Here is a 71,577-nt window from a genome sequence, read left to right as displayed (position 1 = left end):
CTTTTAAATCTGTTTGTTGCCCGCTTGTAGATCTGTTCGTTGACGGCAACATTCGTTGACCGCTTTGTCCACAAACTCTTCTTCGGAAAAAAAAAAAAAGAAGTTTGGACCGGGCTGGAACACCAGCTGAATTCATGCAGGGTATGACCGGCTCTCAAAGCAACGCACCACAAATAGCACTATTTTATTATCGATGCTCTAGAAAATTCCATAATTTAAACACAACTAGCATCTTTGCAAGAATATCATGCTGCCAAACTATTGTTTTTTATTTGCTTTTGACGGAGTCCAAAATATTATCGTGTTTGTTTTCATTTCATGTAAAGATTTTTATCATTTTCAACTGCGCATTAGGATACTGGTCATCTTCTTGGAATAACAATTTCATACCAGCCGTGGGTTCGGATCCTTTACATTACAAAATAAGTAACGGGGATTCATGCCACCTCATCTCCTTTCTTCTCAAACTCTTAAAAAGAAAGAAAAACCACTTCCTTCTCAAACTCCAATCATGGATTCTGATCACAAAATATCGGTCTCTATCTCAGATATGTATCACTTTTTTTTTCTTCCTTTTTTCTCTACTACCCCAATTAAATTCCCGCCATCTCATAATTAAGGAATTTTTTTTTTTTAAAAAAAAAAAGGGGGAGGGAGGCTAGGCCACCCAAATTTAATTTATTCAAGTGGAAGTGATATACAGTTCCAAAGAAAGGAAAAGAGAGAAGAATACAAATTTCTGCATGGTTTCGGTGCCCAGCAGCGATCAAGAAGGAAAAAGAATTTTTTTCTTCAAAGTCTCTATGAAAGTCTCATGCAATGGTTAATGCCGTTTGTAGGACGTGACCTGGTGTTTCTTATCTCCAGCCGAAGGGCTGAAAGAGTCGGATAAGTTTGAACGTGAGCTGAGGTAGATATGTTTTACTTACTTTGTACAGCTTTTCATGATTTTGAAGTATGTGGTGATCATTCATATGGGACTGCTCGGATCTACTGTTCTTGCTTTTCGGGAGGGTCACAGAGTCACCCTGAATGTTTATGATCTCAGCCAGGGGCTTCAACGCAAGGCCGGCCCATCGATGCCGTATGGCAGGCTCCTCTACCTGCATATGCCACCATGCTTTTTAACTCCATCTGCAAAGTTTCATGTCCTGTCTTTTTTTTTTTTTTTTTTTTTTTTTTGAGGAGTAGAGTAGGCTGGAATAGATCAGCCATCCATCTTTATTAAGAGAAAGAAGATATTTACAAGAGAGCAGAGAGTGTTGAAGATTACAGACCGCTCAAAAAAAAATTGAAAAAAAAAAAAAAAAAGAACTCTTTGAAAATCAAAACAGAGAATAAGGATATCATCCCATAGTATCTATTATCTTTACAGACTACAGATGTGAAACATTAGTAATAAGAGCTGACATAGATTTCTGTAGCAAAGAATACCTATAAAGGGACTCATAGTTGTGCTGTGGGACGAACCAATGATTTTAAATTTTACTATAATTTAGCATGCCCCTCCTACATCTTTGTCGAATGGAGATGCCCCTAACCGTAGAACCTTAATAGAATTTTTTGAAGTGCCGTATAGGTTAAGTATTTTTTTTTCAAAAAGATACATGCATCTCTTTCATGCCAAATTTCTTAACACAAAGACATTACTAATTGATCCATCACTCTCCTGATCCAAGCATCAATTTATTTGTCTCCAACATGTCCAGATATCATGTAATGCAGCGGGCCATCCTTTAATATTAATCAAGCTGAATCTGTAGTGCCATCTAAATACTTTGGGCAAAAGGGCACTTGATTAAAAGTTGGGAAGTGGATTCCAAATCAGTACTACATAAGCACATCCAAAGCTAAGATACCATCCTTTCTTAGCAAGAATTTTCACCGCGTGAAGCTTGCTTCGGAGAGAGAGCCAAAGGAAGATGCTGTCACTTATTAGTTTCCATCTAATGGTCCATGACAGATGATAGGTTTATGCATACTGTAACATAAGATTCTTACCATTTCTGGCATTTTGGGTTTTCATAGTAATCACAGAAGAATTCAAAGAACCTAAAATACTCTGAATCTATCCTACTGCTTTTACCATCATCATGGTAAAACTGCTTGTCCAAATACACAGGAGAAAGAACATTAATCGTTATGCCTTAGCCAAGTCTCAGAACCCGACCATGAGACTTGCACCATAAACTCAGCAAGAAGTGAAAAGCACAGTACCATTTACCTTCTGTCCGAGCTCAGAGTGATCTTGTACCTCCATGTACCATTAGCTAGCTTATTAGCAAGAACTGACATCAGAGTTGGTGTTGATTATTACCTGTGAAGGGCCAGGAAGATGGTGAACTGTTAGATTGGTGAGCTAGATATCCATTCTGTATAGTTATGGCCCATGTTGTAGCAGTCTATAGTTTTGTGGGTATAGTCACAGCTGCCATGTTACTGCCCTGCTCTGAGCCATGCTCTGAGCCAATTGCAATAAACGACATCTACTCAGTTAGCCTCTGATTGGTTAGTTTTTGCAATGCTGCATGTATTTGCTTTCTCTGGGAAATGACCTATTCTCATTGGTGTTGCTATCAGACTCCGGCTTGGCAGAACAGATTCTTCATACTCCAAAGAATATGCTGCAAAAATATGACTTCTTATAGTTGATTATGAGCGTGCATGCCTATGCGTAATGTCAAACAGCAAACAGATCAAGCAACCAAAAAAGGTTATATAGTTTTGAAGATTTGAAATAGTTTGTCGTGAACAATTTAGGGAGAATCTTGCCCCTTTCAACATACTAATCCCTGTGTTCTATTTTCTGTCTCTTTTCTTTCTTTTATTCTCAATCAAAATCAGTCATATTTTGTTTGATCTAAGCTTGCGGCCTATGACATCAATATAATATATATATAATGTCATCTAATATAATGGCTTGCAATTATTATCCTATTGTGGCGTACTTTTAGTAGTACTCAGCTGGTGTTTTACCATAGATCATCATCAAGTTTATAAATTCTATTTTGATGGATGCCATAGCCTATTGCTGTTGCTGTTAAAAATTTTATTGAACGTACATAAAGGACTTGACTTCAATCTCTGGTGCACGAGGAATGAAGCTCGTCTTCTTAGATGAGTAAGACAACCATTAGAACTTCAAGTCTGATTCTAAACGCCGTTTGATGGGAGATAATTCGATATAAAAAAAATAATTTTTATATCAAATTATTATATTTAGTATAAAAAAAAGAGAAAGAAATAGTAAAAAAGTTAGTGGGCTCCATACTTATTTTTCAAAGAAAAAAGATAAAATAAATATCATAAAAAATTGATATTTGATAAATTTTGGATTAGCGGTAATTCATGCTTGACAAAAATACTCTCAATAAAACTGCATATGTAATTATTAAATTTATTCTGATGTCTTTCCAAATACATTCAATAAAGAACTTTTGTAAAAAATTAAGATGGAGATGGTATTATGTAAAGGGCTATGTGATTATAGTCATTACATAAAAACTAATTAAAGATGATAATGCTATTTTAGTATTGAAAAATTATTTTATATTTGAGGATATATTTATAATTTTGATCATATTTTTATATAGATCTATCCCCAATCAAATGTAATAATCTTTTTTCAATGTTATTTTTGGAATAATTTTTCTACCAATCAAACATAGTAAAAATTATTTTTTTTACAATTATTTTTTTAAATAAATAATTTTTAAAAATTATTAATTATTTAATAATATGATATATTCCAATCAAATGGATCTTAAGTTTTGAATGTGCTAGACTGTCAAATTTTTATCGATATCTAAAAGAATCATAAAAAAATATATTATGCATTTATTTGTATTTATTTCATTTCTGCACTTTCTTCACTGCTCTCTTTATATCTTTATATCTGTCATGATTGCTCTCTAATATCCTTCCCACAATGCTCATAGCCAATGAATTTAATTTTACTTGATTGCTTTCTCTGGGAAATAACCTATTCATAATTATCTATATAGCTGGATCCTAATAGGCAATCCTCTTCCCTCATTATTTTTGCAATTTGTGAACCATGGCAGGACATAATATCCCCTTGAAACATAAACAGGTTGCATTATTATTAATTTTTTTCATAAGATAAATTAATATCTAAGCATTCCTAGGCTGCCAGAAGTGTCTGCTGTCTCATTGGAATGCGAACCATGATAGCTTGTATGATTATGCAAATTTTGTCTCTCTATGAAGCCAATTATATGTCTGCCACCATACTTCAATGAAATACGATGTAACATATCAAACAAATATCGAACTTCTCACAATAATAATTGATATGAATAAAAAAAAAAATTTCGATTGAAGCCGATACACAGAAAATTTCAGTCTGATCCGACCTTGATGCGGATCTGCCCGAGATATTTTCAAGACCAACCTGTACCGACATTTCAAAAAACTTTTATAATTGATGTGCTTGCCCAATTTACGCTTGTTGAAAAAATTCTCAAATCTACGTGATAGCTTGCCACAAGCAGATAAAATAAAAGATAATGATTCATCTCTCCATATAGGATAGAAAATAATAAACATATTTTACTTAATAAGATAAGGCTAACAATTTGATTTTTCAAATTTCTCACATACTTCCGCTATCGTTTATAAATAGAGGGCCAAAGGAGACCCTCAAAGTATGCAACTACTTCTCTCCTAATGACATGCTCGTTCTCTTTGTTCCTTAATTTTCTAATTTAATTATCGAAAGATCCCCATCGGAACTAACTTCGGTCAGAAACTTATTTTATAGATCCAGCCACTGTCGAGCACCAGTCACATTGCTTCTCCAACCGATTCGGTCTCCAACAGAAGATTAGTGGTAATAGATTGGTACTAGAGGAATGTCCCAGACCTGTTTATGGAAAGGAGCAAAGAGCAAAGGTTCCATCACTATGGCATCATGCAAAGGGACCTTGTCGCAGCTCCAATGCCACTGCTTCAAGGGCGGCTCAGTCCCTGTCAACTCACAAGCAACCCCACAATAGATGGAGGTGCCACCTCCATTTTCCCAATCGGTTGTGGGAGTGGATCCTGATTAGGCATCCACATGATGGACAAAGAGGAAGGTAAATCCTTGATTAACAAAAAGTTTCATTACAACTTTCTTCATTTTAATCTAAAGAAAAAGATATATACAAGGATCAAGCCTCAATGGAGGCATCAGCGGCAATCTCAAGATAAGGATCGGGTGGGGGTTTTATAACTGCATCGATGATAGGTTCGACAGTTTCCTCGATAGCCATAGACTTTGGTTGAGGTTGGTCTTTGGCAACCTCGTCGTCCTGGATAGGTCTAGCTTGGGAAGATGACTGACCACCTTCTAACGGCATACTTCTTGGTCGATGATGAAGGCCTCCACATCATATTCTGACGAGCCACCTCGACGGTTTGTCCCTCAGCCTTCTTCTTGATTTTGATGACCTTCTCCTAGATTGTGCATTGTCTCTTTTTCTTCGAGATAAATTTTGCCTCAGCTTTTTTCAGTGCCTTCCTTAGATGCTTCAGTTCAGCCTCGATCTCGGATTGGGCCTTCTTCTCAATCTCAACTCGAATCAAGCCTCTACTTGGCCTCTTCCATCTGGAAGCCTAAGTTTGGCCCAAAAAAATTTCTTAAAGATCCCAAGCAGACCTAAGGGAGAGTCGCAAGTCCTATCACTCACCCCTAGGGCTTCTAGATGCTACTCGGATGGAATCTAGAATCGAGCCCAAATCAGTTCAAGGTCGTCCGTGCCTAATACAAACTGAAATGCCTGGGCACAAAGATCTCTTTAACCTTGTTCTCGATGTCAAACTTTTGGAGACTATACACTGAGGAAGAAGAATTGAAGGATTAGCTCCCCATTGAGTTCTCTGACTCACCTAGTCTAAAGTGAAAGGAAAAAAAAATGCAGAAACAAAATGTAAGAATATGGAGACAAGGAAGATCAAAGAAAAAAAGAGAAAATCAAGAATCAATGAATGCTACCAGAATTGACCTAAAATTACTCAAGCTAGGAAAGATCATCGAGAAGAACTTCAAACCGCTATTGGAAATCACCGCTACCTCAGAGCACAAAAATAGTAAAAGATAAAGGTGAAAATGGAAGGAATCTTACTGTTATTTATAAAAATCTTAGACGGTCCGGATCAAGCATTGATTCGATCAAGCCTGCTGGATGGCCACCATTTGATACCACTCAGTTGGCCGAATTGACCATTTGGATAGCTTATTTATTGAGCCCTTAGACAATGCAAGCAGCATACCAATTTAGTAGCCTCACTTGATGGCTAACACTGACAGGTTTTAACAATCTATGTTGATCCCCTACTGAGGGCAATTAATTGGTCCAATGCTTCGATTCGTGTGAAAAGATAAGCATGATGCTTCGTCTAAGGAATAGGAGCACAACACCTATTTTTTGCGGAACCGAACAAATCGACTTAGCATACTCCCTTCATTCAACCTGATTCTAGTTCAGACTCGATAGTAGGAGGCATATGATACGGATGGAAAAATCTTTCCTCAATTGAAGCCGATATACAGGAAACCTCAGTCTGATCCAACCTTAATGCTGATCGACCCGAGATATTCTCGAAACCAACTTAAGCTGGCATTTCAAAAAACTTTAATACCTAATGTGGTTGCCCAATTTATGCCAACTAGAAAAAATCACGAAATCCGTGTGATAGCTTGTCATAAGTAAATAAGGCAGAAAATAATGATGCATCCCTCCAAATAAGGGTAACAACTTGATTTTCTAGATTCCTCACGATATTTTCATTTTTGCCTATAAATAAAAGACTAAAGGAGATCTTTGAGGTATGTAATCACTTCTCTTCCAATTATATCTTCTTTTTCTGTATTTTTTAGTTTTCTGATTTGAGTATCGAAAGATCCTCACTATTGCCAACTTCGGTCAAGAAATTATTTTGCAGGTCGAGTCACCATCGAGCATCAACCACATCCCTTCTCCGATCGATTCGACCTCCACTAAAAGATTAGCGACAACAATAATGAAATAGAAAAATAAGAATATGCAATTTTTCTAAGATGTCTAATGGTGTTCATTGCTTTACCATCAAATGGTACAACACATTTTATAATTTTGATTTCTAAAATTGATCTTTTATAAAACTATGTCAAGCTCGAATCTTGAGGATATTTTTTTTTTATTGGGAGGATACGATTTACTAATGAAACAAGCCGTAAGATATCAAGTCTCCCCTTCTTTATATGGTTTGGGTTAGTTTTGTCGGATTGGGTCAGCATTTGGTGAGGGCCGGGATCTGCACCCAGCGAAACGGTCAACCGGGTCGATCGCGTCGGGTCGGCTCGGACGTTGGACTCACAAAAACTTATACCCGTACGATGAAACCACCACCGTTCGATTGATGGTCTTGCTCTCCGGGTGGGCCTCACCAATTCAACGGTCCCGATCCCACCCCGCCGTCCCGTTGCCTTGTACGAACGCGACGTTAAACGTCGATTACTTAATCCCAACCACGTCGCGTGCGTCCCTACCACATCAAATCCTAGCCGTCGGATGGTAGATCCGGCCTTCCCTTACTGCTAGACTTGCTCGACGTTTAAGCACCAGTGTGAAAGGACCCCTACGCGACGCACAGCTAAGACGTCGAACCTCACACATCACGCAGACTACAACCCATTAAAAGAAAGCCACGTTGGCACAATGATTACTGGCGCGTACGAAAATTAACTTGAAAATTTGGCTTCTCGGACGCGGCGCTCGATGATTGATTTCATATAGTGTTTGGTCTTCGCCACCGTAATTTATAGTTATAATACCAGCAGCTAATCAATGCTCCAATCACCACGCCTCCGAGCCTCCAGCTTCGGCACCGTAGCAAGTTTGGGTACCGAAGGGACGGTAACCCCACCGAAACCGTCATTCCGTTATAACGTAGAAAGACGCCGTCATTAACCGTCATAATGAAACGAATAATAAAAATAAACATAAATTACAAAAATATTTTTAAAGTTTATATTTCTTAGATTTATTTATAAAATCTACACTCACATCTAGCTCAATTAACAACTTTAATAAAATCATTTATTTTTTTAAAAAAATTAAAATTATTCTTGCATAGAGAGAAAAATGCATATATTTTCTTATATCAATTTTATATCATTTAAAATTATTTTGATTATTTAAAATTTTAACATAATATTTGGATTCTATTTAAGACTAACAATTTGACTAATATATTATTAAATTATAGATTAAAATATTGCATAAAAATAGACTTCAAAAATAAACATATGTTTTTCAAGCTATTAGATATAGATGTAATTTATCTCTAATTTTATTTTTTATAATTTATTAAAATAAAAAATATGCTACTAAAATCATCATTTAATAAAAAAACTTGCATTTTATTGGTATGTATTCTTCTTAATTTTCTGATTGAAAATAGAATGCCAAATAGATAGCCAGTGCAAGAAGATTTGTGTGATATATTGCCAGCCTAAAGTGAAGTTTAAAAAAGGTAAGGTTGTGCTCAACTGCCTTAAAATTTTAAGGACTTAAAAGATCACGGAATACTATCTATTTTTATTATAAATTTATAACAAAAGGAACTAATGCTGAGAAAAAAAAAAAAAAAAAGATAATGTAAAAAGTAGTTTCATTGATATGAAAAGGGGTCACTTCCATTTTTATAATATGATATTAATAAACATTTTTAACTAGTATGGTGGACGTCTATACTTGGCTTAGATATTTATTCTCGATGTTGTGTGCCACATTGACCGCTGTTAGGAAAGTAGGTGGTGCTTTCTTTTTTTCTCATATCATAAGTAGAAGAAAGATATGAACCATTATTTATTTTAAAAATTTATTTTTATTATGATGTGGTATATAGGCTACCGAGCAATACTTAGCCGGTAGTGTTATTTTCCTTTTGCATTATGGATAGTGAAGGGATGAGTATCATTATTCATTTTAAATATTTATTTATTTTATTATGTACTATATAAATCATTATTTACTTATTGATATGTAGTATCACTAGTTCTTTCACATCGTGGGTATTGGTAATAGTTGATAAGTTATCATCCTAAAGACTATGCCCTATTAAGGCTTCATCCTAGATCGATAATTTTCATTCCCTGGATATATATCCTAATTACTTGGTATGCATATTTGAAATATTGGCATGCATCTTTGGTATATTGGCCTGCACTCTTAATATACCTGCTTGCATCCTTAATGTATCATCCTATATTTATAATATATTAATCTGTATCTTTAGTGTATCAACTTGCACTTTGAACATATCGACTTGCATTGTTAATACATTAACCAGCATCCTTAATGCATCAATTTATATTTTTAGCATATTGACTTGCATCCTTAGTGTATTGACTTGTATCCAAACCACATATCAGTTAGTATCTTTGGTGTATTGGCCTGCATCCTTTACGTATCGGCCTATTTTTTTGATATTTCAATTTATTTTTCTGATATTTTATCTGAAGTTGACATCTTTCTAATAATAATCGATATAGCAACTATGTATTTCATTCTGTTGTCCAAGTATTTTGTCATACTAACCGAGTATAACTTATCTTATCCACTATATATTTTGGTCCATTGGTTGAATAATTCAGCCTACTAATTGTATCTTCGAACTGTGCTTTCGTTTGTGTCGAAGGTTGATATTTGTTGCGGCCAACTCTTCGTCGTCTATCGTCGGAAATAAACACCTGCAAAACAGCGTCCGCACAGATCGGATTTATGTCCGATGGGGACCCTCCGATGCTTAAGTTAGAGAGAAAAGTTGGTGAACAAGAGTTGAATATAAACAGTAGCAGAGTTTTGGCCCAGCGTAAGCTTACCAGTCCTATTCCCTTATCTCTTTTTTTATAGATGAGGTTGTCGTAACCGTTGGACGTGGTCCCATATTTTATGGCACTAAATCATCGAGCCATAATCACATAGTGGATTGTTAATTTTCACTGATCGTGCCGTGATATGCGGTCGGTAATCATTCGTGACGGTTATGATATGTTGAGCAGATTAACCGACTATATGTCGGTAGAACCGACCGTATATCGATAGAATCCATACGTGATCGTCGACTAGTAGTTCTATTATACCGATGATCTAAGTCGTCCGCTGTCGATCGATAGTAGTCGAATCGTTAGTCGGTCAGCCGATGATAAATCGGTACGGTTCGCTCAGTTGGTTGATGAAGAGTCAGAACCACATATTTAGTCGATGTAGAGTCGGGGTTGTATATTCGATCAGTCGGCTTTGGGTGAATCGAAGTCAGTAGTCGGTTGACTTGAGTTGGGGGTCGATTGACTTATCCCAATAGTTGCCCCCTACTCTCAAGTCCAAGGTGAGTCGACATGTATATTACCACGTGGTTTGTCATGTTGAACAAAGGGAGTTATTTTTTATCACATCAAATCTCAATTTTGATGTTATTTTCTTCGAGATATGGGTGATCGACTATTTTATCATGTTGACAGGTACGATCATCTATCACACTGACAGACGATTTGGTATCAGTTATCAGTGTCAGACGTCGTTTCGAAAAGTCAATTCAACGTCTGACGATATGATTCTGATAAATAAATTTGTTCTACGTGTTCGAATGTTATTGAATCAGAATTGTTCACGCGGATAGAGATGACGTGGCTCAATCTGGAGCAGATGCATCGAACCGTCCGATCAATGGTCGGTCCAGATGTTGCCACGTATCGTCATCTGGTAGATCTTCAATTTGACTGTCTTCATCTTGGCCATTGAGGGATCCTATATATATAGGATCACTCTCAGCCAAATTTTCACTTTTAACTGCTTTTGGTGCTGAGACTGCCAGATTGTTGCCCCAATGCCCAAGGTTATCGCTCCCAGCTTTCAGATCAACTTTGTCTTTCTTTCAAGTCCTTTCTTCTTTCCTCTAAAATCTTCTGTCTTCTTCAGAGTTATTCTCATGGCTAGGGCTTCTCCTTCTCGAGAAGATCAATCAGAGAATCCGACTGATGAATCCCAATCGAGTCCGAATGTGGAGTCCTCTTCACTTTTAGGATCGAATGTTGAACGGCTTTAGGAGCAGTTTTATATCGCATAGTAGTTTCAATTTTTCGCTCCTAGGATCGATGGTCGGGTGAATAACCCACCTTCGGGTCAGATGGCTTTTTACGTTGAAGATCTTCGAATGGATTTTTGATTTTTGATTTCAGAGTTTGTCCGAAATATTTTAAATTATTACGGACTTTGTCCGGCTCAGCTGGCATCGAACTCGATCTGACTGATAATTGGCTTTGCTTTGCTGTGTCGGATGTTGTCGACCATGCCCCATCATTCTCTTTTTTGAGCCTTCTTTGTCCTCCAACCTCATTCGAAGGCTTGAGGATGGTGGTTCTTCAACCTCCGAAAAGGCCTTTTCTTTATCACTGGTGTTCCATCGTCCATTCATGAATGAAAAAATCAGTTTTTCTTTGCTTCTTCTTCCCTTCTTTGAGATTTTTCTTCTCGTTAGGGCGATCCTCGAATTGGTCCCAACGACAATAGTCGGGTAAAGGTCGACGATCAGGAGGACTTTCACCGACTGAAGGACATGTCGGTGATGAAGCAGAAAGAGCTTGTAACCGAACAGGCCCTTTATGACGCCGACCTTAGTTTGATTCCTCATCTAGGGATAGTATAGTTGGTTGGTTATTTCTGATTTTCTTTTTTACTTGCTGAATTGTACTGACCTCCTTTGTAATTGCAACTATGTAGCAGAGGGTGCATGTGTCGAATGCTGACATTCGTCTGCACGCTGCCAAGAAGAGGACAGCATCTGAGGTCGGGCCTTCGCGACCACCGAAGAGGCATCAAGCACCAGCTCCGGTCGATGTTTCGACGTCAACCGTGGAACCCGATGCCCCATCGACATCGATTTCTAAACCAATCTTAGCATTGTCAGCTTCGACAGTGCTCCCTGCTGCGTCATCCGAGGAAAGGGCGGTGAGAAAAACTACCGAAACAACATCGGTAGTTCCGCCACCTGAGGTTCGGGCCGAGGCAAGAGAGCTCGAACAATCTACGGCTGCGTTAGTTGCTCCTTCAATTGGAGTGCATTCAAGCTCAAGCTTCTCCTCACTTTCAAACGTGGGGCCGCCGACAACAGATCGGGGGAAAGCTCTAGTGGCATCGGTGGATGATGCAGTATCGGAGAGCCATGTGGTGCACTTCGACCTCCAAGTGCCCGTCGATGAATCGGCCCTAGCTAATTCTATACTGGCCAAGCGACTGTGCTAGGCGACTCTCCTTCCGATCGATCGAGAGCATCAGAGGAAACGGTCAGTGGTCGAAATATTTTCATGTTTTTACCCGATTATCATTAGGGTAAGTCTCTTTGATAAACTTTTTCTTCTTTTTTTTTTTTTATAACCTGACATATCCTCTGTTTGCGGTTGATCCACGACATGTCTGACTTGGAGGTCGGCTACACGAAGTTCGCCGACATCCGCAGTGCGTGAAAGAATAAGGTGGCAGCTACCGATGCTGAGAAAGCAGCTGCACTTGAACAACTCAAGTCGGCAGTAGAGCGGAAAACCAAACTTCAGGAGGAGGTTTTCCGACTCACTGACGATTTGGCATCCTTGGAGGCCGAACTTACGTCAGCTCGCGGGGTTATTTCGGCTCTTGAATCACAGATCAAGAGCAAGAAGCATTCTATCCACCGACTTCGATGACAGCGAGATGGATGCATCGAAGAACTCGAAGCCAAATATGGACGTCATCGGGCGAGCCTGAAAAGGTTGGCACTGGCCGAAGAAGAATTATCTTTTGCTCGAGCCGATGCTGATTTGGCTCAGGTGGAAGCAGAGTCGGCAAGAGAAGCACTAGATCGGGCAGTCGAGGATTTTTGAGATTCGAAAGAATACAGAGAAGAGATCTTCAAAAATGACTTTGCTTCATACTGCATCGGGTATGAAGACAGTCGAGATACGGTCGAAAAATTATACTCGGACCTCGACTTGAGCAGCATCGTCTCTCCAAGATCGAAAGATGGAGTTGCTGAAGAAGAAGCCACTTCGATTCAAGAAGAAGCACCAACTGAGCCCGAAATCGTTCAAGTCGACGATGCTACACCCAAGTAAAGGAACGATGACGAAACTTAGTCGGTGTATTTTGCTTTCTTTTTTGTAATCAGATACTTGTAATTGGACTTCGGTCTAATTTTGTAACTTCTTATTTTGGCAATGAATGAAAGTATTTTTTTTCTAAGTTTGAACTTTATTCATCTGAAATATTGTCTGCAATGTCTGCAATATAAAGTAGTCACCGAACATTAATCGGTGATCTGATTATTCAGTAAAACTTGTAGAATATCCGTTAGTTGCGTAGTCATTTTGATGTACTTGATAGAAATTAGGATAACGATTGTAAGTCGAATATCTCGTGTTCGATATTTGGTCGGATTTGTGTGTCGAATTATCTGATAATCGATGGTAAGCCAAATATCCCTCGACTGATCATAGCCTAGTTGGTATAGTTTCAATCCGACCTTGATCATTTTGGCATTTCATTCCGCTTAGTTAGGACTAAGTTGGCATATTAGTCTTTCGACTATGGTCAGCTTTTACAGTGAAAAGTTGACATTACTTTCAGTGATTTGCATCAGAAGTTCGGCTTTTACTCATTTGATAAAGTAGTAGATGACGATCACTATAAATTTTCTCTGTCCAGATGTCGGAAAAAAGAGCCAAGTATGTCAATCCCCTATTATACGAAGGACCATGATGCTACAATTAACGTCAGCTGACTAGCTGATCGATGTTGTATATTTACATACTTTTGACATGGTTCACACCTTCGGACGAGTTTAGCTGTATCTTTTTTCATGGTGAGTCAGTAATATCCTTGTTGCAGAACTTTATAAGCTAGAGACTTGTCCCTCAAGTGGTTTTCGCATATCCCTTCGTACACTTCTTTAAGTGCACAGTCGGCATCCGTAGGTCCTAAACACTTCAGCAAAGGGAGAGAGACAGATCTTTTGTAGAGATGACCATTCATTATTACATATTGAGAGGCCATCCATCGGAGTTATTTAGCCTCTGAAGAGTCTACGGGAAGGATCCCATCGGTTAGGTATTGAACGATCGGATCCATCCAGCTTAATTCGATAGTGAGTTGCAATACCTCATCGACTTTATCAATACTCGACTGCTCGAGGTATTCAACAAATGTCTGACCCAGCAAGTTGAAAGCGATAATAGCCAGTCATGAAAGTACATTGGCCCGAGTATTTTTAGTTCTGAGAATGTGAAAGATCTCGAAATATTTCAAGCTCGCCGTAAAATCTTTTACTTTCTAAAGGTACTTCATTATAATAGGGTCATGGGCCTCAAATTCGTCCTTGACCCATCCAGCGATCAGTTGTGAGTCGGTAAAGACCTTCAAACTGTAAATCTCAAGCTCCTTGGCTATCTTCAAGCCGGCCAAAAGTACTTCATATTTAGCTTGATTATTTGAGGTTTTAAAGTTGAACCGAAGGGCGTACTCGATGACTATCCCTTCGGAGTTCGTGAGTATGAGGCCAGCTCTACTACCTTGTGCATTTGATGCTCTATTAATATGCAGCACCCAGATCGACTTTAAGTCAGATTTGAGAGTCATAGCCTCTTTTATTATATTGTCATCTATATCTTTTGGCTTATTATCGAATATAGTACATTCGGCGGCAAAATCGGCTAGGACTTGCGCCTTCATGGATGGTCGTGGGCGATATTGAATGTCAAACTCGCCAAGCTTCACTGTCCACTTTGCCATCTGGCCTGATGTGTCAGGTCGACGTAAGATTGCCTTCAACGGCTGATTTGTCAGAATTATAATCAGATGGGCTTGGAAGTACGGACGAAGTCATTGTGCCGATATGATTAGGGTGTAGATCATGTTCTCCATCCTTGAGTATCGGACTTCGGCATTGTGAAGTACCTTACTGGTGTAGTAGATTATGTTGGAGCACGATCTCGGCTCCTCCCATGGACCTTTGGTGCAGCGAAACCAGCAACGAATAGATCTGGAGTCATCTGGACACGATCCAAGGCCCTTGACGAAATCAGCCTGATTGCTGTCTTCTTCGTCAGCCTTTCGTTCCAGATGAAGAACGCCTTTGAAACCACCTCTAAAAAATTCAAGATCTGGTACCCAACCAGATCAGACCTGGATCGAGGTCGTTCAATTTGTAGATCTCAAATCAGAGTATTTTAGATGGAGAAGAAGATAGATGGAGACAGACCTCGCAGATCTGTCCTGCTGCAGCCTTTTTGTAGATCTGTTGATGGAGATCTCACCCGCACCTCAAACGACCTCAGATCAACTCTAGATCTGAGAGAGACTTGTACCAACTTCTTCTCAAGAGATTCTAGGTCCTGGACCTGATGTTTGAGCACCTGCAATAGAGGGGAGAGAAGAAATGGCTGGCGACTGCAAAAGGGGGAAGGGGCTAGCGCCTCCCCTTCTTCTCTTTCCTTTTATGGACTGGCAGCAAGAAACCCTAGGGTTTCTTGCTCCTGAGGTGTGGAGAATTGCTGGAGAGAGAGGGAGAAGAGAGAGAGAGACTTGGGAGAAAGAGTCTTGTATTTTCTTGGCTTGATCAAACCTATACAAGTACATGTATATATAAACACCGGGTCGAGTGACCCAAACCCAAAACTCCCTTGACCAACTCTATGGAAGATTAGGTTAACCCAAGCCCATGTACACCCATGACTCGACCTAATCTCACCTATCCTGGGTCCAGACCTGGCCCATAAAGAGTTGGTCCCTTGAGGCCCACATAACCTAGACCTCAAGGACCCGAAAGGCCCACAGCCTTTCAACCTAGGGCCCAACTAGCCCTAGAGTCTCCATGAAGCCCTCATGAATGATGGACGTTGGCCTTAGCCTTGGTCCCCTGGGCCTTGGGCACACCACCTGGATCATAACAATCTCCATCTTGGTGTCTCAAGGCCTCAACCAGCTCCACTCTGTCCTTGCAACTGTAGACCCATTTGCAGCCAATGGGCCTCTTCCCCTGTGGCAACTGCACCAATCGCCACGTCTGGTTCTGATGGAGTGACTGCATCTCCTCGGACATTGTCTGGACCCATCGTTCTCTGTCCTGGCTCTCAATAGCCTCCTAATACATATATGGGTCTCCATTCGCTGTCACTAGGGCACATGACAGCATCTCCTCGAAGCCATATCGGTCCGGTTGCCTGATGGTCCTCTTGGGCTTATGTAGGGCAACACCGATATCAGTCCTCGATCCAGCTCGCTCTTGCTGGACTTCTCCGCCTCGATCATCCGTTTGAGTCCTCTCCACATGTGGAGACACCTTAGGTAGGTGCTCCACCTGAATGTCATGTCCTCCAGTAGTACCTGCAAGAGGCAAAATCAAAAAGGTAAGCTGTCCAGCAGCACCCTACTGGACCTCCTCCTGCTCCTGCTCCTGCTGCTCCTCCATGCCTGTTCGCCTCCGTAGGACTGACTCCTCATCAAAAGTCACATCCCGACTAATGATGACCTTCTTTTTCAAGGGATCCCACAGCCTGTATCCCTTGACTCCTCGCGGATAGCCTAGAAACACCGCCTTGCATGATCTGGCATCTAGCTTACTCCGCTCACCAGCTCCAATGTGCACATAGGCCGTGCACCCAAGTACCCGTAGATGGTCCAGCCCAACTGTCCTCCCAGACCACACCTCCTCTGGAAGCCTGCCATCCAACCTAGTGTGAGGTGATCAATTGACCAAATAACCCACTGCGTCTACTGTGTCAACCCAGAACTCCTTTGGAAGCCCTGCCTGCAGCCTCATGCATCGTGCCTTTTTCAGAAGTATTCTGTTCATCCTTTCGGCCATCCCATTCTGCTGTGGAGTCTCCTTAATTGAGAAGTATCTCCTGATCCCACACTCCTCACAGTAGTCTTAGAACTCTCTGCTGGTGTACTCCCCGTCATTGTCTGACCTCAGACACTTCACGCTCCTCCCCTGCTCCTTCTCCACCTCCGCTCTCCAGATCTTAAACTTGGTGAAGACCTCTGACCTCTCTCTCATGAAGTAAATCTAGAGTTTTCTTGATAAATCATCAATCAGGGTCATGAAGTATCTGGCCCCATTCCTGACTAAAACTGAGGCTGGTCCCCACACATCCGTGTGTACTAACTCCAGAGGGGTTGCACTGCAGGCTGTACTGATGTTGAACTGAACTCTCCTCTGCTTTCCCATCTGGCAAGGCTCACAGATCTTCCTTGTAGCTCCATCCTCCAGATCAGAGATGAGTCCTCTCCTGCTCAACTCCCTCAGCCCCTTGTCACCCATGTGGCCTAGGCGATAGATCCACATCCTGTAAGCCTCCTGCTGGTCCTGTGCTGCAGCTGCTGCATCAGACTCTTTGGTCACCACAGATCCCTCCATGCGATAGAGGTTATTGTCCAACCTCCTACCTCTCATCACCACCATAACTCCATTGGAGATGTTCAGTACTTCGCTTCTAGCCCTACTGCTGAAGCTGTATCCACTGCGCTCCAAGTAGCCTAGTGACACTAGATTCTTTTCCAGCTCCGGGATGTGCTTTACATTTGTCAATGTCCTCACAATCCCATCAAACATCCTCACCCTGACTGTCCCTATCCCAGCCACCTTGCAAGGATGATTGTCGCCTAGAGTCACTGATCCCTCATCTGTCTTGGTGTATGTCGCAAACCAAGACCTGTGTGGTGTGTAGTGATGTGAGCACGCAGAGTCTAGTATCCACTCCTCTGTGTAATGCCTGTGACCATCTGATACCACAAGTAGATCATCCTCCACCTGCTGCCCAGCAACTGCACTCACTGATTCTGAGCCACTTCTTTCTCCCTTCTTGCTCTTCCATAGTGGACATTCTCGCTTGAAGTGCCCGAACTCTTTGCACTTGAAGCATTTCACCTCTTTCTTTTCCTTCCTGGACTTGGACCGCCCCCTGGACTTGCTTCTACCTCTGCCTCTACCTGTCCTCTCCCCTACTGCCAAACCCTCCTGGGGAGCCCGATCTCTGGTCAATTTTTTCCTCTGCTCATTCGACCTCAGCACCGAGACCATGTCCTCATACTCCAAAGTCTCCTTACCGTAGAGCAGTGTAGTCACCAAAGAATCATATGATCCGGACAGCGAACATAGAAGCAATAGAGACTTGTCCTCCTCATCCAGCTTCACCCCGATATTCACCAACTCCGTGCACAACTGGTCGAACCTCTGAATGTGGCCAATCACATCAGATCCCTCCTGCATCCGAAGACTGTACAACCTCTTCTTCAGCATCAGCTTGTTGCACATATTCTTCCCCATGTACATGGTGTGCAACTTCGACCAAAGGCCCTTCGGGATCTTTTCTTCCAGCACCGAATACAACGCCGCATCCGCCAAACATCCTTTGATCACCAAGCATGCTTTCTTCTCCAATGATGCCCACTGTCTATCTGTCATTCCCTCAGGCTTCTCATCCAAAGCCTGATCCAGATCTACTTGCACCAGAAGATCCTCCACCCAAATTTTTCACATGAAAAAATTCTTCTTGCCATCAAACTTCTCGACATCGACCTTCATATTGCTACCCATGACTGGATCCAACCCAAACAAGCAATATAAATTCAAGAAGTATAGAATATACCTTGATGGTACCTTGATGAAAATTTTCAGCACTTGGGATCTTCAACTTCTCACACTTGGAACCGCTTCCTCACCACTGTGGCTCTGATACCAACTATTGGAGTACGATCCCAGCTCCTCCCACGGACCTTTGGTGTAGCAAAACCAGCAACAAATAGATCTGGAGTCGTCTGGACACGATCCAAGGCCCTTGACGAAATCAGCCTGGTTGCTGTCTTCTTCGTCAGCTTTTCGTTCCAGATAAAGAACGCCTTTGAAACCACCTCTAAAAAATTCAAGATCTGGTACCTAACCAGATCAGACCTGGATCGAGGTCCTCCAATTCATAAATCTCGAATCAGGGTATTCCAGATGGGAAAGAAGATAGATGGAGACAGACCTCGCAGATCTGTCCTGCTGCAGTCTTTTTGTAGATCTGTTGATGGAGATCTTACCCGCACCTCAAACGACCTCAGATCAACTCTAGATCTGAGAGAGACTTGTACCAACTTCTTCTCAAGAGATTTCAGATCCTAGACCTGGTGTTTGGGCACCTACAATAGAGGGGAGAGAAGAAATGGCTGGCGGCTGCAAAAGGGGGAACGGGCTAGCGCCTCCTCTTCTTCTCTTTCCTTTTATGGACTGGCGGCAAGAAACCTTAGGATTTCTTGCTCCTGGGGCGTGGAGAATTGCTGGAGAGAGAGGGAGAAGAGAGAGAGACTTGGGAGAAAGAGTCTTGTATTTTCTTGGCTTGATCAAACCTATACAAGTACATGTATATATAAACACCGGGTCAAGTGACCCAAACCCAAAACTTCCTTGACCAACTCTATGGGAGATTAGGTTAACCCAAGCTCATGTACACCCATGACTCGACCTAATCTCACCTATCCTGGGCCCAGACCTGACCCATAAAGAGTTGATCCCTTGAGGCCCACATAACCTAGACCTCAAGAACCCGAAAGGCCCACAGCCTTTCAACCTAGGGCCCAACTAGCCCTAGAGTCTCCATGAAGCCCTCATGAATGATGGACCTTGGCCTTAGCCTTGGTCCCCTGGGTCTTGGGCACACCACCTGGATCATAACAGATTGATCGATGAATTCGATTCTCATCCTACTGGATGAGCACCGAACTAACCACTTCCACTAAAATTGCCAAGTAGAGATACAATGTCTCTCCGATCTTGGTTTTGTGAGCAAAGGTGGAGAAGCCAAGTATTGTTTCAAGTCTTTGAAGGATTATCGGCATTCATCCAACCATAAAAAATTCTTCGTCTGCTGCAAAGTTTTGAAGAATGACAAGTATCTCTCGATCGACCTAGAAATAAATTGGCTGAGTACGGCAATCCTTCCATTGAGTTACTGTATCTCTTTCTTTGAGCTTGGGTGCTTATGTTGATAATGGCCTTGATTTTTTCAGGATTAACCTCGATTCCTCGTTGTAAAATAAAATATTCGAGAAACTTTCTGGAGGCTACCCTAAATGCATACTTAGTCGGATTTAATTTTATTTGATGTCGTCGGAGTGTGTCGAAAGCTTCCTCCATATTTCGAACATGATCTGCAGTTTGGAGACTCTTCACTAGTATGCCGTCCATAAATACTTTCATGTTTCGTCCGATCTGTGTCTTGAATATCTTGTTGACAAGCCGTTGATAGGTAGCGTTGGTACTTTTCAAACCGAAAGATATTATTTTGTAGCAGTATATACTTTTGTCGGTCACAAAAGTTGTGTGCTCTTTATCTTCTGGTGCCATACAGATTTGATTATATCCAGCGAAGGCATCATGAAACTTAGAAGTCGGTGGCCAGAAGTCGTATCAACTAATTGGTTAATCTTCGGCAACGGAAAGCTGTCATTCGGATAAGTTACATTCAGATCAGTATAGTCGATACAGATCCTCCACTTCTTATTGATTTTTCTTACCATTACCATATTGATAAGTCAGTTGGGATATGTAGCTTCTCTGATGAAGTCTGCCATGAGGAGTTTGTCGACTTCTTTATTAATGACCTTTTGTCTTTCAGGAGCAAAAGGTTGCTTCTTTTGTCTCACCGGCTTAACATTTGGGTTGATATTAAGTCGGTGAGTTATTATTTCTGAAGAAATCTCGGACATGTCGGTGGTCGACCAAGCAAAAATATTAGCATTGGCTTTGAGCAATTTAATTAATTGTTGCCGCTCTGAGTCAGATAATTATGATCCAATTCGGACAGTTTTCTCAGGATCTTCTTTTTTTAACGGGATGGAGATCAGTTGTTCAGTCGGTTCACCCCTCTCTTGATTTTCTCTTTGGTCCAATTTGTCAACAGGTAAAGAGTCTTCAGGTTTGTTATTTTGGGTGGAGACAAGGAAGCAACGTCGGACGAGTTATTGATTTCCATGCATCTTTCCGACTTTATGTCTTGTTGAAAATCAGACTAACAGATGGTATGTCGAAACTACTGCTCTCAGAGCGTTAAGCGCAGGTCATCCGAGTATGGTATTATAAGCTGAAGGTACTCGAACTATCATGAATATTATGAAAATAGTGCTCTATTATGGTTCGGTCCCAGCAGTTAAGGGGAGAAAAATTTCTTCCTCCACTGTGACAGCATCTCCTGTGAAGCCGACCCGTGACGTCGAGACTCTTCTGAGTTGGTCAATTGGCAGTCATATTCGGAAGAAAGTCGAATAAAATAAAATATCGGTTGAACTTTTATTATCTACAAAGATTCTTTTTACATCATAGTTTGCTAGTGTTGCCGAAATAACAACAGCATCATCATGGAGAGTCTGAATTCTCCGAACATCTTCTTTCGAAAAAGTTATTATATTGTCGAGTCGTCATCGCTTTGCCGACTCATCTTAGGAAGTTGTCCCTCTATCCAGTCATCCGAAGATCATGTTGATCACCCTTGCAGTCGGTTGATTATTGACAGCTTTCTTAGTTTATAGTTGAGGTCGTCGATCAGTAGGAGGTTGAGTCAGCGGATCTCTCTGATATTTTTTGAGATAGCTTCATCGAATCAGGACTTCTATCTCATTCTTGAGCTGAATGCATTGTTCGGTATCATGATCGTGATCATGATGGAACCGACAATACTTCTTCCGGTCATGGTTCCTCAATAACGCCTTCATTGGTGGGGGGTGTCGTAGATATTCCGTTCTTTCAATCTCTATAAGGATCTGCGCACGAGGAGCGAAAAGAGGAGTATAGGAGTCATACCTACCACAACTCGGCCTTGGACTCCGTCATCGGAGCGAAGCTCGCTTATTGGATGGTGGCTGACTTGATTCGATCGGAGCTCCTTCCTTCTTTTATTTTTTCTTCTTCTGACTTTTGCCTTCTGTCTGGCGCCGGTCAGAAGCTCCTTCATCTGTGCGCATATATTTGTATGCACGCTCCAGAAGTTCAGCATAAGTCTGAGGAAGAGTTTTATCCAGAGAATATGTGAATCGAGATTTCCTCATACCTCTTTTCATAGTCGAGATAGCCATGTTTTCATTGAGGTCTTTGACCTCAAGCGTGGCCGCATTAAAATGAGCCATAAAATCTTGAAATGATTCAGTCTCTCCTTACTTGATCGAGAAGAGACTATCAGAAGTGCATGACGGCCTTCGACTGGTGCTGAAGTAAGCCACGAAAGAATATTCTAGCTGTCTAAAAGAATATATGCTTTCCGACTGAAGTTCGAAGTATCAGGCTCGAGCAGCTTTCTGAAGCATTGTCAGAAAGCCGATGCATAAGAGGACGTCGGTGGCTCTCTGAATCGTCATGAGAGCCTTATAGCTCTCAAAATGGTCGATCGGGTTGGTAGATCCGTCGTATGGCTCCATCTGAAGCATCTTGAACCAAAATGGGATCAGTTGATCCAAGATGTGCCGAGAAAGCGATTGGGCGGTGTGGAAGTCGTAGTCGTTGGAAGACTTCCGACCTTCCACTTGAAGCTGAGCAAGTTGGCGAATGATCTCTTGAAATTTACGTTCATAATCATCAAGTCACCGTTGAGAAACTCTGGGGGTTGAACATTCTGATGAGTTAGAAGGAGAAGCAGACGGTGTTCGCGGTCGCTTTCTCTTTTTTGCTCGATCCAACTGAGAAGGAGAGGGACACCGTGAATGATGGGTGGTGCGTCGAGAGCACCGCGAGTGCTGCTGCTCATCCTTGTGAGAGAGCCAAGACGGCCGCTCTGGTGAAGGAGACTGTGATCGTCGTGGATGATGGTAGCTGTGCCTGGATGGCACCGACTGTGCCATCGGTTGCTCTACCGATGGCTATGGTGGCTGGGTCTGCTGTTGTTGGAGGCTTCTGACCGCCTCCGTAAGAACAGTCATCTGCTGCACGAGTGCAGCGATCTGGACATCCGTGTTTACCACAGGACGTGAGGAACTAGGCTCTGCTACTGGAGGAGGAGGAAGAACCTCTTTCCGACGGAAAAAATGTCTCGCTGATCCGATTGCAGTCGAGCATTGGACTTTGATTTTCATCATTGCAAGTTATTTTTCTCTTATTCCTGGCGTGCCAATCTATTATGGCCAACTCTCCGTCGCCTGTCACCGAGAATGAACACCTACAAAACAGCATCCTCACAGATCGGATTTATATCTGGTGAGGATCCTCCGATGCTTAAGTCAAAGAGGAAAGTTGGTGAACAGGAGTTGAATGTAAATAATAGCAGAGTTTTGGCCCAGCGTAAGCTTATCAGCCATGTTCCCTTACCTCCCTTTTTATAGATGAGGTTGTCATAACTGTCGGACGTGGTTCCATATTTTATGGCACTAAATCATCGGACCATAATCACGTAGTGAATTATTAATTCTCACTGATTGCACCGTGATATACGGTCGGTAACCGTTCGTGACGGTTATGATATGTTAAGCAGATTAGCCGATCATATGTCGGTAGAATCCATACGTGACCATCGACTAGTAGTTATGTTATGCCGATGGTCTAAGTCGTCTGCTGTCGATCGGTAGTAGTCGAATCGTTAGTCGGTCAACCGACGATAAGTCGGTGCGATTCGCTTAGTTTGTTGATGAAGAGTCGGAACTGCATATTTAGTCGATATAGAGTCGGGGTTATATGTCTGATCGATCGGCTTTGATTGAATCGAAATCGATAATCGGTTGATTTGAATCGAAAGTCAATTAACTTATCCTAATAATATTTTTTTAAATTCTTTAACTCAACCTGTAAAAGATGTGGCTTATGAAGATCCACTATCATGCGATGTATATTAGATGCTTTTTGGAGATTCGTTGTTGATCGGTCTTTATATATATATATATATATATATATATATATATATATATATATATATATATATATATATATATATATATATATATAGATGTTAGCTACAGAGCCCGTCATGCAAGCGGGAAGTACCGGTTGGCTCTGAAGACGTTACGGCGTCTGCCGGTTGTTTTTAACGTGGGCTTCGTCCGGAGGCTCCGAAGGTTCTCGAAGCTGGAGGCTTGGTATTTCCGAAGTCCGAGCCAGACCTGGACCCCCATCTCCCCGCTTTCTCTTCTCCTCCGAAGCGGTGAGAAAACAGGGCGAGAGAGAGAAGGGAGCGTCTCTCTCACTGCGCCTCTCTTCTTCCGTTCGAGCTGTTCGTCCTCTCCAGTGTCTCTTCTTTCCCTTCTCTCCCCGATCCCGAATTCCGGCTTGCGTTTTCTCTCCAGGTTTAATTCCCTCCTTCTTCTTTCTCTTTCGTGTTCTCGGTCTCGGAAGAAATCGCGTGTGAAAGGTGGGAATTTCGAATCGTTTGCAAACCAAGGCAGGTGTTTCGAACTCGATTTCATCGGAAAAATTTGTTCGTTTCGCTTTAATTTGAGGCGAATTACTGCGTCGAAATTGGGGACGGGTTTTGAGATATCATGATCAGGTTGCGGAAGATTCCAAGATTGATAATGTAGGCGGTGATCGTCTCGTGTCCGGTTGGTCCGAGGGTTTATCTTGCTATCCAATCACTTCTTTTGATTTTCTTCTCAATATTTTACTTTCTTTGGATTTTCTTCTCGTGTCTTGGTGATTTTCTTTTGTTCTTTTTTGATAGGAGGGTTTATCCTTGAGGTCTCTCTCGAGTTTTTTGTCCCAGCTTTGATCGTTTCTAGATTCTCTTGCAGCTTAGTGAAGAATGATGCTGTAACGGGAGTGGAGTAACGCTTTTTGCTCTGGTGGTGGATTGGAGTAAAAATGGCGCATAGTAACTGGGAAGCGGATAAGATGTCAGTATATATATTAGATATGTTTCTTCTTATTCTTTCTTTTTGATTTCATGGAGTTTTCGTACTGGAGTTATCGCAGTTCGTGTCCTTGAGCTTTTTCCCATCTCTCTGTAGGCTTGATGTTTATATCTATGATTATCTGGTGAAACGGAATCTACAAACGACAGCAAAGGCCTTTATGGCCGAGGGAAAGGTTGCTGCTGATCCAGTAGGTAAGACAGTTCCTATTTTTAGTTATGTTCTTGCAATTTCATGGAGTCCTATTCTTTTATTCCTGAATTGGGAAAAAGGAACGTTGGGATAGTTGCACTTGTCTTCTCGTCAATGGACAGATCATTTGTTTTTACTTTCTCCTTTGCTAACAGTGATAAGTTGCCGTAGGTTGTCTTAATTTTTTTAATTTAAATGTATTATCATATTGCAAGTCTTTCTTTTCTGTTTCTTTTCTTCTTCCTTTTTCTTTAGCTGTAAAAAGATGGATTGGGACCATTAGGCATTTCTGTATGGTAATTGTGATGTGATGACCTATAAGTATGAGCAGCATCCAGAACAATTTCATGGCCAAACATACCATGGTATTAACCATCATTGACAAGTAGGTTTCCCCTAATATGTGGAGCAGATCTATGGCTAACCTACAGTGTGAAAGGAAAGGGAATAATGACTAGCAACAACAAATAGGTATTTTCTCACTAAAGTATGGAGCAAATCCATGGTATGAAAATAAATGGATTACTTGCTGGTTACAAATATTTTTCTTTCTGCCAACATCCAGAGCAGTTCCATGGCTAAAACTGTGGTATAAATTGAAAGGTATGAACCACTTGTGACAAATAGGTTTTCCCTTAACATCTGTAGCAAATCTATGGCTAAAGCTACAGTGGGAAAAGAAAGGAATGACATACCAGTGACAGATTGTTGCTTTTTTGCTAACATCCAGAATAATTTTATGACTATAGGTGCCCTATGAAGAGAAAGGGGTTTAATCACTAGCGACAAATAGTTCCTTTTTCCCCTAACATCCAGGGTAATTCTGTCTACAGCTGCAGTTTGAAAGGAAAGAAATTAATCACAAGTGAAAACTAGCTTTTATCCCCGCTAAATCCAGAGGGATTCTATGACTAAAGCTACAGGATGGAAAATAAGGGATTACTTGCAGTCAACAAATTGTGTTTTTTCCTTTTTTTAATTGGATTTATTTATTATTTTGATTTGTCTTTCATTTATCTTCCTTTAAGCATGACGTCCTTGCACACATGTTAAATGCCCCTGTTTTTTCACATTTGCGAGGCTACTAATGATGCATAACATTTTATGCCACATGCTTATATGTTGTTTGGAAAAAAATTATTAACTTGGGTCCAAATTATTCATTCATGCAAGGGTCATGTCTTCTTTTCCTAAATGCAATCAACATGTGATTCTGAAGTTTTTGGTTCTGATTCTTCATTGCCAAAATGTTTACATCTAGAGCAATTCTATAGCTAAAGCTATAGCATGAAAATAAAGCAATCAATCCCTGGTGGCTAATAGGTTCCCCCTTGTCCCCCAATCATTTATTATTGGTATTTACTTATGCCCTATTCTCTGTGTTTATCAATTAAAATGATGTATTGGCACTAAATGTTGCATTGATGAATGTCCATGTTTGCCACATATCTATAGATGTATAATATTATATACTGCAGATCCATATTTTATTCGGAAACTCTTTACCAGCTCGGGTCCAAAATTTGAAGTTAATCCAACAATGCAACCATCACCTGCTCTTCTCCTAAGTGCACCCAATATGTGATTCTGATGTTTCTGGTTCCAAACATTTGGGACTTGTTTGGTTCACCGGAAGTGGAGGGAGGAAGGTGTAGTCAACGGGAAGTGGAAAAATCCCTCTTGTTTTAGTTTTCAAAGGAGAGAGATTAGAAAAGGATGTTCCCATGGGCATACAATCCCCACGAGTCATGGGAAAGAAAAACCCATATAGGACATGGGTTTTTGGAATTTTTATGGGATGGAATTGGAGGTTCTTTTTCTTCTGAGATATCCTTTTAGGTTATCAAAATATCTATGGTTGAAACGAACATTCTCCCCATCACAATGCTTCAAACCCTTCTCCATTATGATCTATGGCTGAAATACTCTTAACCATCATTATTATTTTATTTGCAAACAATGATAACGTGTAGAATAGGATAAGTTTTTTCCTTGAATTAAAGATATAATAGGTATTTTACACAGTTTTCTTAGGAAAGTGGATGCTTAACCAAACATAAGTTACTCTAGAATAAGCCACTTTTCTATGGTCAATTAAACATGCCAAAATCACTTTCCTAGGCGTCATATTCCTAGGAATCAACTTCTTAGGAATCGCATTACGGGGAAGAACTTCTTCCCACGAACCAAATGAGTCCTTGATGGCAAACTGTAAATTGATTTTAAATCTCTTATGCCCTTGCTTTCATGTCTTCACAATTTTGTTTCAATAATAGTTTCTTCCAACACAATTTGTTCAAATTTGTTGATTTTGATGAGAAATTCTCATATCTGCATGGTGGCCATGTAACCTTTAACTTGTCTGACAGCGATTGATGCTCCGGGAGGATTTCTTTTTGAATGGTGGTCTGTTTTTTGGGATATTTTCATTGCAAGGACTAATGAAAAGCATTCTGAAGTTGCTGTAGCTTATATAGAGGTGGGGTCTATAGAGACCAAACTTTCTCGTTATATTTCTTTTCTTCTTGTGATTGTAATGCAGTCCTTCCAATGAAAACCATCTCTCATATTTGGCTGATAGGCACAACAAATCAAGGCAAGAGAGCATCAGCAGCAGTTACAGATGCAGCAATTGCAACTCATGCAGCAGCGACATGCTCATTTGCAGCGCACTAATGCTAATCACCCTTCTTTTAGTGGTCCTATAAATACAATAAGTTCTGATGGAGTTCTGGGTTCGTCAACTGCCAGTGTTTTAGCGGCAAAAATGTATGAAGAGCGTTTAAAGAATCCACACTCAATAGAGTCTGATGCATCCCCTCAGCTTCTTGATGCTAGTAGAATGGCGCTGCTCAAGTCAGCAGCAAACCATCCAGGGTAATGTCATCTTCTTAAAACTATTTTTGGATACTGTAAAAAAATTAAGCAGTATTCTTGGCTAGCTGGTTAAACAATCTATTGCTATTTAACTATGACAGGCAGCTAATGCAAGGCAATCCAGGCAATGTATCTGCAACACTGCAGCAAATTCAGGCACGGACTCCACAGGCAACTGTAAGTGGTTGCTTTCTCTGTTATTCATCATTTTTTCTCTACTTTCATCTCTTCTGATGCTAAAACATGTTGCTACATTGGTTGACTACTGAATATTTCCTCTTATGTTTTTAACTATATCAGGACATTAAAAGTGAGGCTAACATGGCTGTAGCTCAAAGATCTTTGCCAATGGATCCATCCTCGATATATGGACCGGGTATTATCCAGTCAAAATCTGGATTGGGTGGTGCTGGTAAGTAAACATATTGAGAGTGAATCAGATCTGTCTTTTAGCCTTCTTTTCTACTAATGGGGTTGTTGCCTGTATTCTGTGTTCCCAATGAAAAAAATCAGTTGAAGAATTCATATTGTGTTATCTTGAGTTGTCCGGAAGCAGATAATGGTCATCTAGGTATCAGATGCAAAGTATGTGCTGAGATTTTTGTTGTCACCTTAATATTTAAAAAAACATTAAGAGAATATGCTACCACCTTAATATTTGTTACCAACATAAATTTGCCTAGATTTTGTGTAACAAATCAGAATATCATGTGTATATTTGTTTATGCTATTGTAGCTTTTTTTAGGATAATTTTCCTCTAATGTTAAAACTGACAGTTGATGTAACCATTTGTCCATGTTTCTGTTCTGCCTATGCTTGATATTCTTTTATTGCCGTTATTAGTTTTCCTATCTTTCTTTTCCCCTGATGCGACTCTAAATTGCCTTTTATGGGGAAACAGGAGTTTTAGATAAGTCTTGGGAATTAATTTCTTGTTTGCTCGCACTGAAGTTTGAACATCTATTGGCTCTTTATTATAGGCAACCCTCAAGAAAAGTGTGTTACAGATTGTAGACTCAAAGAGGTTGACAATTCAGTTATTTGTATGGAGGGTTACTTGTGAATCTTCTATGCATGGTGATTGTGATTTTTTTCCCCTAATTTTTTAAGTAAAAGTGAGGGCTTGACAGTGTTTTTTTTTTCAATAGATGAATATGGAAATTTAAATACAAAGTGAGATATCCTATAGATCAATGTGATTATCTCAATGTAAAGATCAGTTTATGGAGGTGACATCAGTCTTACATGTACAGTTCTATCACTCAAGAATTGTTAATTAGGTATATGGACATGTCATCTCACTCAAACTATATAATGATTTCTTAACACCAAAGCAACCTGAAATTGATATATGACCTAAAATTTCTATTCCTGTCCTGTGCTTAAACTTCAGGCTAATTTACAGTGCTTGTTATGGTTGGTTTAAGGAAACTTGAAATCTGAAATTATTTAGTCTTGGTAGTCATTTTTCCTTCTTGCCAGAAACATCTCTTTTTGTTTTTTATGTTGCTGTCTGCATATTTTATATCGTGTTCTGTGTGTGACATGGAAAAATATCATCTATAATTAAACTTATTTTTTCTAATATGTCATTGTCATTGGTTGCGGTAAATTCATCATGTAGAAGAGCATTTGAATGCAGGTTTGGGTGGTTTGGATGCTTATAATGCAAATTGTAACAAACAGAAGACTCCATTATTCAACCAATCCTTGCTTTTCTTCTTCTAATTTTTATAAGTCTTTGTAAAATATAGTTGTATTTAAGCGGTATGAAAAAATTTTGGAAGACTATGTAGCATTTTTCTCACCAAGTTCAAGCTTTAACTCTGTTGATCCTGTTGATTGTCCATTTTTTCAGGATTGAACCAAGGTGTCAGTGGTCTTCCATTGAAGGGCTGGCCTTTGACTGTAAGCTTTATATAGAGAATTGTTTATCTTGCAATTGGTTGGATAGGCTTCATCTAACATGATGTTATTTATTTATTTATTTTTCCTGTTAAGGGGATTGACCAGATACGTCCAAATATAGGCCCACAAATGCAGAAGCCTTTTCTATCTACGCAATCTCAGTTTCAGCTTCTGTCACAACAGCAACAACAACAATTGTTAGCACAAGCCCAAGCTCAAGGAAATCTTGGCAACTTGCCTAACTATGGAGATTTGGATCCCAGAAGATTTAGGGCCTTACCTAGAGGTGGCTTGAATGCAAAAGATGGTCAACCTGCTGGAACTGATGGATCCATAGGTTCCCCAATTCAGTCGAATTCACCAAAGGTTAGACAGGATCCAGCTGAATATCTTATGAAGGTCAGTTTCTTTATGGCTGCACCCTTAAAGATCCCTCTTTTCTTCTTCTTCTTTTTTTTTTTTTTCAATATTACTCACTTCATTATATATTACATGTTGGAATTATCAATAGCTCATAGTTTCCAGTACTTGTTCATCAGTGCGAATAGCAAAACAATTTCATCATTGTATTTACTGGATAACTTCAGAGATGACTTTGATTCAGTATGCTGCAATGCACTAGTAGCTCTTTTGGTTATGCTTTTCTTTGAGCTTTTTCTAATTTCTATATCTTTATGCTTATGCATATAATAATTTGTAACATTTCAATTCTGAATTACCTATTGTCCTGGTCAATACATGCTCACAACAGCGGGTTTTCTCATAATCTGTTATAACTAGAAGAGAGAACCAAGACATGATCTTGATATCATTGGAAGATGTGACTGCATACTCTAAGATTGATGGCAATAACTAGTTTATTTTATTGTGAAAGATGTCTCAGATTAAGTTAGAAAAAACATAAAATTGTGTTTTCTCACAAAGTTGTGTTTTCTCATCATTGAAGGTTTTCAACAAATATAATAACCAAGAAAGTGTTGTTGCTTAGGTGGAAGAATGCGACTTTAATGGAAGTCTTAGTAGTTAGTATACTATAATGCTTTAGGAGGTGGCTACGGTCAAGGGCCTGTATAGCGCATATGCGGTACGCTAGCACTTATACAGTTTGTTATATTTTGAGAATTTGAAAATAAATAAAATGCATGAAACTACCTACATTGATGACAATAATAATGGTTAGCACTCAACACCTAATATCCTACACTAGTCAACATGTACGAGTTGGTTGCATATGTGGCTTTATAAGGCTTAGCAGAATTGCATTTTTGGTCCATATATGGCTTGGTTTCATATAATAACTGCAGATAAGGAATGTGGTTTGGTTACGGGATCGCATTGACATATTTGGCTGCAAATTGCTGATTTTGAAGCGTTAAGGATAGTAGAACTCACACTCAAATTATAGAAATGAATTCTCATATAACTTTAAATTGTGCATCTTCTTATGGCCCCAGGACTGAATTCTTCATGTCACATTATAATATATTTAGTATAAGTTTGATATTTGTTGATTTGGATAAGGGGTTCTTTCATATTATACAAAAGATATTGAATCAACTTCAAACTATATCTGTCATTGTTACAATGAACTGTTCTTTGTGTGGGTTCATTGTCTTCCACTCAATTGATGCTGATCGCTATAAACTATAAAGGACCACTATTAAACCAGGTAATGAAGCCCATAACATGGGTTTTTAGTAACTTGTCCGACCTTTAACTGCTACTAGCACTTGCTGCTCATTAAGTTCATACTTAATGAATAGCAAAACATAAAGATGATATAGCAGATATGTTGCAAATTGTGATGCAAAAACTAGCTATTACCAATAACCCAACTACCCAAGCACCAGAAGCAGCATCAAATTTATGGTTTCTGAAAGAACGAAATTTCAACTAAAAGGCTGGCCAATTGAAGCCTGCCCAAACCATGTGAAGTTGTGTGAAGTATGTTTGCAGCAAAAGGGGTCTCAACTTTGACTGTTTTATGGGTTAAGATACACCAGTAGTCCCCAAACAATATAATATACTTTAAATAATTTATTGATTTAGTTTCATTATCTATTTATCTATTTTTTGGGTGTGTTACCCTTGATGACCCTAGGGCCAGTCTAAACCTCCAAGTAGTCATCACCCCAAGATCAGCCAACTGAGTGCGCCCCATGGAGGGATATATTAATTTAAACTGCTATATAGCAGGAAGGCACTCCCCTTCCCTCCTCTCTCTCTCTCTCTCTCTCTCTCTCTCTGTGACACATCCTTGAAACATGCTATAGAAATGCATGTTTTTCACGAGAAGTGTCATGCACTGCCTTCCATCCTGTGGAGGTTTCTAGAAACTGATGGGTCTGAATGCTGGTTCTTATAGCGCTTGTGTGATATTATGAGTGCTGTCAAAATCTAGTTTTCTTAATAAGTGCTTGCATCTCTGATTCGATCTTAATGTAGTTGAAGGTGCCCCAGATGCAGCATTCCTCTGCTCAGCAACCACAGGAACAATTCCAACAGCAACAGCAGTTACAACAGGTACTACAAAGGAATTCACTTTGGCAACAACCTTTTGGGTAATTTATTATTTTTGTGCAATTTCTGATTTTATCATTGACGAGAAGTTTTATCTGAACCAAGTGTGTGGTTTTCAGTTCTGACAGCTGTTTATTAATAATATCCAGACTAATAGGAAAAGGAAACAGCCTTCTTCATCGGGAGCTGCAAATAGTACTGGAACAGGAAATACTGTGGGCCCTTCTCCCAACTCCCCTCCGTCGACTCCATCAACCCATAATACTGGTGATGTAGTTGCAATGGCTGGGAATATACGTCATGTCAACAGTATGCCAAAAAGCTTGATGATGTATGGTACAGATGGAACAGGAGGTCTTGCGTCATCTTCAAATCAAATGGTATTCTTGTTAACTTTTCTTCCTCAATCTTTTTAATGTGATGGAAAGAATTCCATGTGGCTCGATGTTACTTGTACATTAAATAACAGGATGATTTGGAGCCTTTTGGGGATGTTGGTTCATTGGATGACAATGTAGAATCGTTTTTATCACATGATGATGGAGATGCCAGAGATATATTTGCAGCACTAAAAAAAAGTCCTGCAGAGCCCAACCCAGGGTCTTCAAAGGGTAATTATGGTACTTGTATTCAGCTTAGAATTTGTGCAAGAAGACCATAGACATTGGTGCATTTTCTTTCTAGGTTTCGCATTCACGGAGGTTGGCTCTAGCCGCATAAGCAACAACAAAGTTGTTTGCTGCCACTTTTCTTCAGATGGGAAGTTGTTGGCCAGTGCTGGGCATGAAAAGAAGGTACTATATAATGTATATGGCTTTTGTAAAGATTTTTCTACAAGTGTCATATTTTGAGATGAGTATTGCTATCAGAAAATGCTTAAATCATAGCTTTCATCTTGGCTGATTTATCAGTTTCTATTTGTTATGGAAGCCCTCTGATGCAATATATGTCTGCATATCCATCTATCCATTCCCTTCAAACATACATATAACATACATACTTCTGTACACACACACACACATACATACACACACAGGGACAATATAGATAAATGGATTTTTTCCTAACCTTGCTTTCTTGGAAGATGCTAAGATGTTGTCTGGTACAGTGGGTATATCAGAACTGCACATGCATACGATCTCTAACCTTATTATCTTGTCAGATCCAGAGATTTTGGCTGGTGCATTGTTTAAATCTCAAGCAAAACTTCCCAATATTTCCTTTACTATCTTGAATGCTAGCTGCCCTAATCTGGTAAGTTTGGGTTTGCTTATCAATTTGTATTTTATGTGCAGGTCATTCTCTGGAACATGGATACCCTGCAGACTGAGAGCACTCCCGAAGAACATAGTCAAATTATTACAGATGTTCGTTTTAGGCCAAACTCAACTCAGCTGGCAACATCTTCTTTTGATAGAACTGTGCGACTGTGGAATGCGGCAGATGTAACGCTCTAAACTTTTGGAACTTTAGAAGAAATCCATTTAATAATCAAGTTTGGCCTTTTCTTAAAGATGCATTCTTTTCTTTTCTCTCTATTTTTCTAATGCATATAAGCCAACCCACTTAATATGTTTTTTTCATACATACGTTACAAACTGCTGTTATTGACTTATTTTTTTTGTACATATAACTCTTGGTTTTCCAGCATATGCGGTAGGCTAGTAGTCCTAATTGTCTTGCAAAATTCACTTTTGTCTCTTGTTTCTTCTAATTATTTAGTTTATATGTGCAGTAATCAAACTGTTTTGGTTGGTTTTACTTACCATAATCATGCGACCTTAATAGTTTGTGATGTCAATGTACCATCTCAAGAGTTCCTTTTTCTTTTTGGAGCAAGCATTTACTATATCTCAAGCATTTGCCAGACATTACCAGCCAGGATATTGAGTCTGTGTTTCATTGCTAAAGCTTAAAAAGATGTTCAAAGTGTACGAGCATCTAAATATTGGAAGATTTTTAGTGAAAATGAGCTAATAAAGAAGCTATCAGACATTTTATGTATGAATAGCATAGAAGATTCTTTCCTAGCCAAGATGTCACTATAATTTTGGTTTCCAAATGCTGGACTGATGAATTTCTTTCCAAGTGCTGGACTGCTGTACTCTCCCCCCCTCTCTCTCTCTCTTCCTTTCTCCCTCTCCATATATGTATATATTTCTATGGTTGATACAAAATCAATCTGTACAGATTTTGGGAAGAGCACTGAGAAGAACTGGTTCCATTATTTTTAAGATGATAGATAATTTTGACTATTGAAAAGGAGACAAATGTACTAATGTGTTTATGCATGATTATAAATCAAGCATCGCAGTTATCAGATTGATTTGGACAAAAAAATTAAAGCTGATAATAATTATGAAGCCTTCTAGTGAGGAAAAAAAATCAAGGGTGCACAAACGATCCACCATTTTTTGTAAAAAATAGATTTTCTGAATCTGGAAACATGATGTGCACACTTTAGTTTATGAGCATATTATAGATTATACAGGCTTAAGTTAAGCTGATAATAATCCTGAAGTCTTACAGTGAAAAATAATCAAGGGTGCACAGAAGATCTGCGCATACTTTTTGTTTAAGAGCATATTAAAGAGGCTAAGTTTGGCAAGCATCAAATATGCTGATCCATTGAACAGAATGCTTCTATGAACAAGCTGATTTGCATGATGGTTCATAGGTTGGTTGCCCTAATGGACATGATGTAGGATACAAACATGGATACTTAATATTATTGTTTGCTTCACTTTAATTTGTGCGCGAAAAGCCTTTCAGTGAGACCATTGTGTTGAGGATGTTTAAAACTTCAATCGCTAATTGGTCTTGTGTTAAATAATTACATATCAAGCTTAAACTAGTCTTGGCTCAAATTATGGACTTCTCGTTCCCCTTTCTCATCTATAAACTTAAATTCTCTTCTTGAATCTTGCTAATGTGGCTTTGATTCTTTAGGTGCTTTGTTTTAAACTGATTGTGGCAAATAAAGTGTTTTGAGAATGCCATTATGATGACCAACAGGTCACTTTTGTTTTTTCGTTGATTATTTTGATTGAGCTATAATTGTTTGTTCCATCCTTCTTTTGAATCTAATCAACAATCTGGCTGTCTGCCTGCTGCGTAAATCTTGATCAAGTAGCTGCATTGAAACCCGAACTTTATCTACTGGTAGACTTGTACCTTTTGCTTCCGGCTATGAAGTTCTGAGTTTTTTTGGAGCCGCTAATTTTTTTTCTATACCATGTCATAATAGAGGTCTTAATGCTTTGATCTCTGTAGATAGATAATTGGAAGTTTTATTTAAAATATGGCTTATGACTTTCTCTGCTAGTTTGAAATGCATGTTGAGTATGCAAGTGTGATAAATAAGCTGCTTTTTAATGCAATTTTCTGGCTTGTTTTGCAGCCTAGCTTTTGTTTGAATGTATTCAGTGGGCACAACTCCCAAGTGACATCTCTTGATTTTCATCCAAAGAAGACAGATATCTTCTGCTCTTGTGATAGTAATGGCGAAATTCGATACTGGAGTGCTGACCAGTTTTCATTCTCACGTGTTTCTAAGGTCTAATTTCATGATTATGCTTTCATCTGTTCACCTTTAGTTGTAGTTAGGTTTCATGATTATGCTCATTTCTTTAGCATTTAATTCTCTATTGTTGGTCAAACAGGGTGGTACGGTACAAGTTAGGTTTCAGCCTAACATTGGGCAGTATTTAGCTGCAGCAGCGGAAAATGTGGTGTCCATTTTTGATGTTGAGACAGACAGAAAGATATACACATTTCAGGTCTTTCAATACAGATCAATAATGTCTATAACAAGCTTTTTCTTCTTTCTTAAAAAACATTGAGATAACCAAGTGGGTTGATTAAACTTTTGCTATTCAATGAAATTCACGAATCATTTTTGTATATCCGCTTCCATTTTATATTTTCAGGGCCACACCAAGGGGGTGCAATCTATTTGCTGGGACAATAGTGGGGAATACCTAGCATGTGTCAGTCAGGATTGTGTTAAGGTGTGGTCGTTATCAAGGGGAGACTTCATTCACGAGCTAAGCTCCAATGGAAACAAGTTTAATTCATGTGTTTTTCATCCAAACTATACTAACCTTTTGGTTATTGGAGGTTATCAGGTAAGTGTGGTTTATTTCCAGCTGCATTGACAAAGATAAGGTGATACACACGCAATATCTATAATTACCATGTATTAATAAACTAACCTTGATAGGAGCATTGTATAGCGTATACCTTTAACTGCTTTAATGGTAGCTTTGGCTGCTCCACCGTGCTCTGCTTATGGGTGACTACCTTGGGACTTACTGCCAACTTAAAGAAACTAGGGCCCATTTTTCTTTCTCCTGTTAGGTTTTGATCTGATCTTTTGTTCTTCTAATTCTATCTCTGTCTAATTGGCATGGAAGTGTTGGATAATATTTAGTATAAAAAAGACTATTCATTCTATTTGGTACTTTGCATACCTGTATATGTTGAAAATTGCTTATCTTGTTCATTATGAACCTAAGGCTGTGCTTGGATGCCAAATAGCTAACACCCCTTGAATAGATTTAACTGTGAATATCCATCCCTGACCAGCTAATGAATTAATGAAGTCATCCGCTGTGTGGTTGGTGCTCCTATGGTTGAGATAAAGTTGTGAAAAACAAAAAAGTGAAAAGTGGATAGAGAGAGAGAGAGAGAGAGAGAGAGATTTGGGTGGTTAACTTTGTTTCACCCTCAGCCCTGAAATAAAGTTACCCAGGTTAGGGACCTTTTTGAGTCTGACCAAATATCCACCACCTTTTTGGATGGTCCTTGGCTGGTTAAACAACTCTCCCTTAACCACCACTTTACCAGCATCTAAACACAGCCTAAAGTATTATGGACATAGATGCTTTGCTGGCACTTTCAGATATTCATGTTACATTTTACTATGCTGCTGGCCTTGAACCTGCTCTTTAAAGTGGAAGAAGCTGCATCCTTCTTTATGTTTGCTGTTATCCGCTACCATGAAACTTTGCTTTCTCATATAGAACACCAAGCAAAATCGAGGTGGCCCATGAAGTAGCTCAGCTTTCTCATATAGACTCTGTTTGCATTTTTCTTGATTGTGTATGTGCTTCTGTTAATTTTAATTCTTTATTCTTTAAATTCTTGCAGTCATTGGAGCTGTGGAACGTCATAGAGAATCAAACCATGAAGGTCCAGGCACATGAAGGACTGATTGCAGCACTGGCACAGGCACAAGTCACTGGAATGGTGGCATCTGCTAGCCATGACAAGTCTGTTAAGTTGTGGAGGCATGGAGCCTCGTAGTGTTGCTGACAGCGTTCTCTCATAAAGTTTCAGGTTAAAATAAACGAAGAAATAATATCCTCTAAATTTTGTTGGTCGGTCGTTGAGAGCAATAAAAAATGGAGGTAGGTGATTGGATAGTGAGTTTGGAGGGTTCTGTGTGTGTGAAAGGATGGGTTGTCATGCTTTGATGGCTTTGGGCTGGTACACCGGAGGAAGGTTGTAGTCTGTTTTTTCACGTTTTTCATTAAAGTAGATACTGTCGTTGATTTGGAGAAATGGTGCAGTCTCGGGGGGGAGATGGATGTGTTTTGACTTGTTTATGCAAATCATCTCATGGCGGTAGGAACTTGACAATAATTGATTTGTGGTTGCGTTCCTTGACGCCGTCGGTTAGATGATTTACCTTGCCGTTTACTATCCTGCAACTAGCTCTAATTCAATGCATCCTGGGTTGCAATCTTTGCTTCCCTTTTCATCAAAAAAGCAAAAAAAAAAAAAAAGGAATTGTGGGCTGAAAAATGCCATTGTTCATGGACATGGAATATGCCGTCATATTTTTCAGCAGCAAGGAAAAGCCATAAGAAGAATTAAAAATCGAATCTATTCTAAATTCTCCTTCAAAAAGAAGCTAGAGGAAACACAAAACGAGCGAAAGGTGCACCGGGGTTTCATCAAGTGCACTGCCCTGGAATGGGCCTTGCTTGGTTGCGGGAATGAATCTGAAGTGTCTTTCACATGCCTTTTATTTAAACTGACACTTGCAGAAGGTGTTGATTTTTTTGATAATCAACGAGCCAAAGGCTATATCAAGAGTAAAACGCAGTCTTTAGCGCATACATATCGAGTACATGCACATAAGGGAATACATAGTGAACTAGAAACTGGCACAGAAGAATGACCAAAGGAAGAAACAAGATTGGTACAACCAGATACTTGGTAGATGCCAAGTGAGTGAGGCTCCTGCTTGTTGAGATAGATAGCAAGAGAAACAGTATATGTAGTAAAGTCTAGGCTTGACGCATTCATATGAACACTATGAAGCTGCTGAATATAGATGCTGTTATAGCACATAAATATACGAAATGTAATCCATTGAAGAAGACAGCAAAAAGAATATATCTAGAATGAACCAGTCATTTGCCGCATGAGGGTCCAGAGAGATTGGTGGCACGCCCAAGTAGAGATAATGAAAGATGATGTCTCATCGGTGATCTGCAACTCTTGTGAAGAAGGGAAATAAGAAGAAGCCCGCACATGGAAGCTCTGCGCCATAAACTGGATACCTGTGATATTATGAACAGAAACTAATACAGCAGTGAAGGAAGATATAGGTACATGGATCCAAACCACCGTTAAAAACCAGTAGTTAAGTAAATTAAGCAGATCATATAAGCATAGTTCCGACTGGCGCCACAAACTTGAAATATTAGAGGATGTCAAGCAAGAAACTGGGCAAGTCGTTTTTTGAGCCAGTGCCCTTATCCATGCCATGAACTGCCACTAACTAGCACAAGCTGAAAGTTTTCGAGCTTGAGAAACACTCAAATCAGCAATAGAGATATAATAGAGAAATTTTCGCATACTAATCTCGAGCAAACTGTACTCCATAGCCATCTACTTGCAATAAATGAATGCAAGAAGTATCCACTGCAGCCAGTGAGTCCCCACGAAAATCCCCAAGCGAAGCCCTGCCACCTGATTTGCCATCGGCATATGTGTGCAATAGTGAAGTGAGGAAGCAATGCATTCCAAGTAAATATATCAAGAAGAAGAGGTATCTTACGATATTTTGTATCAACTATATTAGTTATCCAAGACACAATTGTAAGTGATCACCTTCTAGTGAAATAGAACTCCGACGACACAGAAAGGGGATGGCTAGGCTAGGGTTTCCCCTGATTCCAAGGGGAAATCGTGGGAGCGGGAGAGTAATCTGGTCGGTCAGGAGAGGGCTTTCTCGATTGGCTCTCTTTCGGGGGTTTTGGGCGGTCCGAATGCATCGGTGGTTTCGTCTTAAAGAAGTCCATTTGTAAAAGAAGGATACTCGAAAGACCGTAAAGTGGAGAGGGGGATGGTGGGTGCTTCACCTCCTCAGAGTTCTTCTAGCTTGATGGGAAGTCATCCTGCACAAGGTAATCGGCCTTGGGCTCAAGTTGTGCGGGGGCCATGTCAGTATCGGTAGGAATCTTCTATTACTTCTGATACTGAAATAACTTCGTTGGAGCAAAGATTTGTCGATGTCGTGGTGTTTTCAGAGACTGATATTCCACAATCCATGGATCGATGGAGGTATGCACTGATTAGTGAATTTTTTGGCCGGGATTTTTCGTTGGATTGTATTGAAAAAGAGATGAGAGTGCGTTGGAACTTGGAAGGTGACTTCCATTTTCTATCATCTCTGAGAGATTGCTGTTATTCCATTGCTCTTCTGAGGAAGTCCAAACTCAGATCCTCAAAAGAGGTCCGTGGTTTTCGGTCGGGCAATTGCTTGCTCTTGAGCCATGATGGCCGGGTTTTAGGCCTGGCCAGGGTAGTGTTAGTCAGGCAAGAGTCTGGGTTCGCCTCCCAAATCTCCTGTTGGAAATTATGGGAGCCTAAAAAAATTAAGAATGCAACAAACGTGAGAGAATCTTTGTTTCTGAATGATTGGACTATCACTTCTATTAGAATGGGGTATGCCCATTTTTGTGTGCTTATAGACCTCAATAAGACTATACGTCCAGGGGTTAGGGTTTGGGTACATGATGCCCATCTTTTGCAATAATTTGTATATGAGGAACTTCCTGAAATATGTTATACATGTGGATTTATTGGTGTAACCAAGGAGACCTATGGATGTTCGGCTTCTGATGAGTCGGATAGTTAGTTATTTGGCCCTTGGATATGGGTAGCCTGGGTGCCAGTTAGTTCCAAGTCATCTGAGGCAACAACTCCACTTGTTTCTGCTGCCACACAAGCTGGCACTGAATGGTCTATACCAAAAAGGCTGTCTAAAAGATCCTTTCCTCGGGATTAGGTGCCCACTTCTTCGGTTGCTAAGATGAATCAGTCGATTTTTTCTCCACTGGTAAGCTCCTCACATTTTGACGAGAGTTAGCTACCCCATTCTATGGAAGATATGGACACATTGGTATTTACTTTCTAACATTCTGTCTCCAAAGGTAAGAGGAAGAGATCTCCAAATAAAAATCATACTTCTAAGGCTTCTCCTAGTAGAACGTCACTATAACAGGCTAAGCTCGTGATTGAGGATCAGGTGGGTGCACCATTAATTAACATGAATGAGCAAGCACCTTTGAATTCTAAGTTGCATGGGATTATGGTTATAGTGTGGAAGCAGGTTGATCCTTCTTCTGCTCAGTCATCACAAGAAGCTCAACCGACCCTTCCGTCTATTCTATCATTACAAGAAACTCAGTCGACCTCTTCTCTTGCACATGAAGTGATTGTCCACCACTTGCACTCTACCATTGCTAATACATAAACTTCAACTGATGGTTCAAGTGGAATGATACCTGGGCAAGTGGAGTCTTCCTTTAGTACGAGTCCTATGGGGATGGAATTGAGATTATCCCATGATTTGCCCTCAAGTTAGTTATGAGATTGTTGGTTTGGAATTGTAGGGGGACCGCTAAGCCATACTTTGCTAACCATACTAAGACTATGATGAGGCAAGATAGTCTTGATGCGTTGTGTTTTCTAGAAACTAGATTGAATGAGAATGCTATGCCCAGAATCCAAAGATTCCTTGGCCCAAGGTGGAATGTGTACATGGTTCCTTTAGTAGGGTTATCTGGAGGTATAATTATTGTATGAAAAAAAAAAATCTCGATGAGGTTTATTTCATGCATTCCAACCATCAAATAGTTTTTGGGGTGATAACTCTCCCTAATGAAACTCCTTGAATCTTAGGCATTGTCTATGCTAGTACTGATATTGTTGAATGTCGACAACTTTAGTTGCAAGTCCAATATATGCTTGCTCCTTAGGTAGCCTTTGTGTCTTGTCGATGATTTTAACTGTATTTTACATGCTGAAGATAAAAAAAGAGGCAAGCCATTTCGAGTTGATCATGCTATTAGAGAATTTCGTTCCTTTCTTAGATGTACTAGACTTATCGATCTTGGCTTTTAGGGACTTAAACACACATAGTAATAATTGATATGGTCTCATTCAGGTTTGGGAATAGATTGATTATATCTTTGTGTCTGACACCTGGGTCAATCAGTATCTCGAATCTATTATTATGCATCTTACTTGTTTTGCTTTTGATCATAGGTGTTGGTTTTAAAAATGAATATTTTGTTTGGTTTGCTATGTAATGGTTGTGACTCTTATGATTTTGGATGTTTGGTTGCATAGTATAGAAAGTTATCTTTAAGCAATTTGTTTATTTGGTTGGTTTGAAAGTTGGTGACATAACCACCTTGAAATGGATGGTGAGATTTATCTCCTTTTCTTGAATTAGTTGCATTATCTCCCTTTATATATATATATTTATATGGAGTATGTATTAGTAGTTGAAAATATTATTATCATCATGTTGTCATCTATCTTTATAATACTTTAATATTATTAATATATTTCTTAATTTTCTAATTTAAAATATTAACTAATGTATGTTCATTATACTGTGTGAATTCATTATTGTTGTTGTTATTATTATTATGTTATTATCATTTATTTTGTAAAGTTAAATAATTTTACTTATTATATATAATGCGAATTTAATGAATGCAATAATAATATTTGAGGATTTGTTGATCTCTAAGTAACCAATGAATGATGATTTGTGGACAAGCATTTAATTCTTAAGAGGCAATATTTATTACTATTTTAATTACTAAAACTATATTTGTTTAAAATAATATTGTTAATGTTTTTTGCTTATACAAATATTTTTTAATTAATGTTATAAAACAATTTTATTGTTTGGAAGGATTTTTTTTCTTTAAAAGTTTTTTAAAGTAATTTCTTTTTCTTTATAAGTTAGAAAGCATATTCCTTTTATGCAATGTGGGACATGTGTTTATCTTTATCAGGCTCTCGGTGGTCAATGATATATTAATACAAGTAACTCTTGCATTTAGTGCCATAAATAGGTTAGGCAGGATCTAGGCATGCTTGACCTTGACCCCACTCGGCTTCATGTTCCATTTTTGATGTAGGATCCAAACCTAACATAATAGATGATCTAGTCAGATCCATAAAAAAACATTAAAGTCTTTGACAAATATTTGGAAAAAAAGGATAAAATAGAATATCGGGTGAGAAAAATAGTTCTAAAAAATCTTAATTATGTTATATATAACACTGATTGATACTTGAAATAATATAAAGATGTGAAACTGGCATAGGTTTGAACTTTCTTGCTTACAAATAAGAGAAAAAACAACCGATAATCAAGAAAAGGGAAAGAAAGAAACAAGCTTATGAAAAACACTTACATGCTTTATTAGGGTTTGCTTCATCCATTGGGTATGATAACAAGCAACATAACAAATTTTGATGTCATACTATTAATAAACCGCTCAAGATGACGTAACAAAGCAAATGAAAAGAAACCCACCTTGATGAAAGATCACAATGGTCTTAATTAAAGAAGGGACTAAAAATAGATTAAGAAGCTTGAAGAGAAAGAGTAAGTAAATGCAAGGTTTAGGGATGGAAGGATAGATATTATTATAAAGATAAAAAACTTCAAATTAAAAGTGGTGGTAGGCACTGGAGAAGCGACCTTGGACCGATGTGGATGGCAGCAATATATGGAGGGTAACAACGTCTAATGAGGTGGACGAAAAAATAGAGTGAGGGGCGATCATTGCTATTATGCTCGGCTACTCTTTTAGCCATTTCTTGAGCTGTTGCTCTTTCACTAGAAAGCTCCTTCTTGGATTGTAAGAAGAAAGAATTATGTGAAGGAGAATCACATGGAGGAGGCCGATGTCGTCAGATAGCTGGATTTAAGTTGAAAGAATGACAGATTTTAAGGATGCGGGGAACATAGGGTTCAAATTAGGAAAAGGAAGAAAGAGCTAGAGCTTTCAGGAGTCGAGATTTGGGGGTGGGTATTGAGGGTGAGACTGGCTCACTTGCCTCCTCTTTATTTCATGGATAAACATATCGAATGGATTTGGATCGTGTCAGGTCAAATAATTGATAGGGAGATCCAATTTAGATCCACATAATATATGTATTGCGTCTTGTTAGGTCAGGGCAAAGTTTATAATATCTAGATCCAACTCAAAATTTGGAACAGGTCAAAATTTTCAATCCAACTCAGCCCTACAAATCCTCGAGAATAGGTTAGATCAAGTATAAATGTGTTGGATTGGATCAATCAAGTCTCGAGTCGACCCAACCCATTGTAACACTATTTGTGTTAATCATTGCTTATAAGTATCCTGCTAGCCAAAAAAAGGGCTTAATGAACATGATTATCATGTTTTGTAATGTTGGGCAATAATCTAATTTTAAGTGAATAATGCAGTAAAAAATTGATGTTTCAAACATCTATAAGCTATTTTACCAAATCTATAAGCTATCCTTGGAAAAAGTCTTGTTAGATTACACCAAGCTTATCCACCAAAAGTTTGTTATATGATCTTTAAATAAGATAGAGTCTATAAGACTATATATTTCAATAAGAAAAATTTTTAGCTGCCTGATATGTAGTACAAAAGTTTGGCAACTCATGTTGTTACCTAGCTCCTAAATGAGAAAGTGTTCTTAGATTTATTTAGATACTTGGCATAAATTGAGATATATGATACTCAAGGTAGTATCTTAATAATCAGAGGATATAACGTTATAAATAGCTTAATGAGTTTGTTAAACAAAGTGAAATATTTGGAAAGGGAGGAGAGCAACAATTTTTAAGAAAACCCATATATCTTAAGTTTTTGACTTATTTAAGAGGCTTTTTCTCTCCCCTTGGAGAGAGAGACAGATGCAAATCAATTAGCCCAAAAGTGAAGCTTTATATTGCTCCAGCTAGGTAGTGATGGTAGCTCTATATAGAAAATGTCAAATATCGATCTTTGGCTCAAGCCCATCCCATACTATGTATTTATCTCTTAATAGATGAAGGCATATACTCCTCTTAGATCTAAAATGAATAATTGAGTATTTAAATCGAAGATCTACATAATTGATCGGGATTTATATCACTAAACATATCTGAGTGCAAAACATTATGTATTTTGATGGCCTTCGACCTATACATCTAGACATGTAAATGAAATATTTTTATTATGTCAATATGCTAAAGTATATGATGCAACTTTTATATTGAGAATTTACTTTATTGATCATGATCTACAATGCTAAAACATGTATAGATTGAAAGTAGTAGAGTTCAATGCTTAAATCATATCATTTTCATGGGACATTATTAGATCCACTTAATGCATAGGTTAAAGAAGTGTAGAACACTAAAATATATGACTTTTGATATCTAGGTATCTTTAGTAATATATATAGACTATGCTCCTCTCAAGGAGAAAAAAAAGTTATTTGCTTGCTCGTGTTTGCTGCGACAAGGGCTCGGTCTGGTCCGTCACGTGAGGTATTGTCCGTTCTGATTCATGAACTTCACGGTTTTGTTTTTTAAAAGGTATCCCCTTGACTCAAGAGCTTGGTCCGTCATATGAGGTATTGGCCGTTCTAGTCCATGGGCCTCACGATTTTACCTCTTAAAAGATATCTCATGTTGGAAGAATATTTTTTTCTTTATAAATGCGAGTCCTCTTTGACTTATAATCGATATGGGACTATTGGTACCTTTTACGTTATCAAAATCACAACAGTATTAAATTGATACAATAGTGTTAAATTGATAGTCGGACATCCAAATCGGCAACTCACGTTCAATCTCAGGATGGAGCCCTCTCTTTCATTGACGTCAGCTAACTTTGACACCGATGATCCTCGTACTGCAAAATGTAGCACGGGCCATGTATTTATTCATGCTCAATCAGACTATTTCTATAACTCTAAAACTTGAAAGACAAATTGAAAACATGCACGTTGGCTAAAAAAAATCTTAATTATTTTATATTTCGAAAATATTGGAGACACAAAGATAAAATTTTTGAGGATGGAAAAAATTGTCAAAAAGGAACAGGTCAAGCAACAAGAAACCGCAAATAACGAACTCAACCGGGAATAATGGATCCCAACTAACGGAAATCAAAAACCTATGCCACATTCGCAACGTGGCAGAGAGCAGAGTGCCTACCGACACCTATTTATGTGGTGGCGAAAATGGCATTAGAAGCAGCTAACACTTTACACCACCAAGGCTAGCTAGAGAGCAGGAAGAAGCAGCAGCTGCTAAGATGGCAAGCATGACCCTCACCGGCTCCCTTCCAAAGTTCCTCCACGTCAGCCCGGCCATGGTTCGACGAAACCCGTCGTCGAGGGTCCTCGTCACTGCTGCTCCAAGACCTCCTCAGGTGACCCACATTGGCTTCCACTGGATAGAATTCGGGAATCTAAGTTTTAAGATTGGGTGTTATTCTCTGTTTTGGTAGGGAGGCGCGGCAGGTGACGCTCAGAAATCCGTCGGTGAGGCGGCCAGAGAGGTGGCAGGAGAGGCGAAGAAGTCTGCTGACGAGACGCGGGGGATGGCGAGTGCGGCTGCCGCTCAGGTATTTTTTACGTGTCTCTATGGTTTCAAATTGAAGAAATTCCCAAGGAATTACATCTTTAATTAAGTGCAACATGTTGCTAGGCACACTAACTAAACTGTTTTCGCCCCCCAAAGTGAATGTCATGTCATGTTTAAGTATATATATAATAACAAAAAAGGCATGGAAGGGCATTAGCTTTATAGTAGTTAATATATATGGAAAGAGGCCATGAGAAATAATTGGAAAAGCTTGCAATGGTTTTTCATTTTATTTTTCTTTGTGTGTGTGTGTGTGTGAAAGTTTGCAAATGAGATTTGACGGCCGCTCTCAACAGGATACAAAGCAATCCATAAAGCTGGTCATAGGTATTTGGAACAAGGCTTGTGCATGTAGTTTAAAGAATACAGGTTGGATATTCTTTGCGTATTCCCTATTGGAAACTTGATGCCAAACGACTGGTGCGTACGTGAGCTTACCAGAGCCCATATCCTGATAGCTACATGAGTGCATTAAATTTTCAGAATACTTTGTGGTACAATTAAGGGATGTGGGATTTACTGATCTAAGCATTACTGACCCAAGAGTGGTCCCAATTATATTGTTATGCCACAGAGAGGAAGATGGGGCGCCATATAGGTTGTTATGACTTTCCTTTTCCCCTCTGTCGAAGTGCTACCAAAATGTAGCCTATGTGACGTCGAAGCTAAACCAACGCTCACCAACCAAAAAATAAAAGCACTAACGGTCTGGCTTGGCAGGTGGCTGACACGACCCAAGATCTAAGTCATAAGGCACAACAGTTGGCCCAAGATGCATGGGGGTCCGCCAAAGAAACTGCCCAGAAAGTAAAGGACGCAGTGGTTGGCAAGGCTGAAGACACAAAGGAGAGCATCAAAGACGATGCCGAGGCTGTCAAACGTGCGATGAACACTAAGAACAACCGCTAATTTCCACCTCCTTATCAACATTTCCGTCTCATATATTGCTTGAGTCCTTGCAATTTGTTTTGTTCGTTTGCGTTTTTAACGTCGCTATAATTACTACGTCTCCTTCGATGGGACTAGCATATGTAAATAAAGATGCATGCATCTATATATCAATCTCAATCTTAAGGAGGTATATCCACCTTAATTATTGAGTTTTTTTTCCGCCCTTGTCAACTAAAATATAGTGAGTTGCAATGAGATGTATGTGTTCAAAACTTCACAGGAAAGAAGCCTTAAAGGCAAAGCTGGAAAAATCAAGTACCCTTTTGTCATTCTTTTAGGTTCAGTCGTAGTTTATTGGCATTATTTGAGAGAGGAGAGAGAAATTCTCATCAGGCTTTTCATTTGTTTAAACTATTGTATTATAAGCATGCACGCAAAGGCATGCACCTTATCCTATGACCAGTAGCGTATGGGCAGTAAATTATGATTGGTTAGATGTAAAATTATAAGACCCGTTTATGCATGATTGCTTTCCTTGAGAATTATCCACGCATGCCCACTAGCTATGACCATTCCCTTCCGGATAACATATGGTCCCTGGCATTTGGACTCTACAGTATAATCCCTATATATGCCTCATTGTTTCCAAATAAAGTTTCACCTTCCCACTTGACTCCTCACAGCATTCAAGCATTGTACCAGTTACACCATATGTAATTTGACAATTGCTCAAAATTGAGGAGGTTGGGGTGAAGTTTTGGATGAGTCAGAAATATGACCTGACAAAATAAATAATTAAGCAGAACTATGAATAGGTGCATCCAAAAAATAGGTTGGTGGATTTAAAAACATACAAAAACTAAGATATTAGTTGGCAGTTCTATATATTTTCTGAAGATACAACTGGTGATTGTCAACAACTAGTTCTCTATTGTTCCAAGTATGAAGGTTTTAAATTAAAAAGGAATAGTGATGGAACCTTCTATAGATCCAGATTATTTTAGTGACAAATGTCAACCACAGATGGTTGTACCTTTTTCCTTTTTTTAAAAAAAAAATTAGTGCATGATGTCTCACCTAATTTGAATAATCTCTATACGGGGTTGATTAGTTCAAACACCAAAATAATCAAATTAACATGCCTGTATGTTCTTCTAAAAGCTTATTGTTTTAAAAGCCTGAAAAATAATTTATCAAGTCGTCTAGTAAATCCCAGCACCTAGAAATGATATTTGAATATCTGCGGAAAAAATAAGTCCAATATCTCAAATAGGACGTGAATTATCTGATTAAACAATACGGTACTCATTAAATAAACACTTATCCCAACAGTAGTTGCCCTTTCTTTAATCTCTACCCCACCTAAAATTTGGATAAGATCATATACGAGACCTATGTAACACCCCTTGATTCCATGTAACATTTTCCAAGTCAAGTAGTTGTTATTTTATTCAAGTGCTTTCCACGTACGTTTCAGATCGAAGCTAGCCTTTCAAGCAATTGCTATTATAAGCTGCCAACAGCGGCCGGTAGACCTAACCGGTACCTCTTGTAGAGATTCTTTCCATGCATTGGGCCAAATCAGCTCTCTTTTATCTGTCCACAGGTCTCACGCTCGCCAACTTTTCTAGTCTTGGACAACTGATATGACTTGAGATCAGCTGTTGGAATGGGTGCATGGACAACATTAGTTAAGCCCATCATGCTTCATCTCGTGGACCCATCTGCAAATTTTGGTTCACGTCAAGGCGTCCATTTGCTGTATCTGTGCCTAGCTGCAGCTGATCTGATCTGCAACACAGCAAACAAACTTCTGAACTTGTCGGAAGATATGTCGTTGTCACTGGAGGGCAATTGCATAATTTTGTAGAAATCCCGGATTTAGAGATTGTGTTATGTGCGTTTACTTTCAGATTTGTATTTTGACTTCCCTGGTGTTGGTATCTTCCTTAAATTCCTTCTGACCTTGTGGAAACACTAGCAATCCTTGGGTAGAACCTAACATGGTCATTTTATGCGCAATGCTTGGTTGATTTTAAGCGATTAATGAATGTTGGCAAGCCACTTAATTGTTGTATGGTATTTTTTTTATTAAATAATTGAAGGGCTCGATTGGTTGGAATTGGAATCGGAAAAGATCTGAAATCAGGATATCCTTCCATGTGTTCTGTTGGGGGATACCCACCGACCGACCGACCGACTATCGGAGGGCCCGACCGGCTGTCGGCCCGACTGACCGTCTCCGACTGAAAGCCGGGAGTGACCGACTAACGGACGCTACTGACGGCTTTCCAATGGCCCAATCGCCGACTGGAGGTATGTCGGGCGTATCCCTCCCAATTGACCGGACCCAGAGGCCGACTCACATGAAACTCGCCGACTGACGGAGGAACCCGACGCCACTCTGCTGGCCACCAACCAAGGGTCGGCCGTCTCCTCCCATCGCCGTACAGCCGCCGGACCTTGTCAGCTCTGACACGGACATGCGGCACAGTTCCCCAGGGGCATTGTCCCGCCGAGAGCGAAGTCAACCCTGGTGATTAGACGGCCACACGGCGACATGACATTTTCACGGCGGCTCTGACAGTCTACAGTGAGTTGACAGTTCCTCACTCGTCCGCGCCATTGATAACGGCGCCATACCGTGCTTCACTATATATACCGGGGAAGGCAACAGTGCAAGGGGTCGATCCGCCCGTCTCTCCCACATACGCCGGCTCGCCTCTCTCTCTCTCCCTCTCAGAGCTCTCTGTCTGCATTTCACTGTTGCCCAGTCACCTCTCTGACTTGACCGTCGGAGGGTCCCCACCGGAGCCGCCTCCGGTCAGTGCGGACTTCCTTTTGCAGGTGCACGCTTCCCGGCGATCGGGCGACGAGGCGATTGGCCGCAACAGATTGGCGCGCCAGGTAGGGGAAGGCATGACAAAGACAAGAGCTCAGCGATCGAGAATCACTGGGTCGGCAAGGCGTTCTTCCCGCCGGGAAGAAGCCTCCCCGCCCCCACCGGCGGCGGAGCCTAGCTCTCCGCACCCCGCAGTAACCACGGAGGCCCAGATTGCGGCCATCGTGCGGCAGATGACCGTGCTGACCGACGCAGTCAAAAGCCTCCAGCAACAACCGGCGGCCCGACCTATGCCTTCCAGGAGCAGCCGCCGACGGTCGCGCCGACCCCTGCCGCCTCCAGGCGAGCACTCCCAACAGCGCTCCCACGGGGAGGAGGAGGGTCGACCTCGGCGCGACGACCGACGGTCCCAGCGGCCCTCTCCTTCCCCGTTGGAACGGGCGAGGAAGGAAAAGCGGCCGCGCACACCGTCGGCCTCTCTTTCAGAGTCTTCCGGAGGCTCCACTCCCGGGGTCTCCCAGCATCGACGAGCGGACGACTACGAGCGACGGTTCGAGGAGATCGACCGCCGACTCGCCCAACTGCAGATGGACGGCCAGAAGTCTTCGAACGACGTCGACTTCCAGACCGCCCAGCCTCTCTCTCGACTGGTCCTCGATGAGCCGATTCCCAGTCGGTTCAAAATGCCGAACGTGGAGCCATATGATGGCTCCACCGACCGGTCGACCACCTCGAGAGCTATAAAGCTCTCATGACAATTCAGGGGGCAACCGACGCTCTTTTTTGCATCGGTTTCCCCGCCACACTTCGCAAGGCTGCCAGGGCTTGGTACTCCGGTCTTCGATCGGGCAGTATCCATTCCTTCGCGCAGCTCGAGCACTCGTTCGTGGCCCATTTCAGCACCAGCCGAAAGCCGCCGCGAACGTCGGATAGCCTTTTCTCCCTCAAGCAGGGGGAAAACGAGACGCTCCGACACTTCGTGGCGCGATTCAACGCTGCCACGCTCGAGGTCCGGGACCTCAACGAAGACATGGCGGTTTCAGCCATGAAGAGGGGCCTGAGGTCGTCCCGATTTACCTATTCTCTGGACAAGACCCTCCCCCGAACATACGCCGAGCTATTGGAGCGCGCATACAAGTATATGCGCGCGGACGAAGGAGCGTCCGACCGACGCTTGGTCGAGCCCAGGGGTCCGAAGGAGAAACGAAGAAAAGGTCGGGAGCCCGCCGAACCAAGCAGGCCCCCGGCCGGTAGTCGGCTTTCTCCACCTCGACAGATCCAAAAATCACCCGGCCGACAGACTCCGAGGTCGGTGCGTCCCAGGTATGACTCCTACACTCCCCTCTCCGCTCCTCGTGCGCAGATCTTGATGGAGATCGAAGGGAAAGAATACCTGCGACGGCCTCCGCCTCTGAAGGCAAAGGGCCTCGACCATCGGAAGTACTGCCGGTTCCATCGGAGCCACGGCCACGACACCGAGCGGTGCATCCAGTTGAAGGATGAGATCGAAAGTCTCATCCGCCGGGGGTATCTCGGCAAGTTTCGAAAGGGACCACCGGCCCAACCGACTGCCGATCGACGCCCCCAGCCGACTGAAGAGGCGCCGACTAACCAGCCGACGGCTGGAGTCATCAATATGATCTCCAAGCGGCTGGGATCGGGGACATCTACAGGGGGGGAGCCGACGAAAAGGCCGCGCCCGGACGACGTGATTACCTTCTCGGAAGACGACGTTCGGGGCATCCAGACTCCCCACGACGACGCTGTTGTTGTGTCGGCGACAATAGCCAATTATGATGTAAAACGAATCTTTGTTGATAATGGAAGTTCGACGAATGTTTTGTTTTACTCGACCTTCTCCCGAATGCGACTGCCGACTGATCGACTTAGTAGGGTCTCCACGCCCTTGATCGGCTTTGCCGGAGATACCGTCACGACAGAAGGAGAAATCACCCTGCCGGTGACGGTCGGTACCGAACCACGGCAAAGCACGGTCTCCCTCATCTTCGCGGTCGTCCAAGTCCCTTCGGCCTACAATGCCATACTCGGGCGACCCGGACTGAACGCTCTCAGGGCGATCGTCTCGACGTACCATCTCCTTGTTCGATTCCCGACCAGAAACGGGGTCGGGGAGATGCGCGGAGATCAACAGCTCGCCCGACGATGCTTTCAAATCTCCGCCCAAAGCAACGAGACAAAGGATCCCCTGACAATCGACAAACTGGATCACCGGGAGGAGGAAGAGCGGGGTTCGCCGGCCGAACAGCTCGAGGCGATCCCGATAGGAGGAAATCCCGACAGAAAAGTTTGGGTCGGGTCTCAATTGCCCGACGCCGAACGCCACCGACTGGCGGAGCTCTTGACGGCCAACGCCGACATATTCGCATGGTCGGCAGCAGATATGTCGGGCATCCCTCCGGAAACAATGACTCACCGACTCAACATCGATCCGACGATGAAACCGGTGAGGCAGAAGAAAAGGTCCTTCGCCCCAGAAAGGCAGAAGGCCATTGACGAAGAAGTGGACAAACTGCTCGAAGCGGGCTTCATTCGCGAATCCACGTATCCCGATTGGCTCGCCAATGTCGTCATGGTCAAGAAAGCCAACGGGAAGTGGAGGATCTGTATCGATTACACCGACCTCAACCGAGCATGCCCGAAGGATAGCTTTCCACTCCCAAAGATCGACCAGCTGGTGGATGCGACGTCCGGATTTCGACTGCTCAGCTTCATGGACGCCTTCGCCGGGTACAATCAGATCCGGATGGCGCCTGAAGACGAGGAGCACACCGCGTTCGTGACCCCCAAGGGCCTCTACTGTTACAGGGTGATGCCCTTCGGATTGAAGAACGCCGGTGCCACCTACCAGCGACTCGTCAATAAGGTCTTCAAAGACCAGATCGGCCGCAACATGGAAGTGTATGTGGACGACATGCTGGTAAAGAGCACGCAGATCCCGGACCATGTTCAGGATCTCGAGGAGACCTTCCGCACCCTTCGACGACACCGAATGAAGCTCAACCCGACCAAATGTGCCTTCGGGGTGACCTCGGGGAAGTTTCTCGGATTCCTCGTTTCTCAGAGAGGGATCGAGGCCAACCCTGAGAAGATAAAGGCGATCCTCGACATGCGTCATCCGAACACCAAGAAGGAGGTCCAACAACTGAATGGAAGAATCGTCGCTCTTAGCCGATTCATTTCCCGATCAGCTGAAAGGTGCCTCCCGTTCTTCAAGACCCTGCGCCAGGCGAGCGGTTTCTCTTGGTCGGATGAGTGCGAACAGGCCTTTGAAGACCTGAAAAGGTACTTGGCTTCCCCGCCGCTGCTCGTAAAGCCGCAGATCGGGGAGACCTTGTATCTCTACTTGGCCACATCTTCTGAGGCGATCAGCTCGGTGCTCGTTCGGGAAAACGAGTGCCGAACCCATCAGCCCATCTACTACACCAGCAGGGTCCTCCACGGCGCCGAAGCCAGATACTCGGAGACGGAAAAGATGGTTTTCGCCCTGACCGTCTCCGCGCAACGGCTCCGACCATACTTCCAGGCCCACGCCATCGTGGTACTCACCAACCAGCCCCTGAGGGCCGTACTGCGTCGACCCGACACATCCGGACGACTCGCTAAGTGGGCAATGAAGCTTAGCGAGTTCGACATTCAGTACCGACCGAGGCCTGCCTTGAAGGCCCAGGTCTTGGCCGACTTCATCGCTGAATGCCCGACGACCGACCGAAGGTCGGGAGCCGAATGCCCGGGACGAGAGTCGGTCTCTGAGCCAGACCCGATCTCCACCTGGGTACTTCACATCGACGGAGCCTCCAACGCTCAGGGAAGCGGGGCCGGGCTCTTGCTCACGAATTCGGATGGGGTAGTCACCGAGTACGCCCTCCGGTTCGACTTCAAGGCCTCCAACAATCAAGCCGAATACGAGGCACTCCTCGCGGGCTTGAGGATGGTGAGGGAACTGGGCGTCGACAGCCTCCGGGCATTCTCCGACTCTCAGCTGATCGTGGGGCAGGTCAAGGGCGACTTCGAGGCGCGAGATCCGACCATGATCAAGTATCTTCAGAAGGTAAAGGATCTCGTGGCCCGCTTCGGGCATTTCGAGATCTCCCACATCCCCAGGACGGAGAACGCCCGTGCCGACGCTCTCTCCAGATTGGCAACGTCGGCCTATGATTCTTTGGGTCGGACGTTTGTCGAAAACCTCCAGCAGCCGAGCACCGATCGGGTCGAAGAAGTGCAGCAGCTAACGTCCGAACCAAGTTGGATGGACCCGATCGTCCGGTACTTGTCCGACGGGACCAGTCCCGAAGACCCCACGGAGGCCAAGCGACTCCGATGGTCGGCGTCGCAATACGTGATCATAGACGGCCGACTCTACAAGAGGTCGTTCTCCCTCCCCCTGCTCAGGTGCTTGGGACCGACCGACGCTGACTACGCCCTCCGAGAGGTTCACGAAGGAATTTGTGGGAATCACTTGGGGGGCAAGTCCTTAGCCTTCAAGGTCTTACGACAGGGCTACTACTGGCCGACCATGAGGAAGGATGCGGCAGAGTTGGTCCGAAGGTGCGAGCCATGTCAGAAGTATGCCAATATTCAGCACCAACCGGCCAGCCAAATCGCTCCCATTGTCGCTCCATGGCCCTTCGCTCAGTGGGGAGTCGATATTCTCGGCCCCTTCCCACCGGCGTCGGGCCAAAGGAAGTTCATCGTTGTCGCCATCGACTACTTCACGAAGTGGGTCGAGGCCGAGCCATTGGCGCAGATCACCGAGCGGAAGATGGAGGACTTCGTCCAAAAGTCCATCATCTTCAGGTTCGGATTGCCGCACACCATCATCACCGACAACGGACGGCAATTCGACAACCGAGACTTCAAGGACTTCTGCGCCAGGTTCCACATCCATCATCGACTAACTTCAGTCGGGCACCCACAGTCCAACGGCGAGGTTGAGGTGACGAACCGAACCTTGCTCCATGGACTCAAGACCCGACTGAACGAAGCCAAAAGTCTCTGGGTTGACGAGCTGGGCTCCGTCCTATGGGCTTACCGAACGACCCCCCGTGTCCCGACCGGAGAGTCGCCGTTCAGTTTGGCCTACGGGACAGAAGCTGTGATCCCGCTCGAGATTGGCCTGCCGTCTCCAAGGGTCGAGCAGTACCACGAGCCGGACAACTCCGAAAGTCGGAGGGCCGACCTAGACCTTCTCCCCGAACTGCGAAATGAGGCTCAAATCCGAATGGCCTCATACCGACAGAGGGTCGCCCGGTACTACAACGCCAAGGTCAGACCAAAGCTCTTCAGGCCTGGCGACCTAGTGTTGAGGAAGGCGGAGGTGTCGAAGCCCTTGGACCAAGGGAAGTTGGCTCCCAACTGGGAAGGACCCTACAGGGTTGCTGACACCTTCGGGCCGAGAGCCTATCGGCTGGAAACCCTTGAAGGAAAAACCATTCCCCGGACTTGGAACGCCGACAACTTGAAGCTGTATTGCCAGTGAATTCTGTAATTCAATTGTCGGAATACATCTTCAGTTTGAAAAATTGGAGTTCTAACTCTTCCACCACCGGTCGGCGCTCAGCCCCGACGCGGATCTGGCACCAACGACACATCGGCCCCTTACACGGACCGATGCATCTACAACGACGGGAGTCAATCCTCCTTCGACGACTTGTCGGACCTCCACAAAGGGCCGACGGACTCTTATGAACGGGAGTTCATGCTCCCTCTACGGTCGAATTTTCGGGCAGAATCCGTCGGCCGACAGGCCGATCGGGCCCCGACCGAAGAAAGGCAAAAAGCCCACGCGACTATTGTCGCGACTTCCGACCGAGCTACGGCCGGTCGAAGGATGTTCGGCTTACCACCGTCTATCACACGACGCGACCTTTGTCGCATCTACGACTTGCCAACCGACCAACGGCCGGCTGAACGCCATTCGGCTTACCACCGGACGCCGGAAGACATCGAACCCGACGCAGGGGTATGGGGGCACCGACTTCGACTGTCGGAACCCGACCTAAAGTCGGGACACATTTTACTCTCGGGGCTGAACAAGTTGCTGAAGCCCTACCGACTTGTGCGAGTTGGTGACTTGACTAAGTCAGCGACTAACGTTCGACATTGCAGACATGTTTGGCATTGCAAACAGGGGGAGAAGGCAAAAGAAGAATTCATTCAAGACTTAAAGAAATTTTTTCCATAAACAAAGGAAAGTCTACAAGGTAAAGGCCGGAGCCCGATTACAATCCAAAGAAAAACAGAAGACAAAATAAAACCGACTAATCATCGGAGTCGACGTCCTCCATTGGACGACGATGCGAGTTGGTCGGAAGGTCTGCTCCGACTTCAGCCATCGGAGCCGACTGATCTTCGGCAACCGGCTCTGCGACGTCTTCGGCTTCCGCCCTGGTGGAGAGACCATCCGACGCTGGTCTGGCCGTCTCCTCCGCAGCTGGGGCCTCCGACCCTGGCAGAATCATGTTGCTAAGGTCAAGTTCGGGGTACAAGCTCCGAACGGCTTCCCGGGCATCTTCGTACCCGACTTGGTACGAGAGGTAGCCGCTCTCGAGGAGCTCTTCGCGGTACTCCTCTGAGTCCCGGAAGACCTCGACTGCCCGACCCAAAGCCACCTTCGCCGACTCTGATTCGGCTTTGGCAACGTCTGCGTCGGCCTGAGCGGCGGCATGGCCCTCTTCAGCCTTGGCGAGGTTCTCGAGACTCGCCCGAAGTTGCTCGCGCTCGCCCTCCAACTCTTTGCCGACGCTATCTCGCTCGTGTCGGAGCCGACGGATGGTCCGGGACCTCTTGGCCGCGTCATCCTTCGCCGACTTGAGCTCCGACTCCAGCGACGCCTTGGACTCCTTGAGTCCGGAGATCTCCTCCGAAAATCGGGAGACCTCCCCCTCGAGTCGGTTCTCCCGGTCGACCGACTGTTGAAATTGGTCGAGAAGGACGGCCTTCTCGGCTTCGAGGCCCGCGACCTTATCTCTCCAGGCCGCGCGCATGTCCCCAAACTTCCGATATCCGGCCTCCAGCTCGGATATGTTGAAGACCAGCTGCACAAAAAAGAGCCGACTGTTAGTAAGCCGAACTTGCGATGCTACGATTAAAAACAGAGGGAAGGGGAGCTTACCCGAATCATCATCGGATAGAAGGACGACAGCATGTCGGAGACACGCTGGTTCTTCATCGCTTCGATGTCGGCGGGAAGGAGGAGTGCTTGGCATAGTCTCCTGGCCAAGTCGTGGTTGGCCAGGCCCGACGCACCCTCGGGAAGCGGAAAGTCGGCCGACCCGCCCGCCGACCGACCTTCGTCACCCGACGCCATTGGGGCCTTACCTCGGCTTGCCGCCCAGGCCCTGACGTCGGAGATAGACGGCAAGCTCGAGCCCGACCGAGTCTCGGCAGACGGCGCGGCGGTGGCATGCGTCGGCAGCTCAGGTTCGCGGACTCCCTCCCGAACCTCCGAAATCTGCTGGGCGGTCGGCGTGCCCCCGGCAGAGTCAGCCGCTCGACGGTCGGGCGAAGCAGCTCCCCCGACTGACGGTCCCTCGGACGGGACATCAACAAGCACTGTCGGCACCGACAGTGCGATCACCGGCTCCGCCTCCGACCCGGCTGGTTCGCTCGGCGGAACCACGCGGGGCCTCTTGGGAGGCTGCGACGGTCCGGCACCTGCCGCCGGCCTCTTCCTCACGGCGTGCTGACGTATGTCGGCTGCCGACAGTCGCGTCCTCGACGGCATATCTGAAAAAGACGACGAAAGGTTAGAGCTAAAGAAGAAGACAGAAAAGAAAATGAAGATGTCGGGAGAATGCAAACCGACCTAAACGGGGGACCGGGCTAAGGCCGGCGTCGTACAAGGCCTGCTCGGTGACGAGCTCGCTCTGCTTCGGCACCGAGATATCCTTTAGCCGATGGAAGTCCTCCCGATCATCGGCCTCCACCCGACTGTTCTCATTTGGATCGGTTCGGGGGTTCCCCCAACGGACTGGAAACCCCCAAGGGGCAGAAGACGACGTGAAGAAGAACTGGTTCTTCCATCCGTGAATGGATGTTGGAAGACCAGTAATGAAAGAGAGCCCTTTCCGAGGAATGAAGTACCACCACCCTCGGGCTTTAGGGTGAGGGCGGAGGACAAAGAAAACTCGGAAAAGAGAGATCCGAGGTTCGGTCGGCAAAAGCCGACACAGGAGGGCGAAGCTGACTATCAGCCGAACCGAGTTCGGCGCAAGTTGTGCCGGGCATAACCCGTAATAGTCCAGAACGTTCCGGACGAACTCCGGAATCGGGAATCGAAGGCCGGCCCGGAGATCCTCCAGATAGAAGGCCACCTGACCCTCGGGCGGGCTATTAACCCGACCATCGGCGCCAGGGGCGAACAGCCGAATCTGCTCCGGGACGCAGTACTGCTCCCGGAGCCGATCAACGTTCGGCCCCGAAAGTGAAGAAGCCTCCACCTCCGGGGACGACCGAGTGTCTTCGGTCGGCTCTCCCGACCGACTACCTCGTGGGGACGTCCTAGCCATGAGCTCAAAGAAATGGCAAGGAAGAAAGGAAAAAGAAAGAGGGGGGAAGGCTACTCTAGCCCTTGGAAGGAAAGAGTCGCAAGTGGGAGACAAAGCGGAGAAGTACCTGGAGCGGAGGCTCAAGCGGGCAGAGTCTCGACTGTAAAAATGAGAGGGGTAAAAAACCATGTGGGGGTAACTTTGTATATATAGTGCTCCCCAACGGTCGAGATGAAGGCACGCACAGCAAAGACTCCCCAGATTTCGCCGCGTGGCATCACCAGGGCCGTCCAACGATCCGACGGTTCGACGCACCCTCCTTCAGATCGTGCCACGTCGCCTCCATCCGCTCCACCGAACGCGAACCGACGGCCACACGCCACGTGTCGCGGCGGGACGCGACGTTTTGTCTTCCCGACGGGGCGCGACGTTTGGAGTTCCCGAGGGAACGGCGGGAATGACGGTTCCACTTCCCGATGGGACACGACGGTTCCACTCCCCGATGGGACATGACACCTGGCACCGGTTTTATCGCTGACACCAGCGGGACATCCGGCACGGCGGGACGTCCGGCGACGACCGACACCTGATGCTGATGGGACGAGACGTCCGGCGCCGACTGGATGTCGGGCGCCGGTAAACCTCTCGACATTTACAGGGCGCCGGACACCGTATCAATCGACGGTACGGTCGGATCCTCGCGTACGACAAATCCACTCCTAGTCGCCAGCTCATCACCCGACTTAGGAGTGGAGGGGGGCAACTGTTGGGGGATACCCACCGACCGACCGACCGACTATCGGAGGGCCCGACCGGCTGTCGGCCCGACTGACCGTCTCCGACTGAAAGCCGGGAGTGACCGACTAACGGACGCTACTGACGGCTTTCCAATGGCCCAATCGCCGACTGGAGGTATGTCGGGCGTATCCCTCCCAATTGACCGGACCCAGAGGCCGACTCACATGAAACTCGCCGACTGACGGAGGAACCCGACGCCACTCTACTGGCCACCAACCAAGGGTCGGCCGTCTCCTCCCATCGCCGTACAGCCGCCGGACCTTGTCAGCTCTGACACGGACATGCGGCACAGTTCCCCAGGGGCATTGTCCCGCCGAGAGCGAAGTCAACCCTGGTGATTAGACGGCCACACGGCGACATGACATTTCCACGGCGGCTCTGACAGTCTACAGTGAGTTGACAGTTCCTCACTCGTCCGCGCCATTGATAACGGCGCCATACCGTGCTTCACTATATATACCGGGGAAGGCAACAGTGCAAGGGGTCGATCCGCCCGTCTCTCCCACATACGCAGGCTCGCCTCTCTCTCTCTCCCTCTCAGAGCTCTCTGTCTGCATTTCACTGTTGCCCAGTCACCTCTCTGACTTGACCGTCGGAGGGTCCCCACCGGAGCCGCCTCCGGTCAGTGCGGACTTCCTTTTGCAGGTGCACGCTTCCCGGCGATCGGGCGACGAGGCGATTGGCCGCAACATGTTCCATTCGTGATTAGAATCAGAATTGAAATTAGAATGAAATTTAAATGCTAAATAAGAGTAGAAATTAGATTTTAAGAGATTATAATATATTTTTATTTATTTTAAAATCGGAATAAAAATAAGAATCTTTTCAATGACTGAAATGGAGCCATTTATTCCTATTTCTATTTCAGAATTACGACTCTTCTCAATGAAATATGTCCTTAGAGAAGATCATATATGCTGGCCATTGCATACCAGAAGGAACATGACTAATTTTGAGAGTAGATGCAAGAGACTACAGCACTTGCACCCCTCCCTCTCATTTGGGAAAAAATTACTGGGAGGAACTTCCTATATAATATTTGAACTTTTATAATCTCTAATGAGAAATTTTTATGAATAGCACTTTAAGTATTATTCTTCAAAAATCATTTCCAACGTGATAGATTTTGTTTCTATATTGGATCGGATCCATTTGATTGAAGTGTATCAAATTATAAGATAATCTGATGGTTTATGAAAATTATTTATCTAAAAAAATGATGTCAAAAAAAATAATATTTATTATATTTAGTTGATAAAAAAATTATTTTATAAAATGATATCAGAAAAAAGTTATTATGTTTGGTTGGAGGTAATCCAATATATAGTGAAATATATAAATACATTCTTTAATATAATATAAATTTTTAATATTAAGATAATATTATCATCTTCAATTAATTTTGATATAATGATCATAATCATATAGTATTTTGCATAATAATATTTTTTATTTTTATTTTTTATAAATTTTTTTTATTAAATAAATTTAAAAAGATATCAAAATAAATTTAATAATTACCTATGCTGTTTTATTAAGAATATTTTTATCAGATATAGATTATCGTTATTTAAAAATTTATTAAATATTAATTTTTATAATATTTATTTTATTTTTTAAAAAAATATAAAATTTATTAATTTTTTTATCATCTTCATCTTTCATTTTTCATTGAGCCCCAGCCAAACGGTTCCTTAGAATTTATTGGTTGCCATGCAGGTTAGCATTATCAGCTCCATAATTTGGCTCAAAGATCGGCAAGCATTCGATGCTGCAAGGAAAACAAAATCTAATCACATTTTTGAATTAAGAAAAATGCCCTTACCTCCAACCATTCGGGATGGATGGGTCCCATCAATGAAAAAAAAGATAAAAAAAAAAAGGCATGATCTCTGTCAAACAATTGATGGGTCCCATCAATTAAAAAGATAAAAATAAAAATGGCCTTGCCTCTGTTCCTGGTCTGACCGTTCCTCCTTTCCCCCCACCCACCGTCCTCTTAGATGCGTCAAATAAATCCCTCCTAACTTTCTCTTTCTCATTCTCACGCCGGTCTTCCATTCTTCTCCGTCTTCTCCTTCTCACCGTTTGACCCACCCTTCCACCCTTCTCCTCTTTCCAAGGCCCCAGAAACCCTTCAAAAACCCAGAAGAAGAGGGATAGAGGGCGCTCTGCGCCGCTGGTTCGGTAGCCATGTCGGAGATCGTGTCGGACGCATGGAAGCGCTACCTCGGGCAGCTTCAAGAACACCCTCTTAGAACGAAGGTTGGATCTTTTTCCTCCTTTCTCCATGAAATTTGTTTTTTTTCTTTTTTTTTTCTTTTCCCTTTTATTTCCTTCCGTATCTCTTTGTATCGTTACGTCGCATTTTTTGAAGTTACTTTTGGTGGTGAATTCACGGTTTTATCTATTGTTCGTCCTCTTTGTAGGCAATAACTTCTGGGGTTTTGGCGGGATGCAGCGATGCAATTGCTCAAAAAATCTCCGGGATCAAGAAGCTCCAATTGAGAAGGTTGCTTCTTGTCATGGTATGACGCTCGGATTATTTCATTGCGATGTAAAATTTGGAAACGCGGTTTCTTGCTGGGTTCTTGTTCGATTCTGCTTCTGTTTGGGATTTGATATTTTGCAATTGGAGATAAAGGTTGGGGAGATCAGCTGTGTTGTGCGCTTGAAATGATCCTTACCATAACGTTTAGGAGATTGATTCCATCGATTCGGGTATTCACTTTTTAATTAGATGCTACTTTGCCGTTGGTTTCATTGAAGGCCAAGTCCTTAAAATTGGAAGCACCTTTCAGATCATATTTCACAGCTTCCATATCATGTACTTGCAGTATCCCACCTCCTTCATTTTGATCCTTAACCTAAACTTTGAAAGGACGTCTAACTCCGTTCGACTTTGATGGTGTGTGCTGCATTTTTCTAATTGTTCAGACACGTTATTTATGTCTAAGGAAACCAATTCTCGTGTTTATTATTTTTAGCTTGTTAAAAATATCAGAACTAGATTTCAGTTAATTTTGAAGTTATGGTTGCTCTGATTTATTGGTGAAACTAACATTATGATTTTTGAAAGTGAATCATTAGGTTAGCATTGAAATTTTGATGTTTTATGTGGAGTCCTGTTTTCTTTAGATATGGTGGATTGAGTTATTTTGCTTTTACTTGTTAAAGTAGTTGAGTATTCAACACTTCTAGTTATGTTTCTGATCGATGTATGACTTGCTTTTCCATCAACTATCAATTACCCTCTACCGATCACCGCTCAGGTCACCTAGGATGTGGCAGTCAGGGATTGGTGCCAGACACAGTGGGGTTGGTGGTGTTAGTCTGGCCCTGCCTGTGCACAGCCAATCACCAACCTCCATACCCCCTTGAGAATTGAGCGGTGATTGGTAGCGGATGATCTATAATTTTTCCTTTTCTCAAATTTCTGATCTTCTTCAAAGAGTTAAGGCACATCAGAATTGTTGCACTATTGCTAGATTCTGTTTAAGACATTTCTTCGCTTCCACTTAATGCTAGAGGGTAAAATTGCTACGGGTAAGTACAGAAGATATGGTTACAAGGCGCAGAGGAAGGAGAAAGAGGAATAGTGGGTTTTACCGTCAAATAAGTTGTTTAAAAACAAAATTTTAGGATCTTGCTTGAGAACTCATCCAATTTGAAAATAAATGTTTCCTGTTGGTCTTACTGGGATTCAGAAAGTAACATACTTTGAATTGGAGCAATTGCCTTCCTCTGCAAGTGGTATGGTAGAGGCATTCAACACGGAGAAGCAAGATTTTAGTTTCTGATATCGATCTTTTATATCCTTTTAGTATTTAGATTCTGTCCTTTCCCAACAAAAACTAACTTAACCTATATGATCTCATTGGACAGATAATATGTGGCTTCATTTTTAGGAACAATTTGAGTATCATTTCTTTCCACAGACAGTGTGAAAATATTTCATTGTTGCATATGACAGAGAGCGTATTTTGTTCTAATAAACCTAATTCTGTCAATGCTTTGCAGCTCTATGGGTTTGCCTATGCAGGACCTTTTGGTCACTTTCTGCACAAGCTGATGGAGATTATCTTCAAGGGAAAGAAAGGGAAAGAGACAGTTGCTAAGAAAGTAAGTTTCTAAATGTTCTTAGTCTAATTAACTGGCCAGTCACACATGAAAAGTTGCAGATGTATTTTGCATATGTGGTTATTTGTTTCCAACAATTCTTTCTTCCTTTTATCATTTGACACTGATCAACTTGGGCTTGTAAATGCTAATAAGAAACATGGTCTTTACAGGTAATATTGGAACAAGTGACTGCTTCACCATGGAACAACATGTTTTTTATGATGTATTATGGGCTGGTCATTGAAGGTATGGAATAATATGAGTCATTTTATGTTAAACACTCCTTCATAAGTTCCCTTGATGTTGATTCAATTGTATATGGATGCAGAACATTGATTACAAATAATCGTACAAAAGCCATCAGTAATAATTCTGCTTCTTTTAGGCTTTTTTCCTTCCTAATTTGTTTTTTCTTTAAGCCTTATAGACCAGATTAAGTTCGATCAACAACAATCTCCTGTCAGCCAGCCAGCTAATTTGGTTTTAAGAATAAGGGATAGGCTACTTTGTTAAGTTCTAGCATCACCACTTTTTTTATACACACACACACACACACACACACACACACACACACATATAAATGAATGACCTGAATATTGTTGAAAATATCAAGTTGGTGGATGGAAGGATTCTTTCTTAATATTGTGAAAGCAAAGAGTCTTCATTAGCTGGAGGTCTTTCTGGGCGCCTTAGCGTAAAAACGATCTTTAAAGAAGGTGGACATCCTTTGTAGAATATAGGTAGGCATGTATTCCTACTTTGGTCGCTGTATCTGATACAGCCTACTACGCACAAGATAATGCTAATACCTTTGAAAATTGTCAGTATTTGGTTACGTTTTTTCCACACATAGATATAGATGTACTGGATTCATCAATTGATACTACCTTTTTTCTGTCTTTATTTTTGATGTAAAAGATGGAAGATCCATCAGAATTTCATTATGAGGATGAAAGAGTTACATCAAAAGGACTCCCCCAAGAGGCGAGTGAGAAACATTAAGGAAGAGAGATAGAGGAAAGATGCGAGTGGAAAGAAGAGAGGAAGAAAATTACATAACTTGGATGTAAATTCCACAATGTTAAGTTTTAATTACAATAGATTACTGCATTTCTGATTGTAGGTAGGCAAATTGGTTGAATGTAATTGCGGCTGCAATTTGCATTTACTTATAAGGTGTTGACCGAGTGCAGTGTTTCATTATCAAACCTTCTGAAATTTGATTGTATTGAGAATTTCACTTCTGCATTTATAAGACCTACAGCACTATTATTGCTCCATTGGTAAATGCAGGAAGACCGTTTAGTTCAGTGAGGAGCAAGGTCAGGAAGGATTATCCAACAGTTCAGCTGACCGCATGGAAGGTACTCAATCTATTTAATGGAACCTTAGTTGGGTTTTGACCGTGCTTACTGGATTTCCAGTATACATTTGCACTGAATTTTATGGATTTTAATTTGCAGTTTTGGCCTATAGTTGCTTGGGTGAACTACCAATATATGCCTCTGCAGTTCCGTGTTCTTTTCCACAGCTTTGTTGCTTCATGCTGGTCTGTCCTCCTCATTCATCTCTGGTTATTTCATCTATAATGAATTCTCTACTTCATCTGCTTTCAATTATTATGTCATGAGTAGATCAATACAAAAACATGTTTGCATGCTGCTCTACTTAGCCATATCAATTGTGCTTGAAATTTAGTGTTTAAGAATTTTCTATTAAAAAGCATGTCTACGTGCCTGTTTTTGCATTTGATTGTTGAATGTATGTGTGGTTATTCTCTTTCTTGCATGTGTGCATGTGTGTGTATGTGAGAGAGAGAGAGTGCAGGTTCAGATACATGCATGTACGTGCATGAGAGCATGCACTTGCACATGAAATATGTACATATATATATAGATAGGCAGACACATCAATGAGTGAGAGATTATAAGTCAGAAGCAAATTATCCATATAGATATGGTTGTAACAACTTCCGTGCTTTTGCCGTCTAGTCTGTTTGTGAGTCATGGGTCTTCCTATGTCCTGGGATACCTAATCGTAACTTGGTTGATGCAATGTGCTTGCTGTTGCAGCCATGCTTAACTGAGATAATGTCAATAGAATATGTTTATGCTTAGTGCATACTTTGCAAATGCTGATCTTAACGTATGTTCCACAAATTCATGATTTTAATAAAACATGATCCATCCAAATTGGTGTTTATAATTTAATTTCATATACTATTTAGATTTAGTTTTAATGCAAAATCTGCAACTCCACAAAGAGTAATCCATTATGTTTAAGGGCATCTGTTATTCTGAGATAAAATAAGAGGGAAACCCCCCATATACCAACTGAAAGATAAAGAAAACATTAGGAGCAATTCAGAATTTGATTAAGCACTGTTAATTCTAGGGTTTTCAATTGTAGCATGTAACTTCATGTGTACACAAGTGCCCCCACAATTCCTTACATGATTTTGAGCTAATAATTTGCTGATCGGGTTCCATGTCAGTTCAATAATATGCATATATATGCTGAACCATGTTATTCTTCTGTAAAATTTCAGGGGAGTGTTCCTGAATCTAAAAGCACGCTCAGTTGCTGCTAAACAGGCATAATGTGCTGGTAAGAGAATGTGATCAGTTGGGTGCTTGCTAGCTGCTTCTCTTGCATGCTTTGAGGGGTTCCTCAGCCTGCGTTAGCGAGAACCTTACCGTTCGCTGGTCAGAAATGTAGGCTTGTGCTTTTTGCCAAAAAGGAACATAAAACGCAAAAAAAAAAAAGAAAAAGAAAATCCATGATTGTTGCTGTGCTTTATAAACAATGGAAATAAGTACATGTTCTGTTACGACATGATCATTGTGTATTCATCTCAGCTTATAACATGTGAGTTTTTATATTATCTCTATGTTGCTTTGTTCTGAATTTATACTCAAGTAATCATAAAATGATTGACGAGTTGCGTTTGTTTTGTTGAATTTACTTTTGGATATATTCTTCTATATACATGAATGTTCCCAAGGATAATCAGAAAAAGAAATGTTCCATTCTGGTTGGAAAAATTAAAATTATCTATAACTACAATTGTTGCATTGTGGATGTAAATGAGCACGAATGTTTTTTTTTTTAAACTCTTTCAATTCCCTACTCTTATTAAATGTAAATAAGGAGATTAACAAAACGTTTTTTTTTTTTTTTGATGAAAAAGGAGATTAACTAACGTTTACAAAGGAACCCAAAGGAAACCTGGGCCGAAGACATGACGTAAAAGATACCCCATCGAATGATCCTTCTTCGATGGGTAACCCCTGCCTGCCCTGTCGGGCTCATACATGTCCTTCCTTCGCTGACCTTTCATTATGATGATCTCGCCAATCCATTGCACTCGTCTCTTAAATGTCGAAACTAGACAAAATTCTGTTGTTAAGATTCTAAAACAGGCTATGAACTAACATTTACTCTAGCGGTCACGCGGTAACCATAAATTGGGGGTCTGATTCTTAAACAAAGGCTGCATTCCCAAAATTTTGACTTGAATCACGACGGATCTCTCGAGTGCTTTACCTAATTAATATAAAAAAAAATTATAAAAATAATTTAATTCTTAATTTATTTATCAAAATGATGCAAACAGGATAAAATGTTATTCAAAATGATGTTTTACGATGGTTCATCTCATTTTTCACATAGGTGATGAAATAAAAATTAAAATCATCAAATCAAATGATATTTTTGAAAATGTCATTTCAAATAGTATTTTCACGTTTTTGAAAACGCCATTTGAAATGGCGTTTTCAAAAATACCATTTAATTTAACGATTTTATTTTTTTCTAAAAAAAAATAAAAAAAATGAAAAAATTATAATTATAATTTTAAATTTATTAAAAAATAAAAATTATAATTTTGATTAAAATAAAAATTATCATTTCAAATTAGTATCCCCATTTTAAATTATCTTTTTAAAAAAATATCTAAAAAAAATGATGTAAAAAAAATAAAAAATATCATAAAAAAGAATTGAAAAAAATAAAAATTATAATTCTAAATTTAAAAAAAATAAAAATTTTAATTTTAATTTGAATAAAAATCGTCATTTCAAATTACAATACCCTTTTCAAATTATTTTTTTAAAAAAATATCATAAAAGAAGAAAAAAATGAGAAAAAAATAAAAATTATAATTTTAAATTTTTAAAAATAAAAATTTTAATTTTAATTAAAATAAAAAATATCATTTCAAATTATTTTTTTCATTTAAAATTAAATTTTTTTAAAAAAATATCTCAAAAAAAATCTTAAAAAATTAAAAAAGTAAAAAATATCATAAAAGAAGAAAATAATGAGAAAGAAATGAGAAAAAAATAAAAATTATAATTTTGAATAAATTTTTAAAAATAAAAATTTTAATTTTAATTCAAATAAAAAATATCATTTCAAATTATATTTCTCATTTGAAATTAATTTTTTTAAAAAAATATCCCAAAAAAATCTTAAAAATTTTAAAAAATAAAAAGTGCCATAAAAAAAGAAAAAAATTTAAAAATATAATTTTAAATTAAAAAAAATAAAATTTTAATTTTAGTTAAAATAAAAAACATCATTTCAAATTACTTTTAATATTCCAAACAAAGGAAAAAAATACCTAAAAAAATGTCATAAAAACAGAAAAAAATGGTAAAAATAGGAAAAAATTAAAAATAAAATTATAAATTATAAAAAAATTAAAATTTTAATTTGAATTAAAAAAATAAAAGAAATAAAAAATATCATAAAAAAAGTAAAAAAATGGCAAAAAAATAAAAATTATAAATTAAAATTTAAAAGAATAAAAATTTTAACTTTAATTCAAATAAAAAATGTCATTTCAAATTACTTTTCTCATTTCAAATTATTTTTTTAAAAAAATATCTGAAAAAAGAAAAAAATTGGTGTAAAAAAATAAAAAATGCCATAAAAAAAAGAAAAAAAGGAAAAGAATTGAATTGAAAAAAATTAAAATTCTAATTCTAATTCAAAAATAAAAATTATAATTTTGAATTTAAAAAAATAAAAATTTTAATTAGAATTCAAATAAAAAACATCATTTCAAATTAGTAAATTAATTTAAATTTAATTTTTTAAAAAATATTCCAAATAAAAGAAAAAATACCTAAAAAAATGCCAAAAAGGATAAAAATGGGAGAAAATTAAAATTATAATTTTAAATTATAAAAATTTTAATTTGAATTTCAAAAAATTTAAAAAAATGTCATAAAAGAAGTGAATAAAAGGGTAAAAAATGGTAAAAAAATTAAAATTATAATTATAATTTTTTTAAAAAAAATTTAACTTTAATTCAAATAAAAAATTATCATTTCAAATTACTATCTCCATTTTAAATTAATTTTTTTATTAAAAAATCACATAAAATAACTAAAAAAAATTAAAAAAATTAAAAATATGATAAAAAAGAAAAAAAATAAAAAAATAAAAATTTGAAACAAAACGCCAAAGAGAATGGCGTTTTTGAAAATGCCATCCCCTTTGGCGTTTTTGAACCATAAGACCCAAAAAAAAAAAGAAACCCCCTCTTCTCCCTCTTCTCCGACGTTTCTCCAGTTTCTCCGACGTTTTCTCCTCTCCAACGGCACGACGGCGAACTCTCAGCGGTAGTGAGCTCCCTCTTTTCTTTTTTCTCTTTCTCTCTCTCTCCCTCTTCTCTCCCTCTTCCTCTCTCTCTCCCTCTTTTTCCTTAGCCCGCCGGCGATAGACGACCGACGGTGGGCCCGCGCGCCCCTCGGTTGGTCCGCCAGTGGTTCGCCGGCAGCCGCCCCGCCCCTCCCCTTCCCTTGGCCGGCCGCCCACTCTCTTTCCTCTTCCTCTCTCTCTCTCCCTCTTTTTTTCCTCTTCCTCTCTCTCTCCCTCTTTTTCCTTGGCCCGCTGGCGACAGCCAGTCGACGGCGGACCCGTGCGCCCCCCATGTGGTTGGTCCACCGGTGGGCCGCCCTGCCCCTCCCCTTTCCTCGACCGACCCCCTCTCTCTTTCCTCTTCCTCTCTCTCTCTCTCCCTCTTTTTTCCCTCTTCCTCTCTCTCTCCCTCTTTTTCCTTGGCCCGCCGGCGACAGTCGGCCGACGGCGGTCTTGCGCCCCCCCATATGGTTGGTCCGCCGGCGGCCGCCCCACCCCTCCCCTTCCCTTGGCCGGCCCCCTCTCTCTTTCCTCTTCCTTTCTTTCTCTCCCTCTTCCTTCTCTCTTCCGCTCTCTCTCCCTCTTTTTTCTTAGCCCGCCGGCGACAACCGACTGACAGCGGTCCCCTTCCCTTGGTCGACGGTGGCCCTGGTGGCGGCCCCGCGGCGGGCCTCAGCGGCGGCCCCCCGACGACGGGCCGCGGCAGGCCTCGACGGCGGCCCCCCGACGACTGGCCGCAGCAGGCCCCGACGGCGGCCCTGCGGCAGCCCCCCGGCGACCGGCTGCGGCGGGCCCTGACAACGGGCCGTGGTGGGCCCCGTGGCGAGCCCCCGACAGCGGCCCCACGGTGGCCCTCTGGTGGCGAGCCCCGCGGTGGGCCCGTGCGGCCCCACGGCGATGCCCCTTTATTTCGATCTTTTTATTTTTTATTTTTGTCTTATTATTTTTTATTTTTATTTTTATCTCATTAGATTCAGATTTATTTTAAAATTCGATTCGATCCTAATTTAAAAATTTTAAAATATAATACATTTCATAAAAATGTAGACCTGTCAGTTGACCAACATAGGATATTCTACAATATCCATATAAAATATATATTTGATTATATATTTTTGTACAGATACCGTAAAATATATCCATTGGTCAATTGATTGTCCAGTTTGGACAGTTTGAGAATTGCATTTAATTCTATAGGTAATTACATTATTCGAACGATATGCAGAGGGTTCGAAAGAAATTTTGGATAGTATTTTTTTTAGTTCTCCTCACACATTTTCAGTTGTATGAGGAGAACTAAGGAAAAATACTGCCAAATTTTTTTTCGATCCCTTTTGCGTATTATTTGATTAATATAATTAACCTATAGAATTAATGTAATTCCCAAATGGGATAGGATCTATCTGTACCTATTTATTGATGATATGATGTATTTATCATGTAAATCTTTTGAAATGATAAAATAATTAGTAATACTAAATTTTTTTAATTTTGATTTTATCATAGATTTCTCTGAGAAAATGGCCAGTACTCGAGTTCGTGTATTATTGTATTATGATGGCATGATACAGAATGATGAAACTGGTGTGCAGTACAGTCACCCTGCAAATCAGATGATTAGAGTATCTTTATCATTATCACGTCAAGAATTATTGGACCATTTATACAGCAGTATTCCTGTAGACAAAGAAAAATATGAAATAAAATTGAAATGAAAATCTCCTAATTTGTCGGGACAGTTAATGCAGAGCAAGTATATCTTAGTTCCAATTGATGACGATGAAGATGTTGATCAGAGCGAGATTGATCGGGACAGTTGGGGCAGTGCAGTACTAGCTTGCCTGTACAGAGCTATGTGTCGGGGTTCTTATGCTGATCAGAATGAGATTGGTGGTTATCTTGTATTATTACAGGTATGTGAATTAAATTTTTTTATTTTTAATATTCAATTATAGTTAACATTGGGTATATCATGTATGATTTTTATAAAATTTACAGATTTGGGTATGAGAGTATATGCCGACTATCAGTCTATTACGACGACAGTTGCTCGAGATGCCATGAGAGCAGCATGATCTTGACGTTCCATTCAGACTAGACAGACCATTGGGATATAGGTATAAAAATATTATTTTTTTAACTTGAAATTTAGTTTTAAATCCGATAAAATTTATTTAACATGAGTAGATTGTGAAACAGATGGAACATTGCATTCAACATTCATCATGTATCGACAAAGAGTGGCACTGGTTTATAGGTGCCAGTTGGATACATTAGTTGATACATATAGACGGATAAATTTGATTTTTTTATAAATATCATTTTACAGTATTCATAATCTATTAAAATTTTATCTTACTAATTTTTTTTATTTTAACTCTATCAATTTTTGTGGGAGCCATATACAGATGAGATATTAGCTATATTGC

General features: G+C 41.4%; 4 protein-coding genes and 1 long non-coding RNA gene across 10 annotated transcripts; 3 read left to right on the top strand and 2 right to left on the bottom strand.

Annotated features, from left to right (window-relative positions):
• Positions 1-14,348: 14,348 nt before the first annotated feature.
• Positions 14,349-14,807, bottom strand: LOC140852917 (uncharacterized). The gene has a single exon (XM_073246831.1). The coding sequence runs from the start codon at positions 14,805-14,807 to the stop codon at positions 14,349-14,351; it is 459 nt and encodes a 152-aa protein (XP_073102932.1).
• Positions 14,808-24,152: 9,345 nt separating this feature from the next.
• LOC105055740 (transcriptional corepressor LEUNIG_HOMOLOG) lies at positions 24,153-37,944 on the top strand. 6 transcript variants are annotated; one of them, XM_010937701.4, is made up of 18 exons: positions 24,153-24,317; positions 24,762-24,863; positions 24,978-25,075; positions 27,443-27,552; positions 27,655-27,950; positions 28,052-28,127; positions 28,251-28,362; positions 29,810-29,859; positions 29,965-30,258; positions 32,305-32,382; positions 32,529-32,759; positions 32,849-32,990; positions 33,064-33,173; positions 33,675-33,824; positions 35,780-35,935; positions 36,042-36,158; positions 36,309-36,506; positions 37,531-37,944. In XM_010937701.4, exons 2-18 carry the CDS (start codon positions 24,832-24,834, stop codon positions 37,684-37,686), a joined length of 2,406 nt encoding a protein of 801 aa, XP_010936003.1. In that variant the 5' UTR covers positions 24,153-24,317; positions 24,762-24,831; the 3' UTR covers positions 37,687-37,944. The 6 variants fall into 6 exon arrangements, with proteins under 6 accessions (XP_010936003.1, XP_029123582.1, XP_010936000.1 ...); XM_029267749.2 differs by having other exon boundaries at positions 29,953-30,258; positions 32,311-32,382; XM_010937698.4 differs by having other exon boundaries at positions 24,154-24,317; positions 29,953-30,258.
• Positions 37,945-38,664: 720 nt separating this feature from the next.
• On the bottom strand, positions 38,665-40,229 carry LOC140852974 (uncharacterized). Its single transcript, XR_012136043.1, has 2 exons — positions 39,505-40,229; positions 38,665-39,363 (listed from the first exon to the last, which is right to left on the bottom strand). It is a non-coding gene; the product is annotated as an uncharacterized lncRNA (long non-coding RNA).
• A 2,408-nt stretch (positions 40,230-42,637) lies between these two features.
• On the top strand, positions 42,638-47,448 carry LOC105055739 (uncharacterized). Its single transcript, XM_010937697.4, has 3 exons — positions 42,638-46,124; positions 46,203-46,319; positions 47,060-47,448. Exons 1-3 carry the CDS (start codon positions 46,008-46,010, stop codon positions 47,246-47,248), a joined length of 423 nt encoding a protein of 140 aa, XP_010935999.1. The 5' UTR covers positions 42,638-46,007; the 3' UTR covers positions 47,249-47,448.
• A 13,939-nt stretch (positions 47,449-61,387) lies between these two features.
• LOC105055738 (peroxisomal membrane protein PMP22) lies at positions 61,388-66,389 on the top strand. Its single transcript, XM_010937696.3, has 7 exons — positions 61,388-61,642; positions 61,807-61,905; positions 63,398-63,499; positions 63,670-63,745; positions 64,793-64,863; positions 64,963-65,048; positions 66,048-66,389. Exons 1-7 carry the CDS (start codon positions 61,571-61,573, stop codon positions 66,097-66,099), a joined length of 558 nt encoding a protein of 185 aa, XP_010935998.1. The 5' UTR covers positions 61,388-61,570; the 3' UTR covers positions 66,100-66,389.
• Positions 66,390-71,577: the final 5,188 nt, after the last annotated feature.

This window comes from Elaeis guineensis, chromosome 12, assembly GCF_000442705.2.
Source record: "Elaeis guineensis isolate ETL-2024a chromosome 12, EG11, whole genome shotgun sequence".
Taxonomy (NCBI): domain Eukaryota; kingdom Viridiplantae; phylum Streptophyta; class Magnoliopsida; order Arecales; family Arecaceae; genus Elaeis; species Elaeis guineensis.
Note: the sequence above shows the minus strand (reverse complement) of the source record. Positions and strands in the feature narration are given on the sequence as shown.

Coding starts and splice junctions, on each gene's coding strand:
- LOC140852917 (XM_073246831.1), bottom strand. CDS start 14,807: ATGGCAAAGTGGACAGTGAAGCTTGGCGAGTTTGACATTCAATATCGC.
- LOC105055738 (XM_010937696.3), top strand. CDS start 61,571: ATGTCGGAGATCGTGTCGGACGCATGGAAGCGCTACCTCGGGCAGCTT. Junction 63,500..63,669: donor AAGAGACAGTTGCTAAGAAA/GTAAGTTTCTAA, acceptor TGGTCTTTACAG/GTAATATTGGAACAAGTGAC. Junction 65,049..66,047: donor AGCTTTGTTGCTTCATGCTG/GTCTGTCCTCCT, acceptor GTAAAATTTCAG/GGGAGTGTTCCTGAATCTAA.
- LOC105055739 (XM_010937697.4), top strand. CDS start 46,008: ATGGCAAGCATGACCCTCACCGGCTCCCTTCCAAAGTTCCTCCACGTC. Junction 46,125..46,202: donor CTGCTCCAAGACCTCCTCAG/GTGACCCACATT, acceptor CTGTTTTGGTAG/GGAGGCGCGGCAGGTGACGC. Junction 46,320..47,059: donor CGAGTGCGGCTGCCGCTCAG/GTATTTTTTACG, acceptor CTGGCTTGGCAG/GTGGCTGACACGACCCAAGA.
- LOC105055740 (XM_010937698.4), top strand. CDS start 24,832: ATGGCGCATAGTAACTGGGAAGCGGATAAGAT. Junction 32,383..32,528: donor AGCAACAGCAGTTACAACAG/GTACTACAAAGG, acceptor AATAATATCCAG/ACTAATAGGAAAAGGAAACA. Junction 36,507..37,530: donor TGGTTATTGGAGGTTATCAG/GTAAGTGTGGTT, acceptor AAATTCTTGCAG/TCATTGGAGCTGTGGAACGT.